The 70593-nt window shown below is 43.4% G+C and overlaps 1 protein-coding gene, 12 non-coding genes and 1 pseudogene across 14 annotated transcripts; 11 read left to right on the top strand and 3 right to left on the bottom strand.

Annotated features, from left to right (window-relative positions):
- The first annotated feature begins 871 nt into the window (after positions 1 to 871).
- LOC142849143 (U6 spliceosomal RNA) lies at positions 872 to 978 on the top strand. The gene has a single exon (XR_012910539.1). It is a non-coding gene; the product is annotated as a U6 spliceosomal RNA (small nuclear RNA).
- A 4610-nt stretch (positions 979 to 5588) lies between these two features.
- On the top strand, positions 5589 to 13345 carry LOC142848853 (putative vomeronasal receptor-like protein 4). 2 transcript variants are annotated; one of them, XM_075971039.1, is made up of 2 exons: positions 5589 to 5639; positions 12440 to 13345. In XM_075971039.1, the coding sequence occupies exons 1-2, from the start codon at positions 5625 to 5627 to the stop codon at positions 13343 to 13345; spliced, it is 921 nt and encodes a 306-aa protein (XP_075827154.1). In that variant the 5' UTR covers positions 5589 to 5624. The 2 variants fall into 2 exon arrangements, with proteins under 2 accessions (XP_075827154.1, XP_075827153.1); XM_075971038.1 differs by lacking the exon at positions 5589 to 5639 and having other exon boundaries at positions 12443 to 13345.
- Positions 13346 to 28414: 15069 nt separating this feature from the next.
- LOC142848852 (vomeronasal type-1 receptor 4-like) lies at positions 28415 to 29310 on the top strand (annotated as a pseudogene).
- Positions 29311 to 33217: 3907 nt separating this feature from the next.
- Trnai-uau (transfer RNA isoleucine (anticodon UAU)) lies at positions 33218 to 33313 on the bottom strand. The gene is made up of 2 exons: positions 33276 to 33313; positions 33218 to 33253 (listed from the first exon to the last, which is right to left on the bottom strand). It is a non-coding gene; the product is annotated as a tRNA-Ile (tRNA).
- A 4487-nt stretch (positions 33314 to 37800) lies between these two features.
- On the top strand, positions 37801 to 37873 carry Trnaa-agc (transfer RNA alanine (anticodon AGC)). Its single transcript has one exon. It is a non-coding gene; the product is annotated as a tRNA-Ala (tRNA).
- A 902-nt stretch (positions 37874 to 38775) lies between these two features.
- Trnav-cac (transfer RNA valine (anticodon CAC)) lies at positions 38776 to 38848 on the top strand. The gene has a single exon. It is a non-coding gene; the product is annotated as a tRNA-Val (tRNA).
- A 3224-nt stretch (positions 38849 to 42072) lies between these two features.
- Trnav-aac (transfer RNA valine (anticodon AAC)) lies at positions 42073 to 42145 on the top strand. The gene has a single exon. It is a non-coding gene; the product is annotated as a tRNA-Val (tRNA).
- A 10116-nt stretch (positions 42146 to 52261) lies between these two features.
- Trnaa-agc (transfer RNA alanine (anticodon AGC)) lies at positions 52262 to 52334 on the top strand. The gene has a single exon. It is a non-coding gene; the product is annotated as a tRNA-Ala (tRNA).
- Positions 52335 to 53196: 862 nt separating this feature from the next.
- On the top strand, positions 53197 to 53269 carry Trnav-cac (transfer RNA valine (anticodon CAC)). The gene has a single exon. It is a non-coding gene; the product is annotated as a tRNA-Val (tRNA).
- Positions 53270 to 57874: 4605 nt separating this feature from the next.
- Trnaf-gaa (transfer RNA phenylalanine (anticodon GAA)) lies at positions 57875 to 57947 on the top strand. The gene has a single exon. It is a non-coding gene; the product is annotated as a tRNA-Phe (tRNA).
- A 90-nt stretch (positions 57948 to 58037) lies between these two features.
- On the top strand, positions 58038 to 58110 carry Trnav-aac (transfer RNA valine (anticodon AAC)). The gene has a single exon. It is a non-coding gene; the product is annotated as a tRNA-Val (tRNA).
- A 232-nt stretch (positions 58111 to 58342) lies between these two features.
- Trnaa-agc (transfer RNA alanine (anticodon AGC)) lies at positions 58343 to 58415 on the top strand. The gene has a single exon. It is a non-coding gene; the product is annotated as a tRNA-Ala (tRNA).
- Positions 58416 to 59213: 798 nt separating this feature from the next.
- Trnai-aau (transfer RNA isoleucine (anticodon AAU)) lies at positions 59214 to 59287 on the bottom strand. The gene has a single exon. It is a non-coding gene; the product is annotated as a tRNA-Ile (tRNA).
- A 319-nt stretch (positions 59288 to 59606) lies between these two features.
- Positions 59607 to 59680, bottom strand: Trnai-aau (transfer RNA isoleucine (anticodon AAU)). The gene has a single exon. It is a non-coding gene; the product is annotated as a tRNA-Ile (tRNA).
- Positions 59681 to 70593: the final 10913 nt, after the last annotated feature.

The raw sequence follows: 70593 nt of genomic DNA, 5'->3' as shown, positions 1-70593 counted from the left end.
TGGCTCATCCAACAGTATAGGAGGAACTCATGATCCGGATAGTAATCAATCTATTATAGGGCAGACTACATTGATTAATCTATTACAGTTAATCCAGAAGCCCCTAAATACTGTTTTATATTCTGCTCACATTGTAGGGTTATTTCTAGTGATAGAAACTGCATCAATTTTGTCTTCACAACCTGTTATGCCCCCATTACTACAGGAACTACAACATCTTGTTAAATCCACACACTTCCTTTTGTTTATTACCAATTTTCACCCATACTCTACCCTTCCTGGTTTTGCTACAGAGGGAAACAAGCAAGCTAACCCACTCACCTGCCCAATTTTTACTTCTCCAGGGAAAGAGCCCCAGCACCACACACTAGTGCTGATGGACTCTGTGTACAACCCACGTCCCGCTGAAGGAAACAAGTGAGGGGAGCTATGGGAGGACGTCCTGTGTGTGCCCCTGTGTTAGTTATGCAGCTGGAGTTGATCCTGGGGGTTAAAAAAACTAATAAATTAAAACAAATGGATGACACTCACTTTGCTTTTGTGCCTCAGGTGTCGTATTTTCACATCTGCATTAATTAATTAATTAATGCATATTCTAATATTTCAGCTACACCTCAGTCCTCAGAGACTGCTTCTGCAGTGGGCTCTTCTCTTCTCCAAACTTTTGCTGCTATGGGAATGCCTACTTCAATAAAAACTGACAACGGAACAGCCCATAGTAGTAAAAAAAAAAAATCAAAAACATCTGTAAGGAATGAAATATTAACCATATTACAAGTATTTCTTATCATCCTCAATGTCAGGGCATGAGTGAAACCTCCTAGAGCATTAAAACAACAGCTATTTTAAAAAAGAAAAAAGGGAGCATCAAGTGCTCACTTCGGCAGCACATATACTAAAATTGAAACGATACAGAGAAGATTAGCATGGCCCCTGCGCAAGGATGGCATGCAAATTTGTGAAGCGTTCCATATTTTTAAAAAGAAAACAGTAGCAAAAAAAAAGGAGCAGCAAGGGCTTTAAAAGACAGTATTTTATGAATCCACTTCAAGAGTCTTCCTATCTCCATACATATTATACTATACATGAAAAAAAGAAATGTTTGATATACTGAACAACAAAAAAAGGTGTTTTTCTAATCATTAGTGACCTTAAAGAGGACTCAGAAAAGCAGGAGGAAATAACACTCAGTAAATTCAGGCTGTAGACCAGAAAAAAAATAAGCAAAAATATTAGAAATGGAAAACTCAATAAGCCAAATAAAAACCAGTAAGAAATACTACCCCCCCCCCCAAAAAAAAAGATCAAGCAGAAAAAACATCAGGGGTTGAATGAAAATTTAAGGAAATACTACACTGAGTCACTACAGAAATGAGCATGACCGTGACTTTGAAAACTTTATGATTAAGAGTGAAGACCTTGAACGTTACAGGCTAGGAGAGTTAATATCCTACACGCTACAAGGGAAGCTACATGTGAACTCTGCATACACTATATGAAATGATTTTTGTCTTACACACACATGCACAAACACACACACAAACTTTAGAAAGAGCCCCTAAGTCACAGTAAGGTATGCCTAAGATTGAAAAAGAATAAAAGGAGAGAAAATGTCTATACAGAAGCCCCCAGCAGTCCAGGGCCGACACTAAGTGTTGACAGAGGCTCCTTGTTTGTTTCCTGGCCGCCCAGGACTAAAATAATCACACAGAAACTATATTCATTACAACACTGTTTGGTCAATAACTTATGAATATTTCTAGCTAACTCTTACATCTTAAATTAACCCATAGTTCCTGTCTGTGTTAGCCACATGTCTTGGTACCTTTTATCAGTGAAGCATTCTCATCTTGCATCCTCTGCATCTGGATGATGACTGCAAGACTGAGCCTTTCCTCTTCCCAGAATTCTCCTCTTCTAGTCGCACCCCCCAATACTTCCTGCCTGGTGACTGACCAATCAGCATTATATTAAACCAATACAAATGGCATATCTTTACAGGGTACAAGATCATTGCCTCACAGTACTTCCCACTTCTTTTTCTTTTCAAAACAAGAACTCTAAACCTAAATCTTTGTTTAGCTTTATTCCTGACCATCATCCATAACAACGTGTAACTAACACTCTAAACAAAGACAAACATCCGTAACCCATTTTTGAGGAATGGGGGTATAGTTTTCTAGGCTACTTCCTGCTGACTGGGGCACTGATAATCTTATGGGGAACCTAAAGAAAATTTAGGATTATTGTCAAGTCCTGGATGGAATATTCTGTGAGGCTTGATCATCTCAACCAGCAGTCTTGAGGCTGTTCTGGATATAGAACTCAAAGAAAGCTCCAATAAAGGTCCTCTGAAATGTTGAATCATCTGGGCCATCTGCCCCATCAAACATTTTTCAGGGGATCTTCCTCGATCAAACCTGATATTTCTTAACTCAGAATGAATCTACAGCTTCTCATTTCTTGTGGAAACCAAAGCAAAGCCTCTTCTCCAAAATAACATATCTTCTGACCTAAATTTTGAAGTCAAGACATTTTCAAAATATATATTTTAGATTAATCAAACTTTAACAGCTGTTATTCCTTCCTCAGCTATCAAACAATTCAAAGACAACACAATAACATAGAGTATCCAGATTCTCTGTGTATTTTCCATCATTATGTGGCTTTATTTTAAACTCTATTTCTTTTATTTTTAATTTTTGTGGGTTTTTTAGGGACAGAGTTTCTCTGTGTGTCTTTAGCTGTCCTGGAACTCACTCTATAGACAAGGATGTCCTTGAACACACAGAAATCTGCCTGCCTCTGCCTCTTAAGTGCTGGAATTAAAGGTGTGTGCTACCACACCCAACTAATCTTTTTTTTTTAAAGACTTTATCCTTTTTCTTTTCTCTCCCAAGCCTACATATATTTTTAAACACACTGTAAACCATTTAGAGGGTTTTTTTATCTGAATGTATCTTTACTGTATATCTCTCTTTTTCTCACCACATGAGTCTAATTTGCTAAGTGATATGGCTAGGATTAAAGCCATGGCTTTGATGTCTGGATCCACACCATTCCTTAGCTTTCTGAAAGACTTTGCCTTTCATGGCAAAGGTACTGGTGGGAGCCATGTTTATTGCCACAGCTCTATGGAGTTTCAAGGTACCTGCTACCACCAAGAAGCATGCTGCCGGTGATTCATAAACACTATTTAAGTGTTTGGTGACCGGGCTCTTAAAAGAGCTGGAAGGTTTTAGCAGATAAAGCTGCATCAGGAAACCTCTCTTAAATGAGATGCACGTGCCTCTAACAGACACCACCCAAAGAAATGCTGCTACCAAGAAGCTATGCTGAGCTTTTTCTTTTGTATCTAGAATTATTTCCCAAATCCTCTCAAGTTTTATGTGGTTGTAGTTGCCCATGTTGGTGCCATTTGTTGACAGAGACTGCTGTAAAGTCTCAGTAAGAGACTAACTGATGCAGCAGACAGGCCAGAAACTCCCTTTCAGGAGAGTGAAGGACAGACCTGTTGTAGTAGGAGCAGCGGGCTGCGTCCCTGGCACCCGGCCGCCCCCACGGCTAGCTTTACCCGAAATAATTACACAGACACTGTATTCTTTTAAACACCGCTTGGCCCATTTCTATCTAGCCTCTTCTAGGCTAGCTCTCGCACCTGGACTAGCCCATTTCTAATAATCTGCTGTAGCCCACAAGCTGGCTTACCAGGAATGATCTTAACCTGCGTCTACCTGGAGTGGGAAAATCATGGTGATTCCCTGACTCGGCTTCTTTCTCCCATCCTTCTGTTCTGTTTTCTCCACCCACCTAAGGGTGGGCCTATCAAATGGGCCTAGCAGTTTCTTTATTGCTTAACCAATGAAATCAACAGAGTGATATATGACACTCCCACATCACTTCCCCTTTTTCTGTTTAAATAAAAAAAAAGGAAGGCTTTAACTTTAACATAGTAAAATTACATATAGCAAAACAGTTATCAAGCAAGAATTACAGTTACAATATTTATATCTACTTTATCTTTTATCATAACAATGGAAAACTATAACTACCTATCCATTCTTCAACTCCATCAAAGACTCCAGAAGGATATAATATTACCTAAGTAAACAAGAACTAAGAAACTTCAAATTCTAGAAATAACAAAGACATCTTGCTGCCTGGACAGTCACCCAAAGTTCTTTTGTACCGTTGGGGCATCCATCTTCAGCCTTCAGGCCCATAGTATCCAGCAGACATTTTCATCAAACAGGAAATTCCAAAGACAGTTCAGTCATTTTCTGCTGTGTCCTGCAGAATGTCTCGCAGACTCTTTCATGAGTCATGAACCCCAAAAGATCGTCTCACCTTTAGGCAAGTTCAGCAGTCCTCTCCCTGCGGGTTCTCTTTGTCCAGTTTATGCAGCAGTCCAGGCAAGAGCAGTTTCTTGCCCAAATGGCTATCAAACTCCATAACGATCCTGTTCGATGCCCATCTTCCTCTCAAAGTAGATTGGTGCCGCCAGGAGCAGACATGTCCCATTGTCATGAAAAGTCCTAAGTTATTAAAATATTTTAAATGCCATATTCTGTAGCCTTTGAGAGATATGAAGAATGCCTATCTGAAATATATCTCTATATATCTAGAAAATCTAAGTAACATGACTACAAACTTGACTATTATTTATGATTATCCATCAACAACCTATATTTCCTAATTATACATTACATTTTAATAATGAACTACACAATCACAATACCTTAATCAAAATCAGAAACACTTATACATATAACAAAATTGACCTTAAATCTCTATCAATAAAGCAAAATCTATATTAATGCAAATTATTCATATCTATATCATATCCCCCTTTAAATGTTAAAGAACGTTTTATAAACCATATTTGGGAACATGGGCGCAGTTTTTTCTCTCCAAACTGCTTCCTGCTGAATGGGGGCGGCGTTAATTAGGTCTTTCATGGTATAACCTGTGTGCTAGTTTCATCTCAGTTGGCAGTTGAGCAAAGCAATTTTCTGAAGGTGTTCACACCAACCCTTCAGGAGGGCGTGGTCTATCATACCATATCGGGATAAATGCAATCCACAAGGTCTGATCCTCTGTGAAAACAAAAGAAGAATCTCTTTTCCAAAGTATCATATCCTTAGATCCAAATTCTGAAATCATACCCTCATGATATCCGTTCTGGTTCCACTTGGCAGCCCATATAATGAAATGTCTCTCTGTACTTAGCTCCTTCACAGTCAAAAATTTTAAAGAAAACACAATGTACATAATCCAGACTCTTTGTGAATTTTTCATTTTTATGTGGCTTATTTTTCTTTATTTCTCTTAATCTATAACTATCTGTATTCTGTCTCTTTAAAGACTTTACCCTTTTTTTAACCATTAACTTTATTCTCTATATTCTTTTTCTTCTCTCTCTCAAGCCTACGTACATCCAACAGTGTGACTCATTGAGGTCTGTTATGTCTGAATCTGTTTTATTGTGAATCTGTAATATTTTTACTATCCAGGAGCATTTCTTAAAATGTTAAGCAGTTCTTAAAAACTTAAGTTGCACCATGTACAGGTAATATGGTACCGCCTGTGTCCTGCCCAGTCTAAACCTTAACTGTGCTGTTTTTATGGTAATTACGGTAGTTCCTGCCTGAGACCAGCACAGTTCATCATGGCGAGCTGAGCAGCTTCTGCCTCAGAGCCATTTGGTGCCCCTGAGCCACACACAGTTCCAGGCACACAGCAGTCCACATTGCCATCAACCAAGCCGTAGCACATTACTCCAAATGCTCCATTCAAAAGCTCTGTCTGCTGCAGAAGGCAGACAGAGATCGCAATGGCGGCACAGCCCAGAAAGCCGGCATTTTAAAACAGCCAGTTTTTTCCTGCTGCTGAGTCAGGCCAATTTCTTTGCGGCACGCAACCCACAAACAGCAAAAAGCTGTCTTAAATTCTCTCTCTCTCTCTCTCTCTCTCTCTCTCTCTCTCTCTCTCTCTCCTTTTTAAGCCCTCTCAGATTTTAAGTGGAGTTCATTAGCACGTTGGGTGCCACTCTGTAGTAGTAGGAGCGGCGGGCTGCTTCCCTGACACCCGGCCGCCCCCACGGCTAGCTTTACCCGAAATATTTACACAGACACTGTATTCTTTTAAACACCGCTTGGCCCATTTCTATCTAGCCTCTTCTAGGCTAGCTCTTGCACCTGGACTAGCCCATTTCTAATAATCTGCTGTAGCCCACGAGCTGGCTTACCAGGAATGATCTTAACCTGTGTCTGCCTGGAGTGGGAAAATCATGGCGATTCCCTGACTCGGCTTCTTTCTCCCATCCTTCTGTTCTGTTTTCTCCACCCACCTAAGGGTGGGCCTATCAAATGGGCCTAGCAGTTTCTTTATTGCTTAACCAATGAAATCAACAGAGTGATATATGACACTCCCACATCACAGACCCAGGGCTTAGATACCACAGAGTGTCTCTGGGCAAAATTAGGAGCCTTCTTTTCTTTTCTCCCCCATCTCTCTTATCCACCTCACCTAACAGAAGCTCCCATGGTTGGGAAAAACAGTCTCCTGAATATTAGTTCCCAGATATGACCACTCCAGTGCACTCCTTCACACCAGGAAGTGGATAGACCCTGGGAAGGGAAAGGAGCCATGGAGGTGGTGACACATGACTGGCTGTGTGCATTGTGGGTGAGTCGGAGGTCCTCTCCTTGGATCTCCCCTGCTGTCTAAGGGCAATGAAAACTAAAGACTTCATATCTCAAGCTGCTTGCTGTTAGAGACCCAGAACTGATGTGTGCAGCTTAGAGTTAAATACACATAACTCTTCTCGACGTGATCTGGACAATAACTGAGCAACTGATCTTCAAGAGACAGAAGCCCATTGTTTCACAGTGAACATCAGTCTAAAGAGTTACATCCAAAGGAGAGGAGAAAGGGAGAACTTGGCCAGGAGAGGGGTTGACTGCTCTGCACAGAGTCAGCACTCAGAGCAACAGACAGACTCCGGACTGTCCCCTGCAGCTCCACCCTGGACACCACACCTGAAAATCAGCCCCTGGCTCTAGCCCTTGAACTTCTTTGCTTTTGGTTTACTGAACTTCTTTTTATTTTTCTTGAAACCTCTATTTTTTATTAGATTGATTCATCTTAACTATTTTTATTTTTAATCATTTTATCTGTATGTTTTGCCTGCATTTATGTATGTGTACCACATGTGTGAGATACACATGGAGGTCACAAGAGAATACTGGATCCTCTGGAATTGGAGTTATGGGTTACAGGGTGCAGAAATTGACTGAGTCCTCCTCAGGAGCAGCAATTGCTCTTAACCACTTAGCCATCTCTCCAGCCCTGGTGTTCAGCCTCTCAGAAGTTTCTACCAATTCACTAACTGACTTGGGGTAAGTGGAGGACAATTTCCCAGGAGCCAGGTACCCAGGGTGCTGTTCATCCTCACAGCCCTCCTTGTCACCACACAGGGACTGTAATTAGGAACAGAAAGTTTCAGCCTCAGCAAATGGCAGGCCACCAGGGAGTGTGCAGAGCTAGCAACCAGGAAGGACATGTGCATCAGGAGCCCCTTTCCCCTAGAGAAGCCAAACTCCTGATGGTGACATCCTAACAGCAGTGACATTTGCTGGGAACACAGGGCTTAAGGATGATAAACAGAGCCTGGATGTGGTGTGAGAACACCCACCCTGAGCCCTGCACAAACTCCACAGGTAAGTGTTCCATCAAGTCACAGTGGACTGAAGCTGCCTTTCACCTTGACAGAGGGGCTGTGAGGTAGGAATGGGGAGGGAAGTTGGTTGAAGAGAAGGATCTGAGTTCCTCTGTCACTGTGAGAAAGAAAGGTGACAGGATCCAGGGAGAAAGCAGGCTCTCATTCCCACCTGCAGTGCAGAATTGTTTCTATGTCCATGAGGGAGCCTTGTGCAGCTGCATGGGGCACAGTGGGCCAGAGATGCTCATGACAGCCCAGGCAGGTAGAGCAGACACGGGATGAGATTTCAGCTTGAGTGTGAGGAAGCTTTTCCTCTCCACAGTTTCTCCAGGCTGTGTGCTGTCCTCACAGGAGAAAAGGCTCCTACTGTACAGTATCTTAGGTCTGGTGCCCTCTCATCTCTCAGAAAGGGGCAGGGGGCTTTGCCCTTCTTTGTTCTGGTTTTATTATTCCTGAGGCTTTCCTGCCCAGACTCAAAACATAACACAGTGGACGGTGCAGATAATTGTGGGGGAATCTGACAAGACACAAATCGCAGAACAATGCATCAGAGCGTGGTTAACACTGGGCAGGCACTGTCCTAAGTTTCTCACATCTCTGCTCCGCTGATTCTCACAACACATGTGAATGACACCAAGCACCATCCCTACATTAGTGACTCTTAAAGGAGCCAAGCAAAATGTTCAAAGCCAGGCATAGAGCAGTTAGGAAAGATGGAGTTTGACAGACGGGATAATTGGTCCCAAACTTGAGCTTGTCAATTTTGCAATTTATCCTTTTCTAGTTTATGGATTTCTCTCTCATGCCTCTGGGCCTGGCATTGGTCCCCAGAGTCCATGACCCATTTCTGAAAGAAAACCCTGACTTGATTAGTTTCACACAGGTTGCTCTTTTCTATTTCTATTTTTTTCTTTTGGGATTTATCTTATATATCCCAGACTGGCCTTCCAGGTCATTATATAGCTAAGGATGAGCTGGAAATTCAGCGTTTCCTGCCTGCATCTCAGTGTTAGGATTAGAGTTGCTCACTACCAGACTTTATGTACTGCTGGGGATTGGACCCAGGGCTTATACATGCTAGGCAAGTGCTCTACCTACTGAGTTACATCTTCAGCCCTTTCTTAAAACAGTTTTTTTTATGTGTATGGATGTTTTGCCTGCATGTATATCTGTGCACCGTGTGCATATGTGATGGAGACAAGAGGACACCTTCAGGTCCCCCGGAACTGCAGTTAGAGACATTGGGAGCAGCCACGAGGGTACTAGAAACTGAACCCAGGTCCTCTAGTTGAGCAGTCAGTGCTCTTAACTTCTGAGCCGTCTCTCTAGCCCAAACTCTTTGCTATTTCTTACATGCTAAGAGTAAGAATTGGGAAAGTTGAATAAATATGTATGTAAATATCTCTTAATAATCACCCTGAAATAGATGTGTGTGTGTGTGTGTGTGTGTGTGTGTCTTTATATGTATGGGGGCAGCTTTTTCAACTCACATATCACACTGTTTAGGAAATCAAAGACAGTTTCACCACTATAAGTTTTGCTATAAGTGATCACATAGGACCATATGAAAAGCTATCAAATTATGAACAGATCAATACAGGCAGATTTTAAGAGAAAATAAAGCATTGTTGATGAGTTTCTTAAAGGCTAACCCATGCCCTCCACTAAACTGGTTGAAGCCTGGTATCCTACATCATTGCACAAGTGGAGAAGGACAGACGACTTCCCCAGTGTACCATCTAAAATGAATGGACTTTCCAGGATACTCAGCTTTATCAATCTTAAGGAAAGAGATCAACTCAAATTTTCCCCAGATTGGCTTGTCATTTCGTCTCTGTGATTAAAGTGGTTTTAAAACCAACAGCTTCCTTGAGCAACCTACAAAGTTTTCAATCAGGCATTACGCTAACCCTTACATAAAACATAGAAAACCAGTGTGCCTGTGGCCATGTCAAAGGAGCAGCAGGTGGCAACTGAAGCTAAAGGTGTCCGTCCACCAGGAGACTCTGATGGATCTATCCCAGTTAGGCAAGGCCCCGAGACCACAGACCCCAGAATGTCTTTTGCTTCTGCTCTGCATTGTCGTGTTTGCTGCTGCTATCTTTCTCTGGTATCTGGCATGGTTAAACTGGGTGTGGGGAGATTCCCCAGTGCCTGTAAGGGGATGAGTTTCTCTCACGGAAACATCCCATTCTATTGGGCATTTTTACCTGTGGTTATGATAAAACATGATTCCTTCCTAAGCTGTACTGTGTTCTTGATAATAATAATGCTAGCTTATACAGAGCTGTTTTCATAAATAAAAAAATACAAGGAAATGTTACACAGCTAGAGTCTGTGAGTTTCTCTTAAGCAGCTACCTAGATCATAGCTCAAGTTAATGATTAAGAGGAACAGTTGAATCCGAGGATCCAGGCTGACTCGAATTCCTTTCATCTTAATGCTGAGAGATGCTAATGCTGAGAGACGCAGTCATAGGTTTCTGTGTGCATCATTAGCTGAAAGAAGGTTTTCCCTGTGCTCTGTAGGAATTCAGTAGAATCGCTGCACGGGGTAGAAATTAGGCCGAACAGCTGTTTTTTAGAAGTGCTTTGACCTTGAAGAATCCTTGTGGAAAACAGTGATTGTTTTGCTGAGGACCCCTTGTGGCCAATTCCATGACTTTGGTCACAAGACACCTCAGGCACATCTGAGGTAATTGTATTATTGTGTATTTATTATACACAATGCATAATAAAGGACTAGATTCACGGAGGTTTGTGATGGTCCCTTTCAGTAAGATGTATATGAAGAAATGCCTTGTGTAGCTGTTGGAGCTTGCTCAGGAAGGAATCCACTGGGGTTACCCTGAGAGGGGACTCTGAGGCTGAGGAAATAAAGACAGGATAGGGAGCAGAGAAAAATGTAGAGCTCAATAAAAATCAATTTTAAAAAAAAGAAAACATAGGATAAACTAGGAGGACTGAAGGTTAATACCAAAAACAGCCCCGAGTTCACTTCTTAGCCAGAATATGTACTAATTACAGGTAAAAGGCAGAACAAAAAGTAGTCCAGTCAGCTAACCACCTCCCTGCACTGGCCTTGGGAGGAAGCTCAAGCAGGTGCATTAACTCGTTCAGCTAAGCAGCTTCTATTTTCTAAGGAGGAGTGCTCTGGCTGGCATACAACAGCCCAAATCTTAATAGAAAAATGTGCTCTTTCATCTGGGCAACAGATGTTACTCATAGCCCTCAAGGTTACTGGAAACAGCACAGCAGGCAAGCTTGAACTCAAATGATTTCTTTAAGTCAGAAATTACTCCAGACAGAAACTGATTTATATGTGCAGGCTACCACATGTTACAATTGATAAATATGCCTTTGTACGGCTGTTTGGGGTCCAAGACCAGTCCATCCAGTTCAGTCCATCAGAAGAAGCTAGACTTTCCTGCTGCCATATAGGTCTTAAAATTTCATCATGAAATGCCTTTTTTTTAATTGACAATGAAAGAACATAGAGAGAATGCAGAAGAATTGAGAATAAAGAAAGAAACCATCAAGAGAGAATGTGAGTATCTTTTTCCCTAACTAAAGATGAGCCTTGGCTATTTCATGTTCCTGGAGAAAGGTAGGTGCCAATGTTATATTTGTAAGAGGAGGTTCAAGGTAAGTCAGAAATAATTTTGATGAGGAGAAAATGTCAAATTGTAGAGGAGAGATAGAAATTAAGGTTGTCATGTGAAGCTCTCTGTGTTTTGTGAGGAGTGAAACAAATAGAGGAAGTTTCTGCTTCAAAGGCTCATTTTGACTTCAATGTAGAAAGTAAAGAACAGGGAAAAGAGATAGCATACATAAAATGATGGCAATCACAGTGTGAAATAGCAGGGAGGACTCACAGGCTGGGGGATTTCTGACTGAGAGCATCACTAGACAGAACCAACTTTAAAACAATCAACAAATCAGGCCTCTGTTAAGACTCTACAGGAACAGTTTTCCTGGTGTTATGCTGGGGAAGAGATCCCAGGAGAAAGAGTAACAACAGGATAAAGTGGAGTGAACAGGAAATCATGTTCAAAATTATTCTACCCACGAAGATTTGGAACATAATCTTTAATCACATTTAGTTCCACATGGAGGACAGTGATCTAGATGTCCATGCCCCCACTACCTCACTAACCTCTGTCTAATTTACAATCAAAGGGCTTGGGAAGAGAATACCATACCATCTCCTCTGAGAACCTGGACCATTGACCAAGAACAACTTTTTGAGAAGTTGCAAGGCTTTTATTAGTTCCACAACCATTTGAGTGATGGTTTTATATGGGGCAGTGAAGAGGATCAGGATGAGGCACCAACACTGTCCAGGAGCCTGAGGTCCCACTGGGTGTGATGAGGGAAAAGGAAGGAGGGTGTCAGGCTAATCCTCAGGACTGTATTGCTTAGGAAACTGCCATGCATTTAGCTTTTGTCTGGGGAGAGTATAGTCATATGACCTTGAGGAATGATGGATCTTTGCGAATTCAGGAAACTATCAAGTTTATGACCTGATTGTAATTATCATCATTTCCACCAGAATTGAAAACTGAAAACTAAAAACAAACCAAGCAACCAAAAAGAACAACAAACTAAGATCAGGCATCATCAAGGAAAGAACTTGAGACCACTCTTGTCATAATAAACAGAGAAACCTTACACACGTTTCTCAGATGATTTTCCCTAGTGCACTGCATGAAGTCAGAAGATGAAGTGGAACAACATTACCCTAGCAACAGTCTTCCTTTCTCTAGCCATACCTGGAATTGTAGGAAATATCATAGTATTCATAAGGTATGTGTACGCTTCTGCTTTGGGGACTGAGAAAAAGCCCATGGGCCTTATCCTCATTCATTTGGCCTTTTCTAATATGATCATTATTTGTACCACAGGGATCACAGACATAGCCACACTGTTTTATTTCAGAAACTTCCTCGGAGATATTGGCTGTAAAGCTATGGTTTTTCTGTCAAGGATGGCACGGGGTTTATCCATCTGCACCACCTGTCTCCTCAGCATGGTCCAGGCTGTCACCATCAGTCCCAGGACCACTTTTTGGACAAAGCTAAAACCACAGACCTCATGGCAAGCTCTTCCCTTTTTCCTCCTCTTTTGGATAGTTAATGTTCTCATAAGCTCCTACTTACTCTTCTACATCAAATCAGGGAACAGCTTGAACATGTCTCTACCTGGAATATTCACTGACCATTGCTATATGCTGCCATCAAGACATAAAATCAAGTGGCTTTTCCTCTCCCTCATGGCCCTTCGTGATGTCATCTTCCAGAGTCTGATGGGCTGGAGCAGCGGGTCCATGGCTCTCCGTCTATATGAGCATCACAAGCGCGTCCTCTATCTTCACAGCTCCAGGTGTGCGCACAATTCCCCTCCAGAAATCAGAGCTACCTGGAGTGTGCTCATTCTAATGACCTGCTTCCTTTTCTTTTACTGGGTAGATTTCATTCTCTCCTTATACACTGGTTTCACAGGGGCACATGATTCTATATTACTAAATATTAAAGCAGTTTTAGAATTTGGCTATGCTAGTTTCAGTCCTTATGTTATAATTAGCAGAGACATCCGTGTTCCTAATGTCTTGCACGCTCACTGAGAAGTGTAGAAATTACATGCTATGTCTATTCTCGATGAGCTGAGGGTACGTACATTGTAAACTGCTTTGCCATGATGAATGTTAGAGCTGGAAGACCTGCGTTTTCGATACAGCACAGGCTGTCAGTACATAGCAGAGGCTGACGTTGAGATGGCTGGAAATCCCAAATGCTGATATTGTGGGCATTCCCCCACCAAACTCCATTGGCCTTCCTTTGTTAGTGTGTCACAACGTTAAATTAGATAATATAACAATACATTTCATTGTCTTAAGACGTCTGGCAGCACGCCATCTTAAATTCAGTGTTTCTAGGAAGGTGGAAAGTGGATTCTTACCATTTTCCCATTCCACCAATGTTGTCATGTGACTTTCAGCTTCTCATTAGCACCGGGGGAAATGCTGCTTGTATAGCTAATGCCAGAAATCAGTATTTCATTTTGCCTCCAAAGGCAGAGCATGAGAGCAAGAGAGGGTTGGCGGAGGTGAGGAGATGATCCTTATCTGAGGTGAGTTTGTACAGAGAGTAAAGCAGAGGAGGAGATGAGTGACGTCACCGCATCAAGGCCAATTTGGTCAACAGCTGTATGACACAGCTAAATTCCAGAGTTGCTTAGAAAACTCATGTCGATGCAGGGGGACAATTATAACCAGGTCAGGTCTTAAAGTCCTCCCACAGGACACTCCGGAAAACAAGCTCTCTCAAACGATGCCATTGCAGGCCTAGAGACAATGCCCCTGACCCCCTCACAGGCACACCAATGTGTAAAGCCTGTTGACAGGTTGTTAACACTAGAGTTTCTCCCACTGGCTCCCAGTCACTCATTGTGGCCTCTAGTAAACATCCCGGTGTTTGCTAGCACTCCCTCGGCCCCTGAATCCCTTACAATGTGCAGGACACCCTGCTGGCCTACAGACAAAAGAACCAGGGTGCCGAGGGAACCCTGGGGATCTGCTTGGTGAAGCCTTACTAAACAGTAGCACAATTCTGGTGCCAAGAACTCCATGGCCTCCAGCCCAGTGTACTCAGAGAATGCAGAAATCTCACCAGTCCCACATCCTCAGGGCACTATGCTGCAGCTGTCCAGGGAGGCTCCCATCTGCTCCCACAGGCTATTTAAACTGTTTCCCAAAAAAATAAACACATGGTTATCCCTCTTCCTCTCCAGTGGTTGCAGTTGGCAGCTTTCTGTTACCCTTAGGGCCACCTGGGAGCACAGGTATCTAATTAAACCCAGATATCTTTTAATTTGGTCTGATTTGGTTTGATTGGGGTTATTTTGCGTCGGCGGAGTGGCTTAGTTAGGAAAATATTCCTGACACAGCAGAGTGGTCAGCAATTGTTTGACATTATCAGATTCCAAAACCGCTAGGAAAACAGTGATGACAAGGTGGGACAATCTGTCCAGGACCGGCCGCAACAAAATCACCTCTTACCAGGGTAGGAGCGTGGGAATTGAAGAAATATAAATAAAGGATACGAAGACACATAGAATAACAAAACAGAAACCTTAAAACAGTACCGGAAGGGTATTCCAGGGATTACTGAAACTCTGAAACCCCCGCATTTATTTTTCCACAGCTTTTATACCCAATGTAAACTGGGGGAGAAGGTAACAAAAGACTTTATTAACATGATACATAGGCTAACTCACATAGTCGATGGCCTTATCACTCTAAACATCAAATCCTTAGCATTCTGTCCTCTAGGTAGCTGAGGTACCCCAAGTCACGTACACTGAAGACTGCCCTTTTCCAAGTGACCTCATAGTTACTATGGAAGGAGCAGAAGTACATTTGCATATCCTGACCACCTGTCAGGATGGCACTGAGCTTTCTTAACTTCAAAAGAGCCAGGCAACCACCTCCTGAGTTAGAAGGTGCAATTAAGCCTGTTAGTCTCCGAACTCTGACCTTCAGACAAGGTGGAAATGGGCTTGCATTCTTCGATCTCCCCAACAATCCCAGATCTCAAATAATCACCAGGAGAAGCTCTGGCAAACGGACTCTCAAATGATGCCATTGCGGGTCTGCAGACCACACTCCAGGCCAGAGCCTCATTAGTACAGGGTCTCGCTTTCTGTCAATTACTACGGCCGACACTGAACATCTGGGGTTTGCTAATCACTTTGCCTGTAAATCCACGTTCCTTCACCACTGACCTGCACAGGTGCATGCTGAGCTATGGACCAGGAGACCTGGGTAGTGAGCTACTGAAGACATCAGCTTGGTGAAGGCCAAGAACCACAGCTTTGCCCAGCAGAAGGACGTTGCTTGTGATGAGCACTCACAGCCCCAGGTCCAGGAGGACAGAGAGGGTTCAGGATGCCCCCTGACCCTGCTTCCCTGCAGCTCCCTGTGCTGCAGGTTCCCCAGGGAGGTTCTTGTCTGTCACTTGTATGTGCTGCCTGGAGGACCCTGGGATGGCTAAGGGCTGTTCATCAAAGCTGCCCATCAGCTCACTACAGTTCCTGCTGGAAGAGAAATGGAAACACCTCAACAGTTCCTGATGGATGTGGAGCCGAACCAACTCTCTGCAGCTCAGGATCAAACGAGCATCGGGCAGGAAGGAAACAAGCTCAGTCCTTCCTGGTCTCTTCCAAGTCCAGGAGTTGAAACTCTTCAGAGCGAAAAAAGAGAAAGGCCATGCTGTTGGCTTGTATAATACTGCTCTTTGCTTAGATAAAGTAGGGTTTTTAATAAGATCCAACTAGGTTAAAGATCACCTTCAGAGTATTAAGAAATAGATGCATGCTAGGGAGGAGGGCTGTTTCTCTACAGCATTTATATTTACAGGTTGTATGAGTTTCATGAGTGGACAGTCTCTCTCGAGTGGAATGTCTCTCTCATGAGCGGACAGTCTCTCTCTCACGAGCGGGCAGTCTCTCTCACAAGTGGACAGTCTCTCTTATAAGTGAACAGTCTCTCTCATGAGTAACAGTCTTTCTCATGAGTGGACAGTCTCTCACGAGTGGACAGTCTCTCTCATGATTGGACAGTCTCTCTCATGAATGGGCAGTCTCTCTCATGAGTGGGCAGTCTCTCTCACGAGTGGACAGTCTCTCTATCATGAGTGGACAGTGTGAACAGAATGAGAGATCTGTTCCTCACCTAGCATTTCCATCCAGATCCATATGCCATCTATATTTTCTTATGCATCTTTAAAAGTATAAGGGATACAGAATCTTCAAAAAAGGTACCTTTGATACAGTGTGAAATGATTCCCACAAAAATAACAAAATGTACTTATCCATTTCCTTCCAGTATATCATCTGGTGGATATAGTGAGAGCACTTGACATTTTGCTTAGAGAATTCTGTGTACACTGCAGTGGGAATAGCTGCCCCAGGCTGTGTACGACCTCACGTTAGATAGATGAGGGAAACTAATGGTTATCCACGTCTGCACCCACAGGAGCCATAGCATGAGACCAACAGGGAAAGAGGTGTCATGGTGTAACTGTGCTGGTAGGGGAGCAGACGTTCTAAGGACAGACGTTTGTCACCTCTATTTCTCTATCTGAGTATTGATACAATAAACCCAAAGAATTAACATGTGCCCAGGAATCAGCTTCACCCTTGGGGAGGAGAAAGGCTGAAGCCCTGGGACTGTCAGACACATGTTGGCCTGAGTGTGGTAAGCATGGCACTGGCAGGTTTTGCCCTTTCCCCTTCCTCTCTCTTGCTCAACCATTAGACTACATTCCTAAAGCTGGCCACCTAGGGCTTTTCCCTTACTGGACATTTTGTTATACCTGACTAATTCTTGAGGTTGATCACCACTGTCCAAGTCTCAAAACATATGATGATGTCATTACTTTAGCCCTGCACGTTTATTTACATCTCTTTGCACTCAGGAAAGGAAGGGCCTCCTAGGAAGTAGAATATAAAGGACACAGAAGGACCAGTCTTGGGTACACATAAGTCATAAAAATGGCCTTGAGAGACCTCTGCAGGTCCAGGCATGATTGTGGGACTACTGAGGGAGTAGGCCTGAGCCTACTATCTTAATATTTAATATTTTCAAAATCATGTGGTTAGCATGAAAATCATATATGTACATATATACATGTAACATTCTATATTCTGAGAATCTTCTATCTATATAACTAAGAGCACATGCACTCACGCATGTACACAAACACAACATTTAAAGAAAAAAGACCCAAAGGTCATGAATTTAAGAGAGAGCAAGGAGCTCTCTCATGAGAGAGGTTGAAGGGAGGAAAGGGAAGGGGGAAATTATGTAATTATACTTTAATTTAAAATAAAAACAATTTAACAATAAATAGGAATAAAATGTGTAGTTTTGTTTTGTACACTAGTTTATTATTTATTTGGGATATATCCAAGGATTCTTTGATTAGCAGTGTCCTTGAGTATTCGGGCCTTTGAAGTGGTATCTATGGAAAACACTTCTCGTTTTATATAGTAGGTAACCAAGGACGCTATCTCTCAATGAACACAAAAACTAAATGGAATGGTAATACTTTGCATTTGAACTTTGGTGGAAGAATATTCTTACCTCTGACAGAAGGAAGAAGGCATGAAAATAATGAGATGGGGATCAGGACTGGGCAACAAAAATTCTAGTAATAGACACTCTGTATGGATTTGATTATGAGAACAACAGGAGGCCACTGAAGAACTTTCAGTAAAAGAATGGCAGATTATGACACATTTTAAAAGTCGCCCCTTGATGCTGTCACTGGCCACATTGGGTAGGAGAAAGGTGTGTTAGAGGGAAGCATGAGAGAAATGCGCTAATGCAGAATAAGACTGACTGTGCACAATGCAGGTTGAGTATGCGCAGAGTCAGACAAGGAGAGCATGCAGACAGTGGTACAGATGCAGTAGGGAAGGAGAGCCAACAAAAGGACTGCATGGTTCCTCCCTTCTGAGGCTGGAGTTACGGGCAAGCTGCCACCCACCAGGCACTCCCACATGGAAGCAAAGAACTTTAACTACAGAACAATCTCCCCAGTCAGGGTTTGTAACCCTTAGTTGTCAGCCTGTAACAATGGAATATTTGTTGTAAGCTTGCTGTACAAAATGCAGGTATTATGATCTGTTGGCCTGGTCTGTCTCCTGGGTACTACCCTGTCCCTTTAAAAAGACAAGCCCTGCCATCTCCCAACCTCACCCCACCTTCTGCTGAAGGAAGTGGATCTTCCTTCTGCTTCCAGCCTGTTCTCTCTCTCTCTCTCTCTCTCTCTCTCTCTCTCTCTCTCTCTCTCTCTCTCTCTCTCTCTTCTCTTCCCCCCCTTCCCTTTCCTTCCATGATCCACTAAATAAATACCCACCCACCGCAGCTCCTCATGGGACCAGCTAGCCTGCCAACATGCCAAGGTCTCTCACCCGCCACCTCCCACCCACCTGGGACCCACAGAGTCCACGGGTGGTGGGACCCAGCTGACCCTCGTGGCCCTCTGCTGCCCCCCGGGGAACTGTGCTATTTTATCTAAACTATCACATTGGTGCTCTGTGACTCTGCCAGGCTCTTTCCACCTTTCCTCCCACTGGTGGGTGAGCTGGTTGAAGACATGGGAAACTCTCAGCTCAGGAGCTGGGTATCTGCCTGAGTGCCAACCTTTATGCACACCACAGGCTTCGATTGGTGAGTTTTCCCCTTCCAGTCAGCTTAACCATTTCTCTGAACCCAAGGAATTGACCCCTGAGCTCCCGGAAATCCTCTGGTGTTCCTAGAAACAGGGGGATTGCCCCCAACCACAACCTTCGCAGCTACGGTTGAGCCCCTCACTGACATTCATCTCTGCTTGCTTCCCACAGCTATAGATGTGATCAGGCTACCCACGTTAGTCCCTCTGCACTAGCACTGCACACGCTGAGCAGTGCATTCGCTTTAGGACCCAAGCTCCCTTGGATTTTTTTGTTGTTCTTTTTTGCTCTTTTTTTTCTTTCTCTTTACTTTTTCTTTTCTTCTGGATCACTTGTAAAGTGGTCCACACTGTGAGAGACCGTCCAGGATAGCCTGTAGGCTCTGGCTTCAGAGTTGCCCAGACCAGGGCCAATCAGCTTCACTAACACCCCGCCTGTAGAGAGAAGATGTTCTTCTACAGGCCTTCTGGTGTTCATTCGTTGTTTTTGTGGGTTTTCACGTTTTCAGCTATGAAATATAAACCCTCAAACTATCAGCCACCTACCTGCAAATGCTCTGCTGGTGTCCCACTGGCTCTGTTTTTCCTTTCGCTGGGCAGCCCCTTTCCCATCCATCTAAAAATGTCTTTTCCTCTTGCTCCCATTCCTTTTATTCTATCTCTGCCACCACTATCGCTGGTCCCACGGAAATCAACAAGATTAGTCGGATCCATGAGGCAGCTGTTTCCAGTTCAAGCCCTTCCTCCCCATGACGGAGAGCTCACGGTGCTGGTAGTTTTCCTTTCTACTTCATGTATAAAAAGATGTATGAATGGTGTGGCCACACAGACGTTATTATATTTAAAACTCCCTCGGTTCTAAAAACGTGGTTTCTCCATACAGAACGTGACCACCACCATTTTGACTAAGGTCAGGAGACTTCATCACCATCTTAACTAAGGTCAGGTGACCTCACCATCATCTTAACTAAGGGCAGGTCAAGTGGCCAAGTCCCGCCATCTTTACTGAGGTATTTCTTGCCTAGTCTCGAAGTTTACTTATGTTTTTGTCTCTAAATTCCTCTTACTCTTCCCCCTCCTCTCTCTCTGTCTCTCTCTGTCTCTGTCTCTCTCTCTTTCTCTCTCTCTGCCTTTTTTCTGGAAAGGCAACTTCTGTCTCTTTCCCTTCTCCCTCCCTTTTTCTTCCCTTCCCCCTTCTTCCATCACTGCCTGGCCTTGCACTGCACTGTCTTGTAGGCTCAACTCTGATTCCCAGCTTGGTGGCATAATAGGCATTCTATCCCGCTGGCACCCCACCCCCGTGGTGCCTACCACCGCAAAAGTGGAATCTCTCTCTTCCATTCATAAGTCCTGTTTCTACCGCTGCTGCGCTGTGGGTGAAAGTCCTAAACCTGGATCTTCTACCAGCCCACTCCCCAGCTTTCCACCAGTCCACTGGGACAATTAGTAAGACTGTTCCCTTTTTGGTCTAGTGCCTCTCACGCGATTGCCCTTTCTCTGTTCTCCCTTAGCACTGCACTCATTGAGCGGTGCATTCATTTTCAGGGCCAGGGGCCCCTCAAATATTTTTCTGCCTCGTTGCTTCCCGTAGCTAAAAACATGAGCGAACCACTCAGAATGGTCCTTACACTGTTAGGGTGTGTGTGTGTGTGTGTGTGTGTGTGTGTGTGTGTGTTGTGGTAGTGTTTTTCTTTTCAGACCTCTTGTAAGAGGTCGTCACCACTGTAAGGACTGCTCAGAGTAGTCCTCTCCACTGAGCCAATGGGCTAGGAATCAGTTCGGCTTTATTGTTGAAACCCATGCTAGCCTGGAGACTTCTAGCTAGCTGCCCTGGGGTTTACACGGTTCTCCCGTTTTCAGCTATGAAAAGCCAAGCACATTTCTAACTTTTATCAGCAGGTGGCTAAATTTAAATAGTCGCACTATGTGGACAACCATGGCGGTAGCCATTTTCTTTGAGCTTAACAAAGGGAGGAGTCAGAGGTTCTGCCCCTCGTCATAGAGCTCCAGCAGGAGGCTCTCCACAAGTCGTGCCCTCAGTCAGCTTCCTCTCGCTCACTTTTCACTTAACTCTATGTGAATAAAACTTAAATTCAACTGGTGTGGATGCACATATATTTACTGTTAAATATTATAATTGCGTGTTCATTGGGTCTCATTCCAGACTACAAAAATAGTAAGTCAGATGTTTTAAATTGGAATGTTCTTTTAAGTCTCTTACAAAAATACAGTATATTTAATCTAACCCTACTTTAAAATATATTAAGCTGTTCTGTACTACTGTTAGTTCTACCATTAACCTTCTATTGGAAGCAGTTTTTTCTTTTTTTTTTTCTGTCTTTTACAAGTATAAATCTTACCTGTTAAGTTGAGAGCCAATACAGTCAAGCTTGGACCCAGCTCTCCAGGCAGATTCTACAACTTATCTATACCCAGTAAACAGCCCTCAACTGCCCAAAAACAATAACAAAGACGACAAAGGGAAGTGCTCCTTGTTGGATCAGAGATAATTATTTTTAATTTTCTTTTGCTATTCTTATATTTTTTACATTTAAAACAATTTTAAAATCATGTATATTTTATTATATTCTTCCCCTGCTCCGAGTACTTCAAGATCCTCTCCTCCTCCCTAAATACCAAACTCTAAGCCCTTTCTCAAAAAATAAAAACCCAATACAAGAACAAAATTTCCCAAAACCAAGAAGAATAAAAAAATAAACATCCATAAAGAAAAAAACATCAAACTATAACCAAACAAATAAGCATACATTTCGTGATATTTAATGTTCTAATAAATAAAGGTTCTCTAAAAATCAGAAGGGATCTCTAAAATTCAGAAGCTAAGCCACTAGGGGTCAGGCAGTGGTGACACACACCTTTAATCCCAGGATATGGGAGACAGAGGCAGATGGCCTACACATGATCAGTGCTAAAACAAATCCACATGGTGGTGGCTCACAACTTTAATCCCAGTACTAAGGAGTCACGCCATAAATCCCAGCACTAAAGGGAATGTAAAATGAGAGGAGAGAGAGGCTTGATCTTAGTCTGCAGTTGCCAAGCCTTGATAGAGGTAAGACTTCTCTAGTGGCTTGGCTGCTTTGCTTTTCTGCTTTTAGGATTGAAAAATTATTATATTTTTTAACATTTAAAACAATTTTTAAATTCATATATATTTTATTATATTCTTTCCCTTTTCCAAATACTTCCAGATCCTCTCCCCTTCCCTAACCACCAAACTCCAAGCCCTTTCTCAAAAAATAAAAACCCAATACAAACAAAACTCCACAAAACCAAGAAAAATAAGAAAGTCAATATAAAGTAAATAAAGAAAAAAGACGGCGCAAGAATCTGAGGCCCACTCATCCACATACTCAGCAATCCCATAAGAACTGGAAGCACACAGAGGACCTGGTGCAGACCCATGCAGGCCCTGTGCTTGCTGCTTGAGTCTCTGTGCATTCTTATGAGCTTTGCTCATGATGATTTAGAAGCTTTCTTGGTGTCTTATATCTGCTCTGATGCTAATGTTCTTTCCACACCCTCTCCTGTGGAGTCCCGGAGCTCTGAAGGGAGGGATTTGTTGAAGACATCCCATGCAGGGCTGTGTGCGCCAAGGTCTCTCACTCTCTGTGTGGTGTCTGACTATGGATCTCTGTATTTGTTCCCATCTGCAGCAGGAGGAAGCTTTTCTGATGATAGCTCAGCAAGGCACTGATTGATGAGTATAGCATATCATCAAGCCATTTTATCACTACATTTCCCCCTCTTTTAGACTAGTACTATTTTGTTTTACTCTAGGTTCCTGGGCTATTTATCCTCAGGTTCTTAGTTAACCAAGCAGTATCTAGCATGGGTTTCATTTTGTGGAGCTGGTTACTGCCACAAGCTTTGTGCTACCATAGTCCTATCATATACTGCAGGCAGTACACTATTGTAGACAGAGGGTTTGTGGCTGGGTTGGTGTGTATGTTTCTCTTTTGAGAGCATGCAGAGTACCTCCCTGTAGCAAAGAACCTGAAACAGAGGGATGAAGCCTCTTTGTAGGCATCGACTTGACATCTCCAAGTTCAGTGAGTCGTATCGTGAGGTGTTAAGCGATGGAGCCTTGGAGTAAGTTTGTGGGGAGAATCCTAAAGTCTTGGCAATAGCCTGGCTTGTTTGGGGATTTCATGGAGCACTTTGGGCAACAACTATTATTTTTCAATTTCTGCCTACCGTGACATATTTAATGTACAACTTAGTCACTGTTCCTGGATTCCACATTCAATAGAGAGAACAGAAATTCTGGTTTCCTCAAAAGCTGTCATTTCATTTACAGAAGAAGCATTTTCAGCTTCTAGCATGAGTCAGCTGCAGCTATATGTATGGAAACGCCATCATACAGGACACAGGGGAAGAGCCATGACCTCGGGCTCATCTCCTACGTCAACCTAATGGTGCTTTCTCTTGGAAAAACAAAATAATGATGTCATCACTTTCAATCTTAGCCATGTACATTTATCTACATCATTTTCCATCTGTGCTGGTCAGGTAGGGCCTCCTAGGAGCTAGAATAAAATGTGTATACAAGCTCCACTCTTGGGAACACATAAATTTTAGAAATGTCATTGAAGTTTTATAATGAGAAAATATTACCTTAGGGATAAGGCTAAGAAAGTATTCAATTCAATTCCCATATGACATTTAATGTGAAGGAATGAAAGAACCGGTTACAACGAAGACCTTCACTACAAAGGGGAAAGATAGAACAAAGTGCAAGTCCATGTGTTGGACTTGCACATGAATCCCCAAAGTTGAGCATCATTTATTCTGACCCTGGCAAGGAGGGATTTAAGAGAGGAAAGTTGGTGACTTGATCTCTGTGTCACAGCCTGGCACTTTGGGGAAAATGAAAAACAGTCCAGAGACACAGTAAGCTCCATACACAGAAACTTAGCTGTTTATTTTCTCAACTCACATCCTTCCTCGCAGAATAATTAAACCATAATTAAGCTTGAAATAAGTTCTGAGCTAAACAGATGTAGTAATTGTGGAAAGAGGAAAGCTGTGCTTCAGGGACTGGGGCTCAGCAGAGGCCTTCCTTCCCCTGACACTGTGACCACATGAAACTTGAAGTCTGCAATACCTGATTGTAGTAATAAGGAGCGGCGGGGCTGCGTCCCCAACACCCCAGCCGCCTGCTCAGCTAGCTTATGCCCCGAAATAATTACACGGACACTGTATTCTTTTAATCACTGCTTGGCCAATTAGCTCTAGCCCTTACTGGCTAATTCTGATATCCCGATCAACCCATTTCTAATAAACTGTAGCACCGGTCTTACCGGGAAGATTCTAGCCTAAGTCCATCCTGGGTCGGAGCTTCATGCGTGCATCTTCCCTGGAGCGGGGAGCATGGCGTCTCTCTGAGGCGTCTGCTCCGGAGAGGAGAGCTGTCGAGTCTGAGCTCACTTTCTCTTCCTCCCGGCATCTGTTCTGTTTACTCTACCTACCTATGTCCTAACCAATAACATGGGCCAAGGCAGTTCCTTTATTAGCCAATGACCTTCCTCCATCATTTCTCCTTTTTCTGTTTAAACAAAAAAAAAGGAAGGCTTTAACTTTAACATAGCAAAATTACATATAACGAAACAGTTATCAAGTAAAAGTTACAATAATCTTTATCGTAACTAAGGAAAACTATAACTATAACTAACTATTCTTAACTCCGTCAAAGACTCCAGAAAGATACAATACTACCTAAGCAAACAAGAAAAAAGCAGCTTTTAAAACTCGAGAAATGACAGAGACATCTCGCTGCCTGGACAGTCACCCAAAGTTCCTCTGTACCGTTGGGGCATCCATCTTCAGCCTTCAGGCCCATGGTGTCCAGCAGACATTTCCATAAAGCAGGAAAATTCAAAGTCAGTTCAGTCACTATCTGTTGTGTCCTGCAGAATGTCTCGCAGACTCTTTCATGAATCAGGAACCCCGAAAGATCATCTCACCTTAGGCAAGTTCAGTAGTCCTCTCTCTGCGGGTTCTCTGTGTCCAGTTTATGCAATAGTCCAGGCAAGAGCAGTTTCTTGCCCAAATGGCTATCAAACTCCATAAAGATCCTCTTCGATGCCCATCTTCTTCCTGAAGTAGATTGGTGCTGCCAGGAGCAGAGTGTCTCATTGTCATGAAAAGTCCTAAGTTATTAAAATATTTAAAATGCCATATTCTATAATCTTTGAAAAATATGAAGAATGCCTATCTCAAATATATCTCTATATATCTAGAAAATCTAACTAACATGACTACAAGCTTTACTATCATCGATGATTATCCATTAACAACCTATATTTCTTAATTATACAGTACATATTTAAATGAACTACACAATCACAATACCTTAATCAATAGCAGAAATATGCATATACATATAACAAAATTGACCTTAAAATCCATACCAATGCAAATTATTCATACCTATATCACCTGATGGCTGACAAGAAATCCTGACAATACAAACATGACCTGACAAGTGTCCCCCTCCCAGAGCTGCTCCAGATCCTGTCTGCATCACTGAGGTCCAGGTGAGTACATGGAGGTAAGGAGACTAGTTCCTGGAGATACAGAGATGGACAGAAATGCTGAGGTATCACTCTCCATCCTCAGGCTGGAGTGTCATGACAGAGCTCTGGGTGGGCCTTTGATTAAGATTTCTTTCTGTTTGGGGGCGGGGGGTGTTTGTTGGTTTGTTTGTTTGCTTTTCTTAAAGGAATCAATAGTATATAGAAGATTTTCAGATGTCTGTCAAACTCTGGAGACAATCACCATACACTCCTGTAACATTAGGACTAGAGAAACTGAGGCAGGGTCATTGCTGTTCAGGGCTAACCCTATTTACATAGAGAGACCAACTCAAATATAACAAAACAAAAGAAATACAAAAAAATTCTTGTTTTAGCCACCGTATTTGGCAGCCTTGTGACTCCAACAGTATCGCTCACGTCTTTTCACTTTTGGTGCCACTTTTCAAATATTGACACATATTTCTTTTATAATAACATCATAACTCCTAATTTACAGAAGGCTTTCCTTCTGTATCCATCCTTTGTCTCTGCAGTCTACCACATAATATTATACATATTTATATCAGGTACAGTCTTCGTATGCCTGGTGGATATGGAGGAACATAAACCAGTAAGTGTATGAGTTATCATTACCATCTTGAGAATTTCTGCTATAATGAATCAAGGCTGTGAAACATGCTGAAATACCTCATTTTAGTTTTATGCCAGCACTAATCAGTAAAGACAAATAATCTGTTTTGCTTTTGTTTGCTTGGTTTTAGAAAACCAGGAAAGATGGATGTAACCTATGTCAGGTTATTGGGGTTTATTCCAGGACAAGGGATCATCAGTTTATCTAAACACAAGTCCATCCTGTCTTTTACATTAATTTCCTATGGCATTTCCAAATACAATGTGGGAATAAATTGTGTCTCCCTCCTGGGACAGTGCATTCCAGTAGAATGAATCACTTCTTAGAAGATCAGAATCTTTTATGAAATGTGATTGAAACTTGGGGGACAGAAAGGGAAGATCAGAAAAGTAGGAATTCCCAGGAAATCAAACATTAAACAAACAGGAAAAAAATGTAAATATTTTCTATCAGTATTTTGAGGTGAATTATTGAAAGGATTTTTAGAGATTCCAACCTCTGACTAAACACCTAATGTTTATTGTATTAATGTTTGTGTTAATGAATGCTGATGTGCTTGGTATTAATGTCTGGAGCGTATTTCATTATGTGCAGATATTTGGGGTGGTATTGTGATTCCTAGGACATACCGATAATACAGGCAACAATTACACCTTTGTCAGAGGAGCAGTTGAAAAAAAATAACTGACATTTCTAGAGTTATTTGGCAACATAAACCAAAACTGGAAACACGGCTCAGTTTATGCAGGACACAGGTGGGGTCATCTAGACATAGACATTTAAAACAATCCTGTAAGTTTCACAGAAAGAAGAGCAGTGTGAACAGAGGCATTCCAAGTACTCAGAACACACAAACTCATCAATTATGCAGATTCCTCCTATTCTAGGAAAAGCATCCAAAGCTTACCACAAATCCCTGAGAAATGAGAATGGAGCTCTCGGACATGAAGAATAGCATCCTGCTAAGGTTGAAAGTTCTCGAATCAGTTCAGACTGATGTGGAACAAAGAAGCAGTTTGGGAAAGAAACAGAAGGAGAAGCAGACTACAAAGCAAGCTGACATAACTGCTACTTACAAGGCCCCACAGAGGCAAAGGCCATCACGACTCCTTTGATGGGAGAATTCCTACTCATCCCAGTATGCCTAAACCTCTGTACTGACACAGCCAATACTGAGGAGTCGTAAGTTGTTAACTGCACCCATCTTACGGCTGCACCTAACACCTCATTGATCCCTTTCTTCCATCCCCCTCATCTTCTCCCCTGGTGGAGAGCTGGTCCCTGCTTCCTGAGATGCCCTGAGGTCACTCACAGGAGTCACAAATGTCCTGAACTCATCCACTGGAGTCACGGCTCTCTGCTACCCCCTCTCCTAGGAAGAACTACAGGGTTCTGCTAGACACACTCCTTAGCTGCTACCAGGTGGATCCTTGAATTTTTCAGCTATCTACTTATAACTCGGTTTTAACTGTCAAGCCCTATCTGGAAATGTTTTTCTGTTTGATTTGACATTGAGGGCTACCTTAAAAAATTACCAGTAACATATATATGGAGTAAAGTCACAGAATGGTCAACATAGAAACTTTTTAAAAATTAGGCTATAGAATAGAAGCTTTAAAACTTCAAAGTCAAAGGCAAATCTAGAAATTGTTATGTTAGTCAAGATGCAGATAAGAAATGAATATCAGACAAAGGAGGGGGCAGTGTGGAGGGTAAAGTTAGCAGATTTGAGAGATGTTACAGCTGCTGACCCAGCAGGGTTTCCCAGTGTCTGTGTGATGTGGGGAAGCAGACAGGTTCAGCATGAACCTCAGATTTGAGAAATTTAGTGGGGAAACATGAAATAGAATGAGAAACAGAGAAAGAAATTTTGGTTGGAGAATCTTGGAGTTCAATTCAGCTATGCTGAGAGTTAACTAGAATAATCCATGCATGCAGACAGAAACATACATACACACGACTTCAACAGGTCAATTTTGCTAGTGTAGAGCTCAAAAATAAAAATGTCTTTAACTCTTTAGATTTTGATTAGCAGTTACCAAACTCAGCTGTCAGAGCACACACAATATCCCAGAGTCAGCGCTGGGGAAAAGGAGGCTTTTCAAGGACCTAATCTGCAACATTACGTGTGGCCATCACTGCATCTTGCACACGAGGAAATGGTATTGTGAAAAGTGTGCTTTTCAGGTCCATGTCTAACATTACTGACACTTTCTTAAAAAACTGCTTCTTGGACACAAGGTTTTCTACCTAGGAAGGAAGAAATGGTTTTGAAATTTATTAAGGAAGCAACTTTCCTCTTCATGACTGTGTTTGGCACTCTGGGAAACATTTCTGTTTCTGTGAATTATATGTGCAGTTGGTGGGGAGGCCCTGAGAAGAAACCCATCTACCTTATTCTCCTCCACTTGGCTTTTACAAATATCATAATCCTTCTTGCAAAAAGATTGTCAAAGACAATGACAGATTTTGGTTTGAGAAGCTACCTAGATGACATAGGATGTAAGATCATTGTTTACTTGGAGAGGGTGGCCCATGGGGTCTCCATCTGCACCAGCAGTCTCCTCACTGTGGTCCAGGCCATCATCATCAGTCCCAGAGCATCTGGATGGAGAAGGCTCAGACCACAGTCTGCATGGCACATCCTTCCAATCTTTTCATTCTTTTGGATACTCAACGCTTTAATAGGTATGAACCTAATCCAGTCCATCAGAAGTACAAGCCTGAATATATCACAGTTTAAGAGTGAAGATGGCTACTGCTATTTTATGTCAGAAAGTCAGAAAACAAAATGGATTGTTCTCCCTCTCATGGTCCTGAGAGATGCTGTGTTTCAGGGAACCATGGGAGGCGCCAGTGGCTGCATGGTACTTCTTCTCCACAAGCACCACCAGCATGTCCTCTACCTCCAGAACTCCAAGCTTCTCTACAGAACTCCCCCTGAGCTGAGAGCTGCTCAGAGTGTCCTCCTTCTGATGCTCTGCTTTGTTTTCTCCTATTGCACAGATTGTGTTGTTTCTCTATTTTATGTCTCTCTTTAGTGGACAATTCCTTAATGGTAAATATTCAAGAATTTATGACCCTTGGTTATGCAACATTTAGCCCCCTTGTGTTGATTCACAGGGATGGACTTCTGCCTGAGTGTTGGCATACTCAGTAGGAGAAAATGTCTCTCTTCTTTATCTGTTCAATGAGTGTGAAAGAGATCTCAGTTCTATAATATTGTCAGTAAGATGAAGTCTTACAAAATAGTTTAAGCATGGGCTTATTCTCAGTCTTCCTAGTGACTCAGAGCCTTGAGTGCAGAGAGTGAGGGATACTGTAACAAATGGCAATAACATAGAAACCTCATTTTCTATATTGCCACATTTTTAAAGGTACTTTGGTTTTCTTTCTAACTTTTCTACATTTGTATTCATTCATTGTATGAATAGTTTGGATGCATTTGTGTCTGTGTAGTACATGCATGCCTGGAACCTTCAGCTTCAGGAAGAAAATCATCAAATGTCCTGTAACTGACTGAAGTTAAATAGGTATCTCTGAAATAAATTATGACTGCCAGAAATTGAACCTGGCTGCTCTAAAAGACCAACCAGCACTCTTTAACTACTGAGCTGTCTCTCCAGCACTGAGAAAGTAACTTTCATTAGAATTTGTAGAACTTATTTCACACCTACCATGACTGGAAGTATGCAGAAGAATTTGGTGGATTGTATCACAATTCACCATGATTTAAACTTGTTAGTCCAAGAAATTATTTTTCTTGCACCTGACACTGTGCTTGCTAAATGCTAATACCACAAGGCTATTTTGGGATACTTCAAAGTGTCTGTAAGTACCCATCCATACAAAAGATTTCATAGAATTGTGAAAGAATTACATGTACTCTGCATTCACTTCAGAGAAGCCCAATCAATGCCCCAGTCACAGAAACTAAATGCCCTGAAACATTTCATTGGTGTAAATTCATGAATGTTCTCTAGGAATAAAGACTATAGACATGGGATAAACTAGAAAACAAATTCACAGTAAACTTTGACATTATAGTGTCGATAGTTTCTATGTTGATTAAAAATGTGAATTTCCTTTTTACAAGATTAATATGCAGTGTGAAACAGACAGGCTTGTTAGCAGCTGCCCTTTGTTAATGCCTGGTTGCTCTCCACAACACTATCCAGCTGTTTGTCATCAAAGAGCTGCAAAAGGATCTGATTCTACATCCATTTAAGTGAAGGATTCGCTGCTTGATTTCTTAAATTAGATCCACACAATAAAAAGTTGACATGATTCTAAGACTCTGATAGACCCATTCTGAAAAATACTTATTGCTATAATCACTGGACATAAAATTGTTGAATCATTATAGATATATTTATGCTTTAATTTTTAAAACTTATCAGTCATATTTGACTAGAATGTTTTTAAACATTTGGGTACATCATGAATTTACTTTATAATGATGAATATGTATTTTTTTTGCTTGATTACACAGTATTACACAAAACTTTTAAGTGATCTGCATTACTCTGTGCTTTAACTTATAAAATAGTTTGTTTTGTAATATAAATATTTATTTTATTTATGTCTCTATATGAGGCTATGCCTCGTTTTTAACAGGTGCCAAAAAATTAAAGGAGAGACCATTGGGTTCCTAGAAGTTCTAAAAGTGCCAGATTCTTTCTTAAGGATATAATATGAAGCAAAAAACTGAGTCCCAATATCAAATAAATGAATTTATCAACATAACCATATAAGCCTTGCAGAATACAATCCATAATATTAGCCAAAAAGAGTTACTAAAACGTTTCAATGTTAATGTAGTCTGCTATATTGATTTATTAATTACCTGTTATGAGATCCAGCAAATTGTTTTAGGTGTAATAATCTTTATTGTCCATGGTTGCAGAGTTGCGACTAGCAGCGATGCAACCCGTACAAAGGGTCCTGAGCTACTTTAGTTTCCTGCCTTGGTACTGGTTAAATACTGAGAAAGAGGAGGGGGCGTCTGAAGCTGGTCCTGGGGATGCTGCTCAAAGCCGTCACTTAACAACCCTAGACATCCTATTTGTCTGGGAAAAGAGCCACCAGGGGTTTTAGAAATGAAGGACACAAAGCAAGGTCTTCAGGAAAGGCAGACAGGTACATTCACATGAAATTTGTGTGCAAACTGTGCTTAACATTAGATGCATATCTGAGGTGTCAGTGGAAACAAAACAAGAAGAAAAAAATGCAAAAAATAAAAATAAGAAAAATTTAAAAAAAAAAAAAGGACAGGTACCTTGCAGGAGAAAACCATTTACATTTACTTCAGACGCCATTCTTTTCATCAGAATGAACAGAAATTTCTCCATGTGTTTCTCAGATGATTTCCCCTAGAGCTGTGTAAAGTCAGAAGATCATGTGGAATAACATCATACAATCACCATTCCTTGTAGTAGATCTGGAGGTGTGGAGACTATCCAAATATAACACATACTTTTCTCAGGGACCTTATCCTCACCCACTTGGCTTTTTCTAATAGGATGACAGTGACCAGAAATATAGCCACAATGTTTTATTTCAGAAACTCCTAAGGGATTGATTGTCTTAGTCACTGCGCTATTGCTATGAAGAAACCCCATGACCAACCTATTATAAGAGAAAGTATTTAATTGGGGACTCTCTTACACTTTCAGAGATTTAGTCCATCATCATCATGGCTGGGAGCATGGCGGCATCCAGGGAGCTGGAGAAGTAGCTGAGAGCTATATCCTGGTCCTCAAGCAGAGACCGAGACTCTACTCCTGCATAGGCTTTTGAAAACTCAAAGTCCGCCCCCAGTAACACACTTCTTCCAACAAGGCCACACCTACTCACCCTTATGAGCCTTTCAAATGTTGCCGCTCCCTGGTGACTAAACATTCAAATATGTGAGACTATGGGGCCATTCTTAATGAAACCACCACAATGGTGCCCATTGTAAAGTTGTGGTCTGTCTGAGAAAGATGGCCCAGAGCCTTCCCAGCTGCTCCTCCTTTCTCCTCCATGTGGTCCAGGCTGTCACCATCAGTCCTAGGGCAATCCTGTGGACAAAGTTTAAACCACAGACATCATGGCAAATTCTTTCGTATCTTTAATTTTCTGCTAAGTTCCAAACTTGCTTTGCTACAACAGTGAGAACAGACCTGGAGTTGGAGAAAATAGTGGATATTGTTATACACTACCATCCTGACACATAATGAAATGACTTTCCCTCTCTCCTGTGGTTCTTTGAAATGTCATCTTTCAGAGTCTGAAGGAGCAGCAGGCCCAGGGTACTCGTATTTACAGACGTCACAAGCACTCCCTCTGACGTCACAGCTCCACTTCTGTAAACAATTCCTGTCCAGAAATCGGAACAACGCAGACTGTTCTCGCCCGTATGACCGGCTCCCTTCCCTCTTATTGGATAGATTTCATCCTCTCCTTGAGCACAGGGTCCACGGTGGTGCTTCACTGCATGATGCTAATCACTAAGGCAGTTCTGACTGTTGTTAGCTTGCTCTCTGCCGCTTTATCCTCATCTGCAGAGATGGTCTGTTAGCTACCTGCTGGAGTGCATGTTAAATGCAGCCAGTGCAGCCAGTGCATTCTCTCTTCATTCTGCCCGAACTAAAAAAAAAATAAATAAATAGGATTTCGCTATGTACCTTCAGCTGATCTAGAAGTGGCCATCCTCCTGCCTTAACATCTCAAATGCTAGACAGGCACAACTACAGCGCACCTTGTCCTAAGGTTCTAATGTATCGCAACATTAAAACAAGAGCAGGAAAGGAGCCTGTTACTAGGTAATCTTAAACTAATTCAACGTTTCCAGGAAGTTCTAAAACAGACTCTTATCTATCGTTCCACAAGGCCAGCATTATCATGTGACTTTTCCTTTGCGCTGGGGGAAAAAAAATACATTCCTTCCCAGCCAGAGCATGAAAGCAAGGTAGGAAAGGCAGAGGTCCAATTGCTAAGCAACACAACAAAGCCAGTATAGGTTGATTTTAAACCAAGTTAAAGAACACGAGGAGAAAGGAGGGTGTACACAAACTTGAAAACAATGCTCCAGGTGAGGCTCGAACTCACAACCTCGGCATCGCTCTCGCGCACACACTGCTGTATAAGTACCGCGCGCTAACCGATTGCGCCACTGGAGCATCCGTAAGATACTTCCGGTCACTCGTTATACGTCCTACGTGCAACATCCAACGTTTGCTAGACCACAGTATGGATGTGCAGTGGACATGCATTCAGCGTCGCCCTCATCCCGCCCCACCCCCGGAGCGGGCTCTAACGGTGGTGCTGTGCAAGTGCACAGAGTTCAACCACGGATGCCCTGACTGCGGCTCTGAAGCCCAGACGGAAGGAGAGTGGCGACTTGGAGAGCTGCACATCCTCCAGCCTTCCCACCAAGTGGCTAGATAGTATAGCCTTCACAACCCAGGAGGAGGCTGCTATCTGCGTGGCTCCAAAGCCATTCCCTGTCCTCCACCTTGGCGTGAAAGAAAACTCCCTAGGAAGACGTGGAGCCCCGGAGGCAAATGGGATCCCCCAAAAGCTGCGTTTTGTCTTCTGCTTCGGTCAAACAAAAGCTGGAGAAGCCAAAGTACTTAGTTCCAGAGAGACTAGGACGTTCCTGGGGCTTTGCCTTATGTTGCGCAGTCGCCACACACAGTCTGGGAGTGAACAAGAGCTCTGTATTCCTCAGGCAACTGTGTGAAAGTCCGGAGTTGAAACTAGGGAAAGCATCCCAGAATTGGGTCTGAAATGCTACCTGTCTCCGTTTAAAATTAAACTAGATATTTGAGAGACATCTGTGTTAAAGATCCCATAATAAAGCATGTCTTAATGAAGGGGGACTAGAGAAAGGGTACTTCTTTTCTTATTGTTGATTTTATTGAGCTCTACATTTTTCCCTGCTCCCCACTTGTCTCTCCCCTCCCCTTCAGCCCTCTCTCATGGTCCCCATGCTCTCAATTTACTCAGGAGATCTTGTCTTTTTCTACTTCCCATGTAGATTAGACCTATGTAGGTCTCTCTTAGTGTCCGCATTGTTGTCTAAATTCTCAGGGATTGTGGTTTGTAGGCTGGCTTTCTTTGCTTTATGTTTAAAAACCACTTATGAGTGAGTACATATGATAATTGTCTTTCTGTGTCTGGGTTATCTGACTCAACATGATGTTTTCTAGCTCCATCCATTTGCCTGCAAATTTCAAGGTGTTATTTTTTTCTGCTGTGTAGTGCTCCATTGTGTAAATGTGCCACATTTTCCTTATGTTGACATTTCTGCTTCAGATGTTAACCTAGGGTAGTTGCTGTAGACACTGAGGGTGCTGCTCCAAGGAACGGACCAGGAAAAGGGGGGCAGCAGAACAAGCAGTGTGAGGAGCATCAGAGTTGAGCATTTGCTCTCCTCTCCAGAAGGACAGACAAAAACCCAACCAATGAGGCATTTTTCTTTCATTTTCTTACGTAAAGATAGGGCCTCTCACTACATAGTTGTCGCCTACATTGGGCCTGCCCACCTTGACCAGGATGGCCTTGACTTCTCGATCCTACTCCACCTCAAAGTGCTGAGATCTCAGGCAGACCAGTTCCTATCAGTTTCAGTCTCCTGGGTTCCTGTTTGGAGACCATAGAAACTCTTTCTAGGTTCCTCCCTCCTAGTGAGGTTAGGGATTTGATTCTGTCAGAAAATGGGGCTTCAAGAGAGATGATCTAGGACCAGGGAGAGAACCGAGCAGGTAAAACTACTTCCCGCCAAGACCGAGGACCTGAGTTTGATCTCTGAAATCTGCAAGAGCGCCAACTCCTGCATTTGTCCCGATCTCTGCACAGGAGAGCTGCCACTCGCTCCTCCCCTGCTTCCTAAAAATACAGGTAAAAGAATGAAAAACAAAAGACTGTTTACGTCTGCTAAGCAGAGAAGCTGGAGGGGAGACAAATGTCGGGAAGGCAGTAGATGTCAACAACGTTAAGGAAGTGGATCACTGAGAAAGTACGGGAAGGTTCCAAGAACGTTCCAAGAACATTGGTTGAAGTTCCAAGAATGACCTAAGAAAGGCTGCGGTCCTGACTATGAATCAAAAAATTCTTGCTGTTGCCCGGATGTGGCCCATTGAGAGCACTTGCCTGCCATGAACATGTTCCTGGTTTAAAGTGTTCCCTTTCTGCCAGTAATTGGAGTGTTGGCTATAATCATTGTATTCGAATATACCCATGTCACGAAAATCTTTGGGTTCCCACGCTTGGAAGGACTCTCTGGATTTGTCCTTAGAGAGGGAGGGATCCATATCTTGAGAGGATCACCACTGTAAGGGAGATTGGCCCCCTCGCAGTCCCACAGGACATACGCACACCATATTCTCAATCCCAGGGCCAAGTGATGTGGGGTGGGGTGGGGTGCTGCAAAGGCAGCAGCAGCAGGGAGTGCAGGTAAAGCAAGAGAAGCAGGAGCAGGTGTTTCTGCAGCACTGGATTTTACGGAGAAAAGGGTGAGTCTGGCCCAAGGAAGAGCTGGTAAATCGTGTTTGGACGTATTAGCCAAATGATGAATTTTGATTGTTGGTCGTTGGTATTTTGTCTCAGGATACCAGTCAGTGATCAAATCGCGGAATCAATCAGTGGCCAAATAAGGGAATGGTTCTTAGGAGACTGGAGTTTGGACCGCTGGTCCGGTCATCTCTCTTCTGGCTGTACTATGGCCTTGTAGAACAGTATACCTCAAGTTTGTTTTAATTAAGAAGGCTTTTTAAATTATATTTTTATTTGCTTTTCATTGAACGTTCCTATACGATGTAGTTCTTTGTACTACAATACTTATTTTATTATTAAAAGGTCATCTTAACAGTTTGAGCAATAGAGAGTGAAGAGTGTTAGGAGTATGTTTAAAATGTCACAATTTCGAATATTCTCATGATACCTGATGTCCCGAATCTCAAAAAGTAGCATGCCAGGAATCTATCTGAAAATTCTGAGAAACTTTTGTTTTTATTTTCACAGGATGCTAGAATTATAAATTGTATCATTGTTGGTGAGTAAACTTACTGTGTGTGTGTGATGAAATTAAAAATAAGATTGGCAGAAAAGATATGCTCCTGGGCTAGAAGTTCCAAGGTCGTAGCTTGGGGCTGCCCACTCCCACCTTCCCACTAGCCCTTGTGTGCTGGTTCAGGGGCAAAGCATCTGTGAATTCACACTCTTGTTCTCCTCTGCTTCAAACACATTGGTACCAGGCCTCCTATAACAGCTATGCCTCCAGCTGTCTTAGAATCTCTACGGGTAACACGGCCTGACCTGTTGAAAGGAGACAGGTGAGCGAGCCTCCAAAACCCCTTCCATCTTTGCATCTCTGAAGCAACCTCTTGGATGTTGAAAGATACTCCTCCCTGCATTTACTTCCCTAGTTCTCATGTTCATTGGGACGACTCCTAATGTAACCTTCTCTTACTTTTAGCCTGAGATTTTGGCCATTGTGAAACCACAATGTTAACAATTGCCAATGTCAATTCCAGATGTCATCACCTGCCTGGTGATAAAATGCGACTTACCCTGTGATGTCCTCTCAGGGACACAGTTTTAGACACACTGTTCTGTCACAGAACAACTTCAGTATTAATGTTTCGTGACTTCAGAAGCTGACAAACTGACCTCTGAAAATGTGCCCAGTTCATGGGCGACCAAGGAAATGAGAATCAAAGCCCTGTGACGTAGGCCTCACTCCTATCCTACCAGAAAGAGGAAAGAGAAAAGAGCTAGTGTTCCTGAGGCATGGAGAAAGGAGGATGCTTGCTCAGTTTTGATGAGGTGTAAATTATTACAGCCGTTAAAGGAACTAGACTGAAAAGTCCTTTAGTAATTTAGCAATAGGGCACACCGCCAGGCCTGACTCACTCTTGCTCTGTCCATGGTAAGCATCCTTGTCTTCTGAGACACCGGCTCCTCCACATTCTCAGAAGGATTTTTCCCAACAACCCAGATACGGAATTAACCTACTGTCCATCAGGACAGATGAAAACAGCAGATAAACATGGAACTGTTAGCTACGCAGCCTTTTGTAAAGCGGCTCTGTCATTTGCAACCACTGGAATGAAGCTGGGGACATGGTGTTAAGTGAGGTGAACCAGCCACTGAGGGACCAATTCCACAGAACTTCACTTATAGTGTGGAATCCGAGTGCTCAGCTGGCAGCGGCAGAGAAGAGTGGAGCCACTAAGGGGCGGGTCAGGGAGGGGGCGATCACCTTAGTTACTTTTATTTAGCTAGCCCATGATACAAATATATACAACGAATACCATCATCGGATCATTTACTGAGCAAGCTTTTTAATGTATCTACAAATGAAGGAATTACAACAGTGTAAGTAGTTTCTGTAGTGTAGCGGTTATCACGCTCGCCTAACATGTGAGAGGTCCCCGATCTGAGACCGGGTGGAAACAAGATCAACAACTTTTCCCCACTTCTGTTTTCAGACTGTCAGCTAACTCCCTACATTTTTCAGCCGTTACCTCATAAGAATCTCGGCTCTTAAGTTTTGCTTTCACTGTAATGTTTTCATGGGCCCTGGATATAGCAGGTAAACGTTGTGAGGAACAGTGGGTTCAATAGGTCTCCAACAAAGTCCAAGAAAACCAATAAGAACGTCGGGGGATTAGCTCAAATGGTAGAGCGCTCGCTTAGCATGCGAGAGGTAGTGGGATCGATGCCCACATCCTCCAGCTATTTATGTTACCGCTAAAACCACGTTTCTGCTGAGCTGCCGAACGTTCTGGTATTGCTACAGCACTGGAAATGTATTCAATTAAAATTAACCTCCTTAACCTTAACAATTTTCCAGCTTAAATTTCATTTCTCTTTTGAGAGCACAATCTTTTGGAAGTTTCCCCCACCCACATCGTTATTCTGTGTATTCACCAAGTGTTCGTACGAGTCTCTGTTACTTCATTTGCCAGACATTAAGTCAGAACATCTCCTGGGCCACCAGCCTTAGGATTTTTTTCCGTATCCACGGCTGCCGTAAGTTCCCTGCCGGCCTCTACTGGAATCTTTCTTTTCCTCCTCTATCTCTTTGCCCCCTCGACCATGTTGGTGGAGGGCTATTCTGCGCCTCACTGGAGCCCTGCACTGCCACCGACGGCGTCGCCTGAGTGGAATCCGCTCTACTGCTCTCAACTTTCCATTTCTAAGCTCCGTTTTAAAGAAAGCGTAAATCCTATATTAACAGGTTGCTGTGACTTTTTGCGTCACCTGTCCGGGTTCTCTCAAAAGCTCTCCAGTGTCAACAGCGATCTCCTCGAGGTGTCTCCAGGTGATCAGGCTCCTTCCCTCCGTGTGATTTTCTCTCACGTGGTTCCCCTGAGATGCACGCTGAGTCTCCATCCCGGAATTCCAACACCCGCGCTTCTCCCTCCCGGAGCTCTCTCCCCTTGGCGCGCCGCCCAAGCCACATTTATTAATCTTACCCCGGGCCATGTCGCCTCTCCACCATGGCTTTTATCTTTGGTTTGGTCACCTTCCTTGCAGTTTTCTCTGTTAATGTGGATCTGTAACTTCTGGATGACACTAAAAAAATACAAGGTCCGTCTTGGATGGAAAAATGGTAAGGCCACTTGCATGGTGTGTTTCCGTAGTGTAGTGGTTATCACGCTCGCCTCACACGCGAGAGGTCCCCGGTTCGAAACCGGGCGGGAACACTATCTAATGTCTCGTTTTATTTGAGATCTCCGAAGTTCTCGGGTTTTCAGTGGGGCATACACATCCATTTTTCTGGACCGATTCTGTCATTATACCGAAGTATGTCGTTCTCATGCCTAATCTCTCCAGGACTTTTATCACGAAGGCATATTGTCAAGGACCCTTTATACATCTAATGAGATGATAAAGTTTCTTGTCTTTTAGTCTATTTATGAGTGGATTATGTTTATTGATTTACATATATTGAACCATCCCTGCGTCTATGGGGTGAAGCCTTTTGAACATGCTATGAAAATTTTTCTATATGTTCTTGGATTCGGTTTCTAAGTATTTTGTTGAGAATTTTTGCATCTATACCCATACGTGATATTGGTCTATAATTGTTGTTGGGTCTTTGTGTGATTTTGGTATCAGTGTAGTAGCTTGGAAAAAAAAAACTTGGGAAATGTTCCTTTAGTGACTATTTTGTGGAATATTTTGAGGAATATTGTTGTTTATTCTTCCTTGAAGTGCTGGTACAGTTCTGCACTGAACCTTTCTGGGCCTGGTTTGATTTGATTTGGTTTGGTTTGGTTTGGTTTTGCTTTGTTTTGTTTGGGCACGTCTATTTTTCTAGAGGTTATGGGTATGTCTAAATTGATCTTGACTTAACTTTGATAGGTTGTACATATCAATAAATTCATCCATTCCTTGTTAGTTTCCAATTTGGTGGAGGAACTGAGACACCACCCCAGCCACAAAGACCTTAAACCATCTGTGCAGAGCAAAGATGGCACAGAACTTGTGGGAGTGGCCAACCAACGACCATGAGAGGGAGTCCGTGCCTGACATTGCTGGAGGGCCAGGAACCAGAGGTTGGATAGCCAAGAGTCCTGGGATAGAATCAAACATAACTGGGGGAGGGGGTGGGTCCATAAAATGATCCCTAAGGATACTCTGCTATACTTGTAGACTGGAGCCTCGCTTACTTTTCATCAGAGATTCTTTATCCAGCAACTGATGTGAGCAAACGTGGAAACCCACAGCCAGACATTAGGTGGAGCTCAGGGAATCTGGGGAGGAAGGCTTGAGGAGTCAGGGAGGGCACACAGAGAGTCAGGGACCAAATATGAATCTGACCTAGTTCTTCAGCATATATATTACGGTTGTGTAGCTTGCAGTTCTTGTGAGACAGGGACTTTCTCTGACTCCTTTGCTTGCTTTCGGGACTGTTTTCCTCTTACTGAGTTGCCTCATCCATTTAATACAAAGGATGTCTTATTACAACATGATATGCCATGTTTGTCTGATTTCCTTGGGAGGCCTCTCATTTTCTGAAGGGAAACAGGAGAAATGGATCTGGTGGGAGGGTGGTTGGGGAGAAAGGTGACTGGGAGAAAAAAAGGGAGGGGAAACTGCAGTTGGGGTGTAATATATGAGAGAAGAATAAATTAAAAAACGTTCTAGGTCTTTGATCAGATTTTATGGGTGTGTTAGCACTTTCTTTGACTAAGCTATTTAGTCTACCTTGTCTTTAGATTTTCTCTTGGCTATCTGTAACCTGTTGACGAGGCTTACCTCTGAGATTTTTCTTTGCCATCCTAAAGTGTTTCATTTCCAGCTTTGGTTCAGTTTGGGTTTTCTTTAGTAATTCTATTTCCACTTTCATTTCTTGAAATGTTTACCTGATTTCATTGTCTTAGGGTTTCTATTGTCATGAAGAGACACCACGACCATGGCAACTCTTATGAAGGAAAGTGTTTAATTGGGGCTGGTTTACAGTCTCGGAGGTTTTGTCCGTTATGGACGTGGTGGAAAGCATGGTAGCATGCAGGCATATATGGTACTAGGGAAGGAACTGAGTGTTCCACTTCTAGATCCACAGACAGCAGAAAGAGTGAGCGAGCTTCTGTGCCTGGATAGAACTTCTGAGAGCTCAGAGCCCACCCCCAGTGACACACTTCCTCCAGTAAGGCCACATCTGCTCCAACAAGGTCGTATGTCCTAATTCTTTTCAATATGTCACTCCTTATGAGCTTATAAGAGTCATTTTCATTCAAATCACCACATTCATTCACCTGTTTGAGTTTTCACAGTTTTTGGTAAGTTTTTTTTTTTTTCAGATCCTTGAACATATTCACAATTGCTGTTTTGAAGCCCTGGTCTTATGCTTGCTCTCTATTGCATTTCTGAAGGCCTATTGCAGTAGGTCACAGCTTTCTCCAGAAGGCATGCTGTCTTGCCTGTCCATGTAGGCAATGGAGTTATGGTATTTGAGGTGTTTCTTGGGGTAGATATCTGATCTTGTCCCTGTCGGGTGGGTGTTCTGTTCTTTGGTTGCTGTTGCCCACTCTGGATCCTAGGCAAGGGTGGTAGCTATGGGGTGGCTGGTGAGGAGGACTTCTGCAGGTTGGTACAAAGGAATGGAGGGGGACAGGATATGAGGAAAGAATCAGAGGGGCAATGGGAAACAGAGACCTGTACCTCCACAAAGAGGCGAAGCCCCCCAGGGTGGAGTAGGTGGGCTGAAACACAATTTCAGCCCAGTATGGACACTGGGAGGGAAAAGGGTTACTGTGTGTCATTGGCTGACCCAAAGGAAGGGAAGGCTCAGAGGCTCCACAGTAAAAAGTGTGTTTATGTGTATAGGTATTTGTATGCATTACCCCGTGTAGCCAAAAGAGGGCGACAGAGCCCTAGTACTGAAGTTAAAAATGCAGATGCACGCCATGTGGGTGCTGAGAATCAAAGCCATCTCCTCTAGCATGACAATTCCTTTAGGAATTAAAAATGGAGCCACAGAGTCATCCATCCCTCTAGTGGGCGCATGGCCACAGTAGTGGGACAAGATGTTCTGAGACATTTGCTGGTTCACAGGAACGAAGCACTGACTGCTGAGGGCTCACTCCTTCACATCCACAGAAGGATAATTCCCAGAAGGATTATTCCAAACAGGGTTAATATAAAGTGGCTCTGACACTCGAAACCAAAGAAGCTGAGGACATGGTGTTAAAGTGAAATGAGCGATCCACCTAGGGACAAATTCCACAGGACTTCATTTACAGTGTGGAATCTGAGTTTAGCTGTCCCTAGCAGAGTAGAGAGGGGTTACCAAAAAAGGGCTGGGCATAGAGGGGGCAGTCACCTTAGTGATACAACTATATACAACGAATATCATCAAATCATTTACTAAGCAAGTTTTTAATGTATGTCCCTAAACCAGGAAACGCCAGCGTTGCGAGGGGTTTCCGTAGTGTAGTGGTTATCACGCTTGCCTAACACGCGAGAGGTCCCCGGTTCGAAACCGGGCGGAAACAGGTTTTTTTCCTCTTCTGTTCTCAGACTCTCAGCTCATTCTCTACATTTTTTGAGCAGTTTGGTTTGTGCTTTGACTGACTGTCATGCTTTCCTGGATACAGCGGGAAACTTTGTGAGGACCATTGGATTCACTAGACATAAAAGAAAGTACAAGAAGAGCCAAAAAAAAAAAAAGAAAAAAAAAACTGGGGAATTAGCTCAAATGGTAGAGCGCTCGCTTAGCATGTGAGAGGTAGTGGGATCGATGCCCACATTCTCCATTTGGACCTTCAGTTACTCTTTTATAGACTCCCTTGACTCTTTGGATGCTGAGGACTAGAAATGCATTTTGAACTAGTTGATCCCACCCTTTGCTGTCATACTGAAAATATAAACTTTGGGGCTCCCTTCAGCACCCAGTCTTCTGCGCATCTAAGAAATACTTGAGTAACAACCTCTTCTTTGCGAAGTTTAAGTACTTTCCCCTCAAACCACCACATTGTGCTTTAAGTTCCCTGTAATCTTTTACCAACTCTACCGCGTTGTTGTAGGTGTGTGTGTGTGGGGGGTGTTCTGTGCCTCCCAGGCAGGAAGCTTCTCACCTCTCTGCGCTGCCACCTACAGACAGCATCGGGTGGACAAACCTCCCGTCCTGAGTGGGACTTAGTCTCGGTTTCCCATTTCTGAAATCTGAAAAAACGGGAATTACATTTGAGCCACCTGCCTGGGTTCTCTCTCAAAAGCTCTCCAGCATCGACAAAGGTCTCCTTGAAGTGTCCCCAAGTGTCCAAACTCTTCCATCCTCCTTCCTTCCCTGTGTTTTACACGCCCGCGGTTCCCTGCTTCTCAAAGCCAGAATTTCTATACCTGTGCTTCTCCCTCGGCTGGGTTCTCTCCTTCACTGTGCTGCCAATGACACAGTTCCTATTCCTTCCCTAGGCCAGGACCTCGCCTCCCCTTTTCCATGGTTTTTATCTCTAGTTTGGTTGCATTCCTTGCAATTCTCTCCCTTAATGTAGATCTGTAACTTGTGGGTGGCACTTTAGCAGGGACACAGTGTCTGTCTTGGATTGTAAAGGGATGAAAGGAGGTGTTTTGTAGTGTTTTCTTACTACAGTGGTTCCATGCTGGCTTCACAGATAGAGGTTCCCAGTTCAAAACTGGGCAAAAACAGTAGTCTTTGTTTTTTTATTATTATTGTTATTTGTTTGTTTGTTTTGTTTTGTTGCCTTTGCCTTCTCAGATTCCCAAGAGAGCACACATCCACTTTTCTTCACCAATCCAAAGGGAGCGGATACTCTGTCCTCTTCTAAGAACAAGCAAAGGAAGCCAGGCCATTCCACGGCCACCAGGAATGTGTTGGCTCTCCAGGCTTTCCCCCGTCCATTTCCCTCTCCTCACTTTTCTGTTTCTCTTAGAGAACTGGCATAGGCGCTCTGGATCTGGAAAGCTTTTGAGCAGATTGTCTATGAGAGTTTTGGCCTGTGTTTCGGGACTTGACAGTCAAACGGATAGATAGGACTACTGTAAATACAAAGGACCAAAATCATTATAGTATGGGGGGGGGGGTCAGCTCAAGTGGTAGAGCTTATTGTGCACGCCCACATCTTCCAACTGTTTTGTCGCTTTTGGACCTCTAGATCTCTCTATGCGTTTATTTGAGTCCATGGTTCTCTTGGAATAATAAGAACCTTCTGGAATTATGTAGGGATCGCATTGTAAATATACTTAGCAACAGTGTGTTAAGAACTGAAAATGGGCCTTAAGCCATCACCCTCAAAGCGTAATAAACGTTGGAACTCGCTTCAGCACAGTCTCCCGAGGTGTTCTCCATCCGGATCACGCCCCTCGTTGTTCTGTGCGTTTAACAACTGTTTGTTAGCGTCTCTCTTTACTCCTTCTCTAGCCAGACATTGACTCAGAATCTCTTCTGTGCCGCCAGGTTTCGGATTCCCCCCCCTTAAACCTCCACAGCGTGCTTCGTTGCAAGTACTCTTCCTGCCTCTCTACAATCTTCCGTTTCTTCATCCACCTTTTACCCGCTCTTCCGAGTTGGTGGGGGGGTGTTCTGAGCCTCACAGGTAGGGAGCTTCCCACAGTCCCGCATTGACACAGAAAACAACGGGGAGACAAAGTCCCACTCAGCTTGAGTGGAATGCAGCTCCCTCCCCACTGATCTCAGCTTCCAAGTTCTCTGAGAAAAACCTAAAATCACTTTGCTATGATCATTTGAGCCACCTGCCCGTGTTCTCTCTAAAGCTCTCCAGCATCAATTGCTTTCTCCCTGAAGTATCTCCGAGTGTCTGAACTCTTCCATCCTCCTTCCCTCCCTGGGTTTTACCCGCGCGCGATTCCTCGGCGGCAACACTTTCTGTCTCTACCTTCAGAAGGCAGTGCGGAATGGCCTACACTTTGCCCTGGCTTCTGCCGGAAGTTCTAACTGGGATTCCTGTTGACATTCCTAGTCTGAAAAACAACCACTGAACCCACCAAGGACACCTCCGTCACGGCGAAGTTGGAACATTCTGAGTGGACCCCTTGAATCCATATGTCTTGCGTGGACTATCTAATCCGGAAGGTTATCCATGGACCATCCAGAAACTGGACGGATTTTCTTTTGCTCCAGAATCTGAAATTATATAGAGGCCAGTTGGATGTTTGTTTGTCTTTCTAGAAGGATGAAGCAGCGGACAAGCCTTTCCTGGCCCTTCAGTAGAAGACTCGCTCTAGTTAGCAGCGCCTCGGAACCGAGTGGGAAATCCGAGGCCTTAAAACAGGGGACCAAGGACAGCGACCTATAGACTAAGCCTGGGTGTGGGGGAAGGAGAATGGATGCTGGTGGGGGAAAGGGAGAGTTAAGGATTCTCAGTTAATCTGCAGATTTACATCTGCACCTCGACTCCTCACGTGGGAAACCTTCCAATCTACATAAATAAGGAAAGAGTGCCTGGGCACAGGATTCAGTGTCTGCACAGGGCTCATTTGCATGTTCCTATGCTCAGTGATGTGCCAGGCCTGCACACACGCAATCCAGTCCACGAAAGGACCTGCTGACATTGCGTCTGAGCTGAACAAATTGCTCTCTTTCCTCCAGAACTTATGACGGAAGCACATACTCAGCTGCTCTTTCCCTGAGGAGAACGACATCCTGCAGCCTAGACCTGAAAGCCAACCTGGTCTGGAACTGCCTTGGCAGAGTTCCAGAGTGATAGAGCTCTCCAGCACTGGGGCAGGAGACAATTACCAGGAGCGCTGTGGAGGTTGGGAGAATAGATATTTGGTGTGTTAGTGGGCGAGTTACTGTGGAGACCAGGCAGTGACAGATGGGTTGGGACAGCATTATTACATATTCAACCTGTTGCCCAATTCAGGCCTTGCCACTTCCCAACTCCGAGACCCTGAGAAAAGTACTCAGTTTTCCTGAGCCTTCATTGCACCAGGAAAGGGCAGATGTACGTAAGTCTTTTGTTGCCAAAATGCAACTGGACTTCATGAAATAAATCTAAAGTATCTTTTAGCGTGAGTAAGGGCATATGGAACTGAAAACCCTAAATTATTTGGGATTGTAAGGGGGAAATCTTTAGATGTGCAGACCCAGATGGAAGCAAAGGACACAACAGGATGGTATGCACAGAGCACAATCTTGAGTTCCATCTGCTCTTCAGGGAATGGAGAACCCCCTGTGTTACTTTTCAACAAAGGAGAGCAGGAAGGAAAAACTTCTGAGGGAAGAGACTGCCAGAGGACCCAAACAAGTGGGAGGAGAGGGGCAAAGGGCAGTTGTAACTGTTCCTGCTCTGTTTAGACGAAAACCAGAGGGGGTGTGGATGCCATCATTCTGTGTATGAGATGCTTCAGATCCAGCACTAGCCGACATGGTGCAATTTCCAATGATGCTATGGTCTTTAAAAGCTGCAAGTGGATGCAGGGTGCTGGGAGACTCAGACTCAGTATTTCTAACGTGAAGCTGCTGATGGGAGGGGCTATTTGATGCAACCTCAGGTCTGTCAGTCTCCTCACCAGCAGACCCTGAAGTCCATCCTCAGGGGAAAGAGGCCTCCTTTTCTACCCAGGGTCTATTAGTTGCTTGTGTTGACGGTGGGTGACAAGGAAGGACTGTGGAGAATTCCGAGCCACCTCTGAAGAAATACAATCACAACTGCTGATGGTGATCATATTGACATCAATTCCTGGTTGTTTGATGAGATGGGTAGTGAGGAGAGTCAGGCTACACTGGGCACTGCACAAATATATTTGCTCTTCCTTCCTATTGTGTGATGGAGTGAGCAGGGCAAATCCCTCCTCAGCTTGGTGCTGTGAAGATGCACGGCTGCAGCTGAGGCACAAAGAGGGCTGTGCAGTCAAGCACTCATTTATTCCTCTAACAGTGAATCCTGGTGATCTACATAGTACAATGGTTGCTATGGTTGCAATGTTTCAAAAGTAAAGAAAATTCAGAAATATTTGAGACCTGGGTTGATTAACTGAGGCTTTTCCTGAGGTCCTGATGTATGGAGGAGGAACACGGCTCCCTTCAAAACCACCTCGACTTCTTCATGTTCAATTGAAAAAGTATCATCTTCAGCAATATTTCTTAACCATTAGGTTATTCAATGCCCTGTGATGTTTGAAGGTTTCCATGGGTACCCTTTGGCTAATGTCTCAACAAGATGTAAAACATTCCTGGTCCTGGAGATTGTACTTGGTGTCAGTTATAGTAGTGGATGTCTAGTTATAGTAGTCTCCCTCGTTATTGGTGACTCATTTAGATTCCTTTCCTGTATAATTATATTTTAGGAAGCTTCTACAGTAGTAGGTTTCCACATGGTTGTTCAAATGGCCTTTACTGTTGTTGCCCCTCCCCATGTACCCTCCTTATCCTCTGTCCAAATACCTAGTGTATCTTCCTATTCTAGTCTCCTCTTTGTCCCCCTGCGTTCTATTTCCCCTTCCATGGGAGATCTTCTCCTCTGCCCTAGTCCTGTACTAGGTACCTAATCTCCGTAGTTATTCAGATTGTGATTATTGTAACAAGCATATGAAAAGCTTCAAAACAACATCCACATATAAGAGAAAACAAACACTATTTGTCTTTTCCATCTGGGTTACCTCACTCAGGATTATTTTTTCTTTTTTATTTAATATATTTTATTATATTAAAAACATACCAACCCCAGTTTCCCCTACCTTCTCTCCTCCTGCTTCCACCTTCCCCTCACCCCATCCACTCCTCAGAGAGGGTAAGGCTCCTCTTGGAAGTCAACTAAGTTCATTACCTCATTGTGTTCCATCACGTCATGGAGCAGGACCAAGTCACCTCCAACCCACCCCACCCTCATGCCTAGGCTGAGCAAGGTCTCTTCCCATAGAGAATGGGCTCCACAAAGTCACTTTAGGTATTGCAGTTGGATCCTGGTCCCACTGCCGGTGGCTCCATCTACTCCCAAGCCACACCATGTCACCTGTACCCAGGGACCTACTTCAGTCCTATATAAGATCTCCGTTAGTCAGTCTGGAGTCAGCTATCTCCCACAAGCATAGGTCGCTGATTCTATGGGCTACTATATCATAATCTTGACCCCTTTGCTCACATTATCACTCCTCCCTCACTTCTTTTGCACTCTGGGAGCTCGGCCCAGTGGTTAGTTGTGGATCTCTACATCGGTTTTCATCTGTTTCTGGAAGAGGGTTCTAACTTTTCTGGGGTTGTGGACTGTAGGCTGATTATCATTTGCTTAATGTCTGGTATCCACTTATGAGTGAATACTTACTATATTTGTCTTTCTGGGTCTGGGTTACCTCACTCAGGATGGTTTTTTTACTTCTGTCCATTTGCCTGAAAATTTAAAGATGCCATTTTCTTTTACCACTCAGTAGTACTCCACTGTGTAAATGTACCACATTTTCTTTATCCATTCTTCAATTGAGGGGCATCTAGGTTGTTTCCAGGTTCTGGCTATTATGAATAATGCTGCTATGAACATAGTTGAACAAATGCCCTTGTGGTATGAGTGTGTCTCCTTTTGGTATATTCCCAAAAGTGGTATTGCTGGGTCTTGAGGTAGACTGATATCATACTGATTTCCATAGTGCCTATACAAGTTTGCACTCCCACCGGCAATGGAGGAGTGTTCCCCTTACTCCAAATCCTCTCCAGCATAATCTGTCATCAGTGTTTTTGATCTCAGCCATTCTGACAGGTGTAAGATGATATCTCAGAGCTGTTTTGATTTGCATTTCCCTGATGACCAAAAATGTTGAGCATTTCCTTAAGTGCCTTTCAGCCATTTGATATTCCTTTGTTGAGAATTCTCTGTTTAGATCTGTACCCCATTTTTTAATTGGATTATTTGGTAATTCTAGTTTTTTGAGTTCTTTGTATATTTTGGAGATCAGCCCTCTGTCAGATGTAGGGTTGGTGAAGATCTTTTCCCATTCTATAGGCAGCCATTTTGTCTTGTTGACCACATCCTTTGCTTTACAGAAGCTTCTCAGTTTCAGGTGGTTCCATTTATTAACTGTTGATCTCAGTGTCTGTGCTAATTGGGTTATATTTAGGAAGTAATCTCCTGTGCCCATGCATTGAAGACTCTTCCCACTTTCTCTTCTATCAGGTTCAGTGTGGTTGGATTTATACTGAGGTCTTTAATCCATTTGGACTTGAGTTTTGTACATGGGGATAGGTATGGATTTATTTGCATTCTTCTGCATATTGACATCCAGTTATACAGGACTAATTGTTGAAGATGTTTTCTTTTTTCCATTGTATAATTTTAGCTTCTTTGTCAAAAGTCAAATTCATAGGTGTGTGGATTAATATCAGGGTCTTTGATTCAATTTCATTGGTCCCCCTGCCTGTTTTTATGCCAATAACAAGCTGTTTTCATTACTGTAGCTCTATAACAGAGCCTAAAGTCGGGGATGGTGATAACTTCAGATGTTCCTTTATTGTAAAAGGTTGTTTTTGTTATTCTAGGTTTTTTCTTTCTCCATATGAAATTTAGTATTGTTCTTTCAAAGTCTGTGAAGAATTGTACTGGGATTTTGATGGGCATTGCATTGAATCTGTAGATTGCTTTTGGTAAGATTGCCATTTTTATTATGTTAGTCCTACCTATCCATGAGCATGGGAGATCTTCTATTTTCTGATATCCTCTTCAGTTTCATCCTTCAAATACTTAAAGTTCTTGTCATATAGGTCTTTCACTTGTTTGGTTAGAATTACCCCCAAGATATTTTATGTTGTTTGTGGCTATTGTGAAGGGTAATGTTTCTCTGATTTCTTTCTCAGTCTGTTTATCATCTATGTACAGAAGGGAAACTGATTTCCTTGAGTTAATCTTATATCCTGCCAAATTACTGAAAGTGTTTATCAGCTATGGGAGTTCCCTGGTAGAATTTTTGGGGTCAGTTATGTATACTATCATATCATTAGCAAATAGCAAAAGTTTGACTCCTTCCTTTCCAATTTGCATCTCCTTGACCTCCTTTTGTCATCTTATTGCTCTATCTAGGATTTTGAGTACTATATTGAATAGATATGCAGAGAGTGGATATCCTTCTCTTCTTCCTGATTTTCGTGGAATTGCTTTGAGTTTCTCTCCATTTAGTTTGATGTTGGCTGATGGCTTACTGTATGTTGCCTTTATTATGTTTAGGAATGTTCCTTGTATCCCTGATCTCTCCAACACTTTCATCGTGAAGAGGTGTTGGATTTTGTTAAAAGGCTTTTTCAGCATCTAATGTGATGATCCTGTGGGGTTTTTTTTCTTTCATTTGCTTATATGATGGATTATATTGACAGATTTTTGTATGTTAAACCATCATTGCATCTCTGGAATGAAACCTACTTGATCATGGTGGATGATATTTCTGGTGTGCTATTGGATTCGGTTTGCCAATATTTAATTGAATGTTTTTGAATCAATGTTCATGAGGGAGACTGGTCTGTAATTCTCTTTCATAGTTGTATCTTTGTGCAGTTTGGGTATCAGAGCAACTGTAACCTCGTAAAAACAAGTTTGTGGCATTACTTCTGCTTCTATTGTGTGGAACAATTTGAGGAGTAGTGGTATTAGCTCTTCTTTAAAATTCGGGTAGAATTCTCCTCTGACACCACCTGGCCCTGTTTATTTTTTTGGAGGGGGAGGGAACTTTTGATAATGGTTTCTATTTCCTTCACAGTTATAGGTTTATTTAATTTGTTTACCTGGTCTTGATTTAATTTTGGTATGTGTGGTACTTATCCAGAAAATTGTTCATTTCCTTTAAATTTTCCAATTTTGTGGAGTACAGGTATTTGAAGTATGACCTGATGATTCTCCCAATTTCCTCAGTGTCTGTTATTATACCCCCCTTTTCATTTCTGATTTTGTTAATTTGGATATTCTCTCTCTGCCTTCTGGCTTAGTGTAGGATTTAAGCTTTAATAATGTTTCTTTTACAAATGTGAATGCCCTTGTATTTGGGGCATAGATGTTCAGTATTGAGATTTTCTCTTGATGGATTTTTTCTGTGACTAATATGAAATGTTCTTCTTTATCACTTTTGAATGATTTTAGTTTGAAGTCTTTTTTGTTAGATATTAGGATAGCTATGTCAGCTTGTTTCTTAGCTTCATTTTATTGGAAAATTTTTTTTCCAATCCTTTACTCTGAGGTGATGTCTGTCTTTGAGGTTGAAGTGTGTTTCTTGTATGCAGCAGAAGGATGGATTCTGTTTTCATATCCAATCTGTTAACCTGTGCCTTTCTATAGGAGAATTGAGTTCATTTACATTAAGAGATATTAATGACCAGTGATTGTTAGTTTTCATTATTTTCGTTTTTGTTGTTGTTGGTGGTGGTGGTGGCATTATGCATGTGTTTCTCTTCTTTGGAGTTTGCTGCTGTGAGATCATCTACTGCCTATGTTTTGTGGATGTAGCTAATTTCCTTGGGTTGGAGTTTTCCTTCTAGTATTTTGTGTAGGGTTTGTGGCTAGGTATTGGTTAAACCTGAGTTTGTCATGGAATATCTTGTTTTGTCCTTTTATGGTGATTGAAAGGTTTGCTGGGTATAGTAGTCTGGGCTGACATCCGTGGTCTCTTAGTGTTTGCATGATGCCTGTCCAGGACCTTCTCGTTTTCATTGTTTCCACTGAAAAATTGGAAGTGATTCTGATAGATCTGCTTTTTATACGTTACTTGATCTTTTTCCTTTGCAGCTCTCAATATTCTTTTTTTATTCTGTATGTTTTGTGTTTTGATTAGTATGTGGCAAAGGGACTTTTTTTTTTAGTTCAGTCTATTTGGTGTTCCGTAAGTTTCTTGTACTTTCATAAGCATGTCCTTCTTTAGGTTAGGAAAGTTTTCTTCTATGATTTTGCTGAATGCATTTTCTGTGCCTTTCAGTTGGACCTCTTCTCCTTCCTCTATCGCTATTATTCCTAAGTTTGGTCTTTTCATGGTGTCCCATATTTCCTGGATATTTTGTGTTAAGCATTTGTTGGGTTTAACATTTTCTTTAACAGATGAATCTATTTTCTCTATCGTATCTTTAATTCCTGGGTCCATGATAGAAAGCATTTCTGATCCCTAATTGACAAATGGAATGGAGATCGGATATGATGTAAGAGAGTGGGGGGGGGAGCAGGAGAAGTCATGGGGAGGGCAGAGGAAAAGAGCTAGGGGACCCTGGACCTCTACAAAGCAAAGTCCCCAGGGTGGGATAGGGAGGAGGGTTTCCTCTGTTTCAGCCCAGTGTGGCCACTGGGAGTGCTTGGTAAAAAAGGTTTCTGTGTGTCATTGAAGGGAAGGCTCGGGGGTCCCACAGGAAAGAGTACAATTATTTCTGATGTATATGGATATTGGCAAGGTGGAAGTTTCCATAGTTTAGTGGTTATCACGCTTGCCTAACATGCAAGAGGGCTGTGGTTCAAAGTCAGGTAGAAACAAGATTAGTGACTTGTCCTGACTTCTGTTTTTAAACTATCAGCTCACTCCCAGCGTTTTTCAGCCCTTACCACATAAGAATCTCGGCTCTTAAGTTTTCCTTTGACTGCAATGTTTTCATGGGCCCTGGATATAGTAGGTAAACTTTGAGGACCAATGGGTTCAATGGGTCTCCAAGAAAGTTGAAGAAAACTAACAAAAGCGTCGGGGGATTAGCTCAAATGGTAGAGCGCTCGCTTAGCATGCGAGAGGTAGTGGGATCGATGCCCACATCCTCCAGTTTATTGTTACCTCTGAAACCACGTTTCTATTGAGATGCTGATTTTGGCTTTGGAAATGTTCTCAACTGCACTGACTTGAGAACTGCACATTTAAACAATATTCGGAAGCGTCTCTGGCCAGACATTAAGTCAGAACTTCTGGTCCTTCTCTCTTATCCACACCGTGCTGTAAGTTCCCTGCCGGCCTCTCTAGACTCTTTCTTTTCCTAGTCTCTTTGCCCCCTAAACCATGTTGGAGGGCTGCTCAGCGCCTCACTGGAGCCCTGCACTGCCACCGACGGCGTCGCCTGAACAAACTCGGCCTGAGTGGAATCCGCTGTACTACTCTCAATTTTCCATTTCTAAGCTGAGAGAGAGAGAGAGAGAGAGAGAGAGAGAGAGAGAGAGAGAGAGAGAGAGAGAGAGAGAGAGAGAGAAGTGAAAATCCTTTGCTTAACACGTTGCTGTGACTTTTTGCCTCACCTGTCCGGGTTCTCTCAAAAGCTCTCCAGTGTCAACAGCGATCTCCTCGAAGTGTCTCCGGGTGATCAGACTCCTTCCCTCCGTGTGATTTTCTCGCACGCGGTTCTTCCCTCCGTGTGATTTTCTCGCACGCGGTTCCCCTGCGACTCTGCGTCTCCATCCCGGAATTCCAACACCCGCGCTTCTCCCTCCCGGAGCTCTCTCCCCTTGGTGAGCTGCCCAAGCCCCATTTATTAATCTTCCCCCGGGCCATGTCGCCTCTCCACCATGACTTTTATCTTTGGTTTGGTCGCCTTCCCTTTGCAGTTCTTTCTGTAAATGTGCATCTGTAGCTTATGAATGGCACGTTAGAAAGTATACAATTTCTGTTGTTAACTGTAAAATAACTGAAACGGCGGGTTTCCGTAGTGTAGTGGTTATCACGCTCGCCTCACACGCGAGAGGTCCCCGGTTCGAAACCGGGCGGAAACAATGTTGGCTTTTATTGTTCTCTAATTTTTCAATGGAGCTTTTTTTCTAGATCAGTCCTAAGGGAACACATTCTCCATCTTCTATAAGAACAAGCAAAGGAAACCTGACCATCCCACTACCACCAGGAATTTGTTGACTCTCCACGTTTCTTCAAACCCCACTTCCCTCTCATCATTTCTCTTTGTCTTAGAGCCGCGGTTCCCAATCTTCCTAAAGCGGAGACACTTCAATATAGTTGTTCATATTGCGCTGACCCCAAACCATAAAAATATTTCCATTGTTAATTCATAGCTATAATTTTGCTACTCTTATGAATCATAATGTAAATATCCTTTTTCCCCTGTTATTTTGGGCGATTCGAACGCCCCCCCCCCACCCCGAAATGGTCGTGACCCACAGGTTGAGAATCTCTCTCTTTAGCAAATGGTGTAAGCAAGCATAAACTTTTGTCTGAACAGCTTCTAAAAATATTGTCTATGAGAACCTCGGCTCTGTGTTTTGGGACTTGATGAGGAGGTCCTGGGGGCGGGAAAGCCACTACAAAGAAAAGGGACCAGAAAGTCCAGGAACCGCTGTTTTGTTACTTTTGAATCTGTTTGCTCCTTATTTCTTCTTAGTCAAGGTTTCTATTGCTATGATGAAACACCATGACCAAAAAGCAAGTTGGGGATGAAAGGGTTTGTTCAACTTCTGCTTCCACATTGCTGTTCATCACCAGAGGACATCAGGACAGACCTGAAACAGGGCAAGAACCTGGAGGCAGGAGCTGATGCAGAAGTCATGGAGGGGTGCTGCCTACTGATTTGCTTCCCCTGGCTTGTTCAGCCTGCTTGCTTTCTTTCTTTCTTTCTTTCTTTCTTTCTTTCTTTCTTTCTTTCTTTTTTATTTATTATGTATACAATATTCTGTCTGTGTGTATGCCTGCAGGCCAGAAGAGGGCACCAGACCCCACTACAGATGGTTGTGAGCCACCATGTGGTTGCTGGGAATTGAACTCAGGAAGAGCAGGCAGTGCTCTTAACCTCTGAGCCATCTCTCCAGCCCTCAGCCTGCTTTCTTATAGAACCCAGAACCAGCAGCTCAGGGATAACATCATCCACCATGGGTTGGACCCTCCTCCCTCACTTCACTAACTGAGGAAATGCCTTACAGCTGGCTCTCAACGCAGCATTTCCTCAACTCAGGCTCCTTCCTCTATGACGAGAGTAGCTTGTGTCAGGTTGGCACAAAAAACCAGCCAGTACACTTTCCCTGTGCCATTAACTCACCTCTCATTTATCTGTGGTTTGATTTCTTTCTTTGTGATTCTTTCTGTTGATGTAGATATGTAACTTCTGGATGGCAACTTAGCAGGAGACTGTAACTGTCCTGGATAGTAGAGTAACAAGCTGCCTATAGAGGTGTTTTTGTAGTGTAGTGGTTATCATGTCCACCAGGGAGACCCGACTCACCGAAATGCAAAAGCAAGGTTTATTGTGTGCACAATGCAAGCTGGCAGGGATCTTGTCAAAGCAACGGGCACAGCAGTGGCAAGTGGAGGTACCCCAACTTTCTAGAGGGGATTATTTAAAGGCAAAAACCAGCAAAGTTACATTAGCAGGTGTAAGGTGACGGGTTCAATCCTGATTGTCTTGTGTCTAGAGACTTTTCAGAAATTTTATTTTTGAACCTCACCTGTTGCTTGTCGGCTGATCTTCAGGTGGAAACATTCTGTGATTATCTGTGCTTTCCAGTTGACTACCCTGTTACTTTTGCCCCTAGCCATTTCTGAGGACTGGAATGTTTTATGAGAAATGGCTTAAACAAGACAAAATGGAGGAACTTTGGTTCTTCACTGACAACCGAGAATAGCCATTACATGCAGACCCAGATAAAAGCAAAGGACACAACAGGATGGTATGCACAGAGCACAACCTTGAGTTCCATCTGCTTGCTCTTCAGGGAATGGAGAACCCCTGTGTTACTTTTCAACAAAGGAGAGCAGGAAGGAAAGACTTCTGAGGGAAGAGACTGCCAGAGGACAAAAACAAGTGGGAGGAGAGGGGCAAAGGGCAGTTGTAACTGTTCCTGCTCTGTTTAGATGAAAACCAGAGGGAATGTGGACACCGTCATTCTGTGTATGAGATGCTTCAGATCCAGCACTAGCTGACATGGTGCAATTTCCAATGATGCTATGGTCTTTAAAAGCTGCAAGTGGATGCAGGGTGCTGGGAGACTCAGACTCAGTATTTCTAACATGAAGCTGCTGATGGGAGGGGCTATTTGATGCAACCTCAGGTCTGTCAGTCTCCTCACCAGCAGACCCTGAAGTCCATCCTCAGGGGAAGGAGGCCTCCTTTTCTACCCAGGGTCTATTAGTTGCTTGTGTTGACGGTGGGTGACAAGGAAGGACTGTGGAGAATCCCGAGCCACATCTGAAGAAATACAATCACAGCTGCTGATGGTGATCATATTGACATCAATTCCTGGTTGTTTGATGAGGTGGGTAGTGAGGAGAGGGTCTGGATTATACAGTTTTTATCCTTGAAGGTCAGGTGTGCCAGTTAGTAAATTTCTAACTTTCCTGTTCTTGGTGTAGTCAGGGAACACAACAGGGAATCCTGTGTGCGGAGACATCACGCTTTATGGTTCCACATTGGTGGGATCTTTCCCCAAAGAACTATTTTGTTTAAAGAAGCTGCCATTGTATAGATTTTCATCCTTCTTCAAAGCCCCACAAAATTTTCCAAAGGAAGAGGCACATAGAACTCCCATTACATACAGCGAGAATCATTAAAAATGAAATTAGAAATTTCTGCTAGGGAAGTGTGGTCTGCAATGTCGAAATGCTGGAACTTTGTCAAGTGGAAGTGGTTGCCGTTCGCCATGCAGCCCACGCCATCTTTTGCTTGCTCTATTGCATTTCTGAAGGCCTATTGCAGTAGGTCGCTGCTTTCTCCAGGAGGCATGCTGTCTTGCCTGTCCATGTAGGCAATGGAGTTATGATATTTGAGGTGTTTCTTGGGGTAGATATCTGATCTTGTCCCTGTCGGGTGGGTGTTCTGTTCTTTGGCTGCTGTTGCCCACTCTGAATTTTAGGCAAGGGTGGTAGCTGTGGGGTTGCTGGTAGAAAGGAATTTTGCAGGTTGGTAGGTGATACAAAGGAATGGAGGCAGGCTATAAGGAAAGAATCAGAGGGGCAATGGGAAAGAGCTAGGGGACCAGGTTTGGCAACAACATTCCCACAGAGTGAGGTAGGTTGGGAGGAGAGACTCTTGCCTGCAAGCTGCTACAGGATAAGAGGAGGTCTGGACAGATCAGAATGGATGGTGGGAAGGAGAGTGAAAATTGCCTACCTGTGTCCCTGCTCAGTGTGGTCCCCTGGGGGGTTCATGGTAGAAAGCATTTCTGATCCCTAATTGACAAATGGAATGGAGATCCGATATGATGGAAGGGAGTCCGGGGGCAGGGAAAGGTGGAGGAGGGGCAGAGGGAAAGAGCTAGGAGATCCTGGACCTCTACCAAGTTTCTTTTTTTTTTTTGTGAGACTTTATATTTTATTTATTTTTTTAAATTTATTTATTTATTAAGGATTTCTGCCTCCTCCCCGCCACGGCCTCCCATTTCCCTTTCCCTTCCCCTCCCCCGATCAAGTCCCCCTCCCTCATCTGCTCGAAGAGCAATCAGGGTTCCCTGACCTGTGGGAAGTCCAAGGACCACCCACCTCTATCCAGGTCTCCTAAGGTGAGCATCCAAACTGCCTAGGCTCCCCCAAAGCCAGTATGTGCAGTAGGATCAAAACCCACTGCCATTGTTCTTGAGTTGCTCGTGCTCCCTCTCCTTCTGCTCCTGATTTGGACCTTGAGATTTCTGTCCTTCTACCAAGTTTCAAAGTCTTCAGGGTGGGATGGGGGGAGGGTTTCCTCTGTTTCAGCCCAGTGTGACCACTGGGAGTCCTTGGTAAAAGGGGTTTCTATGTGTCATTGGCTGACCCAAAGGAAGGGAAGGCTCAGAGGATCCACAGTAAAGAGGCCAGTTATTTCTTATGTATATGGGTATTTGAATGAAGAGCCCAGGGTGGTCAAAAGAGGGCGACAGACGCCGTAGTACTGAAGTTAAAAAGAAATAAAGAAAAAAAAAAGCAATGAGCTGCCCTGCGGGTGCTGAGAATCAAATAAACTCCTCTAGCGTAAAATTGAAAACAGAGCCACAGAGTCATCCATCCCTCTCGTGGGCGCACGGCCACAGCAGTGGAACAAGGTGTTCTGAGACATTTGCTGGTTCAAAGGAACGAATCCCGGACTGCCGAGGCGCTCACTCCTTCACATCCACAGAAGGCTAATTTCCAGGATTATTCCGGGAAGGACCAATATTATAAAGAGGTTCTGTCACTCGAAGCCAAGAAGCTGAGAACAGGGCAAGCGAGGTGATCGATCCACCGAGGGAAAATTCCACAGGACTTCACTTATAACGTGGAATCTGAGTGTTCATCTGGCACTAGCAGAGAAGAGGGGAGTCACCAAGAGCACGGCGTGGAAGGTGCAGTCACCTTAGTTACTTTGATTTAAGCTGACCAATGGCACGAGAATATACAACAAAGATTATCATTTAACCATTTCCGGGCAAGCCGAAATAGCTCAGTTGGGAGAGCGTTAGACTGAAGATCTAAAGGTCCCTGGTTCAATCCCGGGTTTCGGCAATTACTTCTTTTACAGAAGAAAAAAAAATTATTCCTAGGCATGAAAAGAGTCTATGTCTACAAACTAGGAAAATTAAGGCACTACATGAAGTTTCCGTAGTGTAGTGGTTATCACGCTCGCCTAACACGCGAGAGGTCCCCGGTTCGAAACCGGGCGGAAACAAATATACTTTTCCTCACTTCTCTTTCCAGATTCTCAATTTATTCCCTACACTTTTGAGCAGTTACCACGAAATAATCTCGAGGCTCTGATTTCCCTTTTGACTTCCGGCATACTTTCTTAGGCCATGAAGTAGCAGCCAACTTTAGGAGAACCCATGGATTTACATGATATACAAGAAAGTACATGCAAAGTTGTACAAACATCACGGGATTAGCAAAAAACTTATAATGCCGGGGGATTAGCTCAAATGGTAGAGCGCTCGCTTAGCATGCGAGAGGTAGTGGGATCGATGCCCACATCCTCCAGTCTTTAGACTCCTTCAGAGTCTCTCATACCTACAGCAATCCTCAGAAAATGGGGGACACACAGACTTTTGTGTTGCCTTTTGGAGCACAAATTCACAATACAGACCTTTCGCAGTATCTAAGGTCTGAGAATGTGGCTAAATGCCATGGTTCTTGCCTAATGTGGAAAGCCCTACCTAATTCGATGCCATCCCAGAGATAACTAAAGTTTGGAGAAATAGCCGAGGACATCTGTTTATTGCATTACACTCATCATGTGTCTCTAATGGATGGGGAAGGTCACCAAAAGGGTCATCGTAAATACTGCAGCACAGATCTCTGCCACGCTCCCGAGGAGTGCTGGGAGGAACAAGACTCAGCCTCACAAAACTGGCAGGAAAGATCTCTGTGGGGACACGCTATGAACCTCACTAAGCTGTTGTACATTGGTGAATGGCGTGGGGTTCTGAACCCGGTATTCCTCAGTTGAGTCTCTAGATAGGCAGAGGGCAGGAAAGACACAGGAGTTACCAGCCTTCTGACCCACCCAGGAAGTCAGGTGGTGAAGGGTCAGTGTAGTGAAAGGGACATTTTTCTGTTGTTTCCCTCTGCTTCCAGATGGATTCCATCTGTGCGTTAAGGCCACTAGAATTACAGAAAGACTCGGCAGTTGTGAGGCTGGGGTCAATAAAGATGAAGTTCTTTGAAAGCGTTCTAAGTGAAATGACTACTCCTTAGAGTAGACTAGATTCTGCTTTGTGTGTGTGTGTGTGTGTGTGTGTGTGTTTTAAAGTAAAAAAAAAAAAGTAGTTCCTCATGTGGCCCGTACGGGGATCGAACCCGCGACCTTGGCGTTATTAGCACCACGCTCTAACCAACTGAGCTAACCGGCCCCACAAACAAGTCCTTTCTGTTACCTCTTCAGAAGTGGAAGCATACAAATGCCAATTGTCATTAGGGGTCTTGGATTTTTGTTTTAATGTTTAAGGTTTTCTGAAATGAGGTATGAAACAAAAGAGTTCTAAACCTGAAAACAGAAGAGAGTATGTGTAACATTCCGATGATCGCTGAGCCTAGACAAGCAAGACTCACACCGCAAAGTCTTCCTCCAGCTGCAGATGTGAGGACTACAGAACAGTCGAAGCTGCGTTCTCTTTTAAGGTGCTAGCTTCCAGGTGATAGAATTGAAAATTGTCTTCTAAAAAGACCACTTGGCCCGTACGGGGATCGAACCCGCGACCTTGGCGTTATTAGCACCACGCTCTAACCAACTGAGCTAACCGGCCAACTGCCAAGTATTCGACTTGTCGATCTCTACACGTAGCAAATGCTTGATTTAGATTTGAGATTATTTTAGGTGTTTATTGTTGTTTTGTTTACTTGTTTAAAGTTTTCTTGAACCTGGAAAAAGTCACGAAACTCGCGTTGTTCCAAGTAGAAACTTTTTCTGAGGCTGTAGAGATGGCTCAGTGGTTAAGAGCATTGCCTGCTCTTCCAAAGGTCCTGAGTTCAATTCCCAGCAACCACATGGTGGCTCACAGCCATCTGTAATGAGGTCTGGTGCCCTCTTCTGGCCTGCAGACATACACACAGACAGAATATTGTATACATAATAAATAAATATTTGAAAAAAAAAGAAAATTTTTCTGAGAAGAAAAAAAATTCTGAACGAGTGCAAGTAATATCACGTTGCAGAGTTTCCTGACCCAGAGATACTGGCCATGGACAGCCCAGTCCACTACCCCGGTGGCCGCCCTCACCACGACCCGCCCTCTAGCCTTCACAGACGTCGCCTCCTGTGCAGTTCTCCCTGTTGCCTTCAAGTGACAACAATCTCATAGCCTTCCCGATTTTACCGAATTTCTCGTTCAATTCGCTAAAAAAATATTTGAATAAGGCAGTGCGCGGCTGGCCTCCGCCGGCGCGCGTCTCTACTGGGCCGTTAAGGCATCGATCGCTCTAGTCTTGCAGACGCGGGCACTCGAGGCCGGGTGGGGTTGTTGCCCGGGGAACCTGCGCTGGTCGCGGCTGGCGGGTCTTAGTCTCTCTGGCCACTGTCGCGGTCCGTGGTGTCAGGCGGGACCAGTGAGTCCACGACCTGCGCCACCCCGCCCGTCACAGGGTAGAGTTTTCTAGGCACAGCCACGCTTTTCTTAAGTCTCAGCGATGCCAAACTTGGATTTACCTTCGTCACTAGACCAGCAGCTGTTCCAGAAGTTTGGGGGACTCCTGTGCCAGTGAGTCCACGACCTGCGCCACCCCGCCCGTCACAGGGTAGAGTTTTCTAGGCACAGCCACGCTTTTCTTAAGTCTCAGCGATGCCAAACTTGGATTTACCTTCGTCACTAGACCAGCAGCTGTTCCAGAAGTTTGGGGGACTCCTGTGCTTCTGGGCGGGTCATAGCTGTCTCAGCGGGCAACCGAAGAGACAGAGCAGGCTGTCGCGTCCTCTGCCTCCGAATTCCGGGATGCGCTCCCGTGTTCTTTCTGTCCTCCTATAATGCAGTCTCGGAAGAGTGGAGAACTTGCGATTCTGAAATGAGTATTTTCAAGTCGCCCCCAAAACACTGACCTTGGGCGCTTTTGGTCTGAGTTAGCGCCTGCAAAGCCTCAGTGAAAAACGCAAAAAGGCCAAGGCGACACTAACCGAGACTGAATGGAGCCAGTGCTGCAGGACCTGAAGCCTGGGTTCCCTCCGACCGGGATGCTGCGATGGCCTGACTGGACGTCTCCTCATCTTGACATCCGAAAGAGCCCCTCGTCCCCACAACCAGGAGCTTTCATGATACGGACTATCTATGACTTCGTGACTTCGAAGTCGCCCCCGACCTCGGAATCTGTTTCCGAGGAGGTCAACACAAGTCATCAGCCTCCACCTGCCCAGTCCTGTTGATTCTGTTCACGAGGGACCGACCCTCGGACCTCCCGTTCCCTAACTGGGGGTCTTACTGCGGCAACAACCACAGAAGGAGACCCGAACAAAGAAGGATTCAGAAAAGGCGCTTCGCATGACGCACAGTTCCTACAACGTCACAATCTACTTCACCACTCTAAACTCAAACGGCTTTACCGCCAGGCTGTCAGGACCCTTGTGGCCAAGGTCCCCGAAGGCTGGACCAAGAGCTCCGCTTGGTCCTCATTTCATCGCCCTGATTCAGATGTGGATCCAGCTGACAAGGCCCTTACAAACTTTTCCTGGTTATTCCAGAGAAAGCGCCGGAACTGCGTCTCGGGTTCTCATCTACCCCCTTTTCAAAACTACTGAGGGTCTGTGGAGATGGGACTCTTGGGCACAGCGAGCTTGATTAGGACATGTTAGCGGGATAATAGTTCATTTCTTCGGGAGACCGGGACACAGTTCCTCAGAATATTGGTCCTCGCGCATGGGAAGCTTTTTTTGTAAATAGATACTCTGATCGCATTGGCATGTGTTAGACAACATGAATCAGTTCTGTCTCACACCTCCATAGACGTGAACATTCCTAAATACCTGCTTGATTCTCGTTGAGCTGTCTCAGTACTGCTAAAATGCCTGCGAAATCTGACCCTAAAACGGAATTCTTATGTGCAAATCTCCATCGGGGAGACTATGGAACCTCAGGTTCAGATTTCGGGGCTCCAGACACTGAAGTCTTGTAGTATTTTCCAGGGTGTGGGAAAAGCCGCCAACGACACAGAGCCGCTGACCCGTTCTGACAAGCATTACCGGATTGAGCAGTGTGAAAGAAATGAAGGCAACCGGGTTCTTCAGTGGTGTTATTGCTGAATGAAAAGGAACGGGCTCCATCCGGCGATTTAAAATTGAAAAGGGGAATTAGCAAAGACCTCAACCCCCCCTCCCCCCAACAGAGAGGTCACACATAGCAGATTAAAGAAGGAGTGACCATGCAGAGCAGCTGACCTCGCCTATGTTATTATCTGGACTTCATCTCCAGCACCACAAACCAGTCAATAACTGCGTGCTGGAAAAGCCTAAGCCTGAGGGGCGGTGAACACTGGAGTAGAGCGGGTGCTGATCTAGAATGAGGGAAGCGGGAATGCCAGCTCCAGTTCTGCGCTTTCCTCCCTCGTCCTTGTGGTGGAAGTCCTCCCAGGGACAACTCCTCACACATGGGCTTCAGCTAATGGAAAGTCTTCATTAGCCAGCCAGTGACGACACTGGGTGTTCTAATCCCAGTGTAGCACTGAGTCTTTCTCATGGTGAGCTTATAAGCAGAAAAAAACATGTTCTGGGTTGACACACTTCTGTTAACTGAACCTGCCTGCGAGGATGACTTGCTCTTGTAGTCTATGGAGCTCAGAGCCATGGAGGACACAGGGATCCTTGAGGTACGCCTTTAAACTGAGCGTCCCTCTCCTGGTGCTGGGAACTTACCTAGGGATGGAAGTCAGCTTTGTGGATAGTAGAAGGCTGGGCTATCTAAAATGTGATTTGTATCTGAATGAAGAATCTGGGCTGTGAGAACACGTCTGGGGTCAGGTGGATCTGGGTGAAGAACTGAAAAGCTTCTGTTGTCCTAAGGAGGCCCTGACACACAGGGGACTTGTGGGAGCAGTCCAAGAGAGAGGTCCGACCCCGAGAAGCGCTGTCCTCAAGGAGGTTGTCGCCACGCATTGCACATCTAGCGTTTCAGCTGTAGCCTCAGAAGTTTTCAAATTTCTGAGAGGAAACAGAATGGCCAGCCATACTTTCACAATGACATCAGGATAATCTGCTAAGAAAAACTGCTGATGGCCAAACAAGATAAAGGATAAAACACACCCGTGTCTCGTGGGGCAAGGCAGCAACCAGGTGTGGCCCTCCTGAGCTAGTACCCACCCTGCTTTTACTTAGTTCACATTCAAATAAATAAATAAATAAATAAATAAATAAATAAATAAATAAATGTGTCTTGCTTAAGAATAGCTCCAACAAAACAGACATAACAGATATTCTGACCCGGCATTGGTGGCACACACCTTTAATCCCAGCACTCAGGAGGCAAAGGCAGGCGGATCTGTGAGTTCAAGGTCAGCCTGGTCTACAGGAGCACGTTCCAGGACAGGCTCCAAAACTACAGAGAAACCCTGTCTCAAAAAACCAAAAAAAAAAAAAGGTATTCCATTAAAACTCTACCGTTTAAATAATTGCAATTCCTGTCTTCCAGATATCCCTGCTTGAGGCCTATGTTAGATTTTCTTACACTACAATCACCCAACCTGAAATTGTACACATACTTTAATACTTTTCGGGTAGTATTGTAATGTTTCCATTAATGTTAATTGACCTTCCTGGAATTTCTTGGTAAACACAATTTTCAAATTCTAACAAGACATCAATCTAGGAAGGAAATGGGAAACATTTAATTTCCTATTTTGCACAGTATAAAGTCCCTTCCCAACATCCTCAAGTCTGAATTCTTGGAGCCAGTGAGGAGTTGCTTTGCATGGGAAGATGGCTCTGTAGCTGTGTTAAGGTCACAGAGTACGAAAGAGAGTTTAATTTAGCTTAGGGTTCCAGAGGGCCAAGAGGCCAAAATGGTGGGAGGCTGGCAAGAAAGTCTCAGGCACAGCTGCAAGAGCAGGAAGTCGAGAAATCACGGCTCAACCGCAAGCCCCAGGCAGGGAGAGGAGGAGGCAGGGTGAGTCAGTGAAGTCTCAGCTGAGCCCTGGGACTCTTCCAGCAAAGCAGCACCACTTCTGCCAACAGCTCCACCAACTGGGGACCAAGTCTTCAAAGTACCCGAGCCTAAGGTGGGCATCTGTCATCCTCATCATCACAGACAGTCTGTCTGGGATTACCCAGGTTGTCCTGTGGCCTGCTTGCCAACCTTCAGCCATTTTGGCCTCTTGGTCCTCTAGAACCCTAAGCTGTGATTTTTCTGGTGTAACAAGGCCTTGAGATTGTCTCTGAACATTCATGTAGGCAACACAACATGACTTAATACTGCAGATGTATCTATGTACTGTTCACTCTCACTCTACAAAACAATTCAACTCCACATTATTATGAGAAAACATGTGTGGTTTTGGTCTACTATGAATGTTTATAAGAACTAAAGCTTTACTTTTTTTGAGATAAAGAAAATGCAATAATTAGGACTGAAGAGAGATGGCTCAGCAGTTAAGAGTGCTTGCTGCTCCTGCAGAGGACTCTAGTTTGGTTCCCAGCAACTCTATCAAGGAGCTCATGGTCACCTGTAACTGCAGCTCCCAGGGATCTGGCGCCCTCTTCTGCAATCTAGAGGCACCTGCACTCATACATGCATATACCCCACATAGACATACACATATACATAAGTAGAAATTATAAGAAAATTACAATGAAAAAAGAAAAATAAATTTACTTGACTTCTGTGAGCAGGAGAATTTAAGAAGCATCAAATTTTTGAGAGGCCCTTTTTTTTGGTGGCACAAGAGCCTACATATTATAAAGTTTGGGTCACTAACAATTGCTCAGTGATATCTAGCCTGCCACAGAGTATTCTCCACAGCTGTCACAGGGAAAAGCCAGAGCTGATTTTTATAAAGATGTCCTGGATATTACTAAATGCCTTCTGTCAAAGAAATCTGAGTTGCATTCAGTAGAGGAGGATAGGGAGGCTGGGCATGCGATAGATTGACCTGATCTAGTGTCCTGAGTCCTCCTTGGGAGAAGTATGTTCTTGTGAGGAGGGCTAAAACTGATAACAGAGTAGGGTAAGATTACTCAGGAGTCTCTCTGCTATTCCTCTCCTCCAGACATTTGTTGACTTCCTCCACTTCATCACCCTCCCCACAGATAGTTATTTTTGAATTATTTTGATTTTCTCCCTCTCCTACTTTTCAATTTAAAAGATTTAAAAATTATCTGTACATCTGTAAATGTGAGTATGGTACCCTCAAAGATTGTTGGTTTCCCTGGAGCTGGAATTACGGATGTGTTTAAGACATTCAACATGAGTGCTGGGAACTGAACTCAGGTCCTCTGCAAAAGCAGTAAATACTAACTGCTGAGCCATTTGTTCAGCTTCACTTGAACATTTGTAGAAAAAGACTTGAAAGGAGGTTGTTGCAAGAAGAGCCTGCTTGTTCATTCCGGCCGCCCAGCTAGCTTAGCCCCGAAATAATCACACAGAAACTATTAATTAAATCACTGCTTGGCCCATTAGCTCTAGTTCCTTATTGGCTAACTCTCACATCCTAATTTAACCCATTTCTATTAATCTGTGTTTCGTCATGTGGCAGTAGTTTACTGGGAAAGATTCGGCATGTCTTTCTTTGGCGGCTCCATGGTGTCTCTCCCCCTTACTTGGCCTTTCTTCCTCCCAGAATTCAGTTCCATCTTCCCCACCTATCAAACTATGCCAGGGCAGTTTCTTTATTAATCAATGAAAGCAACACAAGGCAGAAGAACCTCCTACACCAAGAGGCCAACTTCTTTTGGAGGTTTTGAGTAAATGGTGACCATCTAGAGGTGGACAGAATATCACAATAAGGACTCACTCAACTGCAGCTCAGAGACAGTGTTTCCTTGAGGACTTTGACCAAGACCATATCTTCAAGACAAAATAGGGTATGCCCCACCTCTTTCCTATTAGGAGCTCTGAGCCTAAGCTCTGAGATAATTTGTTGGATGAAGCTCAATCCTACTTAGTTTTATAAAATAAAACCTGGAGTCAGATATTAGGGTAAAAACTGAAAGATCAGAGAAGCAGAGCAGTCAGCCAGCAGAAACTTCTTATATTTACTAAATCTCAGACCAAATGAGGGGCATCCTGTCTCTGCAAAAATTCTCAGACCGAATGGGGGAGTTCTCTCTCTATGAATCCTCAGACCCAATGGGGGAGATCCTGTTTCCATCTGCCTTATATTCCTGTCTCCACCTCCCTAGTGCTGGGATTAAAGGCATCAGCCTCCCATGTGCTGGGATCAAAGACATGAGATCCAAAGTGCTGGCATCAAAGGTGTGAGCTACCACTGCCAGGCTCTGTTTCTCTCTTAGACTGGTTCAATCTCACATAGCCCAGGGTGACCGTCAACTCCTGATCATCCTGCTTCCTCCTCTCAAGTGCTGGAATTAAAGGTGTGTGCTACCACTGCCTGGCCTCTATGTTTAGCTAGTGGTTAGCTGCACCCTCTGATTTCTGGGCAAGCTTTATTTGTTAGAACACAAACAAAATGTCATTGAACATTTCCCCCTTTTTTCTAAACAAAATTTGAAGGTTTTAAGGCAGAAAAACTAAATACAATAAGTACAATAGCTATATACAAACATATACAGGCAATAATTACATTAACAGTGTCTAGTCCATTAGCATTTGACAAATTCAAAGAAAATACTCTATTATCTACCCTGTCTTGGTGAGTTCAAAGTGGTGTATCCTAACTTGTATTACCATCCCAAAACTATCTTTTTATGTCTCTCAACCTTATATACTTTACACCTCTTTTGAGAATTTTTCTGAATTGGTTTTTTAAAAAAAGAAAACTATAAAGTCTTCAAATCCATCAAAGACTGCAGAAAGACATAATATTACCTGAGTAAACAAGAAGTGTAGAACAAACAACTTCCAAAAATAAGAAATGACAGAAACAGATGGCTGCCTTGACAGTCACCCAAGGTTCCTCTGAAACATCGGGGCATTCATCTTCAGCCTACAGGCCTGTGAAGCAGGAATTTTGAAGGACTGTCTCATCTTGTCTTGGCAAAGATTGGCAGTCACTTTTTTTCTCTTCTGTTTGTCCAGTTTGTACTGCATACTGTCTACTGTCAGCAGTCGAGTCAAGGGCAGTTTCTTGTCCAGTGGCTAACTTTTGCCACAAAGAAACTAAACTCCCTATGGAGTTTCATCAATGTCCATCATCTTCTCTGAGGTAGATTGGTGCTTCCAGGAGCAGACATGCCTCATTGTCAGAGGGTTTGGGGGAAGGAACCTTATGTTATGAAAACATCTTAGATGTCATATTCTGTAGATCTCTGAAGTATCTGAGGACCATTTGTCTATCTAAAATGTATCTCTTTTTGACCTTGAAAACATATCTAAGTTTGATTTAATAGATGACTAACTCCTAACCTGCATTTCTTTATTAACCTAAATAGTTGCTAATAATTTTACAACTAGTAGTTGTTTTTTAAAAGTAGATCCAATAATCTACCTTTTTATTCTATTTCTATATCCTCCCTTTTTCTTTATAGAACAAGATCCCTGAATCCAATCTTATTTGTTCATGTTTTTTCTTGACCATTATCAATAACAATTTGTAAATACCCCCCTAAATGATGACAAATATTCATAATCTACTGAAAGACCAAAAACCACCCACCCCATCTCTTGGGAGTATAAACGTCATGTTCTTAAATTTTCTTCCTGTTATCTGAGGATGATGGCATCTTTAGGGAACCCTGAAAAAACTTGAGAAAAGTATCAAGTCCTGGGAGAGCTAGCTATATCATTTATTGTCCAGTCTCTGCATAACAGGAAAGTCCAGGACTTGTCCTAAGTCTTAGCTAGTGTAATCTGTGAGGCTGGATCATCACGGTCAGTCACGGTGAAATTGTGGTATATTTGGTGAAGAGATATTAAAGTTTTTCAGTATAGGGACTGATGTAGCCAAAGATGACCATCAACAGTGACCCACCATCCAGAATAGTCCAGACTGCAACCCTGTCCCTGGGACTCCTCTATCTTGAGGAGAGTACAGTACAGCCTTTCAGGAGGAGGAGAAAGTCTTCCTATAAAAAGGGAAACATTCCTTGTATCTTAAGTGGTACAGCTTCGGCAGTAGCATTGACTAGGTGATTGCCCAAGATCTTCAGTTCCCTTCTTTTTGGTAGTCTTGGCAGTACATGACTGCAACCCTCTGGGAAAGCAAGACCTCATATAATAACTCCATGATGTTCTTAGAGAAGAAGAGATAGATGTCCCATGGTAGTCAGTAGTCCTGTCTCCTTCCAGAAGGCAGCATGGTCAGGCAGTATCAAGCATTATATTTAAAATTTGTATAAAAATGTATCTGTTTTGCTTTAATATGGTCAAAACCCTTGTTAGGATGATAAGCTCTTCCAGTTAGGCAGTCGTGTTAGCTATTGGTCATTCAACTTTTTATTAGACCAATCTGGTACCATATGCAGGCAAGGTAAAACAAATCCAACAAATCTTTATATAATTAAACAAAAGTAACACATCTATACAGTTAAAATATTATCCCACAGCATAAACAAATATAACACACCTTTACCTAGTTAAAATAATATTCCACAAAATACCTGTGCTTAACCTGAGATTCTCCCTGACAAGCCTTGGGTGGTCAGCTGTTTAAAAACTTTTATCCACAACCAGTTTGGTTTGGTTTTAAGACAGTGCCCATGTAGCCCTGCTTTCCTGGAGCTTTCTATGTAGACCAGAATATTCTCAAACTCAAGAGAGATTTGAAGAGGCTTTAGAGTCAACATAGAAGACACCCAGATAACAAATTTTCAGAACAAAAGAGATTTATTTACCCTAGAAGGGACAATTGGAGATGGGGCGGCGGCGGGGGGGGGGGGGGCTGCCTCTAGATCAGGCAAAGACAGCAGTGGTATCTCTGCAGGAGTTATTTTTAAGAAGAAAAAGGGGAGGTGTGTGTTAGAATGAGTTGTCCTACGTGGACATGTTAGTCAGTATAGCCAAATAATGGATTTTGGTTGCTGGACCTTGATGTTTGGATAGTTGGGCCCTGGTGTTTTAGTCAGGCATATGGAAGTGGCCAAAAAAGGGAACAGACCTTGGTGACTAGCTTTGGGAATGTGAAATTACCTAAATAAGGGAATTTAATGGTTTTGTGAGGGAGAGGGAAGTGGGGGTGGAAAGACCTGCCAGTTCCATGTTTGCAAGGCTTGGGCCTGTTAGAGAGCCCTTTAAGATTCGTCTGCCTCTGCCTCCCAAGTGCTGGAATTAAATGTGTGAACCATTACACCTGGTTTCAATTATTATTTTAAAGGCACGAACCAACTTTTACAATTTTCTACTCATAGTATTGGACTACAGTATAAAATAGGATGTTTATTAATTTTAAAGTTAAATGGAATCTGCAGGTAAGTTGTTCATTAAATTAATTTGATACTTTTACATCATCTTTCTGTGTATCAGTGGAAAACCCGAGATATCTCAGCTATTTAGGAGATAAAAAGAAATAGGGATGATAAAAATGCCTGGAACGCAATGTATATACCATATAAACATAATCCATAGTATATAACACCCAGAAGTCTATTTCATCTGATTTCTTTGTAATATCTGACCCTGCTGGTAAAACTTAATGTTATTATTAAATTTTTATTATCTTTGTCTCTGCATTTAAAACTAAAATCAAAAAGAAAAAAAACCTTTAAAATATTTGAACTTCAGGGATAACTAAGCTACCCCAGCACGCTTAAATTTTCAGGAACTGTTTCTCTTTTAAAATAATCACTAGTCCCTTTGTGTGCATATATGTGGGTGGGGGTGGCACAAGTGTGCCACACACAAATGTGGAGATCAGTAGACGACATGGGGAAGTCAGTTTTTCTACCTCCTGAGCACGAGAATCAAACTTGGGCCGTCAGGCTAGGCAGCAGGCACTTTCACCCACAGGCACCTTGCTGGCCTGCTGTCTCATTCCCTAGAGGATGAAGTCAGCCCCTTGAAATAACTGGGACTTATTTCCATCCCATCGCATCTGTAGCCAACCTCTAATCTTCTACCTCATGCCTAACTGCCCATTCTTCTCCAACCTCTCCCCCAAATCTTAGCCAAGGGCCCCATCTCTATGCTCCCACAACTTCTCTAAACTGTTGACGTCTGCAGTTTCCTTCCTAGACTGTGAGCATGAGACCAGCAAGCTCAGGACTGAGCTGGCTTGCGTATTTGTATTCTACTGTAATGTCAGGTGAGTTAGAGATGCTCGGACCGGAGGCACTGAATCCTCTGCTTGGGCCAATATGTCTAGAGCAATTGACAAAGGATACTCAGCACTTACCTCTCCTTCTTAATGCTCAGTCCAGCCATTTCCCACGATACTCTGAGGTAGCCCTAAGTATGGTGGTTCCAGTAATTGACTCTGGTATCATTAGCTCAAACCATTTTCCCGTTACTAAATGTGTAATCTTGGCAAATTAATCCCTCTGTTTGCAGTAGATGTTAGAGTCCATGCATGGACCTTCGTAGCGCTAACAAGCTAGGCTCAGCCACCTAGCTTCGGTGTGTCAAAAAGACAAGCA

Source organism: Microtus pennsylvanicus, chromosome 4, assembly GCF_037038515.1.
Source record: "Microtus pennsylvanicus isolate mMicPen1 chromosome 4, mMicPen1.hap1, whole genome shotgun sequence".
Classification (NCBI taxonomy): Eukaryota; Metazoa; Chordata; class Mammalia; order Rodentia; family Cricetidae; genus Microtus; species Microtus pennsylvanicus.
The sequence above is the reverse complement of the archived record's forward strand: the minus strand, read 5'-3'. Positions and strand labels throughout refer to the sequence as shown.